A 72,089-nucleotide genomic window follows, 5' to 3' on the forward strand; every position below is an offset into this window, starting at 1 on the left:
CTATAAAAAAAATTATTTTAATAAAAAATTATTTTTTTAGCAATGACATCCTCTATTACAAAAAAAAAAGTCATTTTATTATTTAAATATTTATTTATAATGAAAATAAAAAAAAATCCAAAAAAATTTTCATTCTCCCTCTTGCCTTTTCCATTCCCGCTCGGTTCCCCCACCCCAAACCCAAAATCCCCAATCTCAAAAATCCCTAATCCCTTCCCCCCCATTCCCGCCCGGGTTTTCCCCCACCCCCACCCCAAACCCAAAATTCCCAATCTCTTCAACCAGTGCAGTGAAGCAACTTCACACCCAACCTCTCAATCCATCGCGCCTGGTTCTTCAAGCTGAACAAAATGAGCAGTAGTAGTAGAAAAGCCAAGAACATGAACAACAATCCCATTTACAAAAACCCTAACTCCCCAATCGAATCCAGAATCAAAGACTTACTCTCTCGAATGACCTTGTCCGAGAAGATCGGCCAGATCACTCAAATCGATCAACCAGTGCAGTGAAGCAACTTCACACCCAACCTCTCAATCCATTCGAGACCTCTCCGTCTCTCTCCCTCACTCATCACTCTTAATAGAAAATATTTTTCATTAAAATATTATCCTTACTTTTACCAAATAAAAAAAAATAATAATAATTTTTCATTCATTAAATATTCATTTATGATGAAAATAATTTTTTATTTATTTATTATTTAAATAAAAATTATTATTATGAGTATTATTTTTCCCAATCCCGCCCGCTCGTTCCCCCCTTTTTTTTCCTTTCCCGCGAAACACCCCCCACCCCCAAATCCCCAATCTCGCTCGTTCCCCCCTTTTCTTCCTTTCCAGCGAAACACCCCCCCCAAATCTCTTAGAACCAAAAACCTAATTTCTACCAAATATTTCTCTCTCTCGCGACTGTGAATGAAGGAATCCAGACATCGACGACCATAGTCGGAGTCCTTAGCTTCTCTATCGATAGCCATTACCAGCAAACGAAGTTCGATCCCTCTCTATCTCTCTCTCTCTCTCTATGTCAATCTTCTTTCATCTTTTGTCTCTTGATTTCGATCTCAATCTGTCACGCAATCACGATCGATTTCAAGACCTTGTGTTCTCTTAATTGATTGATCCTCAATCTCTCACTTTCGGCGTGAATCAGCCTCCGGCATAAAGAAGACAATGGCGTGAATCACTCTCTGGCGTCTCAGCTCTTCAGTGTCGATCTCCTCTTCGGCGTTGATCTCCTTGAATAACATCTCATATGATCTAAGGTAATTCGAACTAGGTGATTTTTTTTTTTTTAACAAAATCAGTTAATAGACTAAGGTTTCTTAATCTGAGAATATGATAAATAAATTTTTGACTCTCTTTTTTATTTATGTTTTATTTTACTGCTCTTTGGGGGTGAAAATTGGGATTGTGATATTATTTTTTGCCTTTATCAATAGCAAAATTGGGAAGTGGCCATGATACTATTCTCTCTCTGTTATTTCCCTCTAATGGAACATATTGCTGTGCAAACACAATTTTTTGTGTTAACCTTACCATTTTTTAGTGAACCAATTCTTACCCATTATACACCTTCAGGTTGCATCTTGGTGGGACTATGGTTATCAAACAACTGCTATGGCTTACCGTACTGTCATTGTTGACAATAATACTTGGAATAACACGCATTCCCTCACATCAAGGAACCTGATTATCTGGTAAGTAGTTATTTTTGTCAGTTTAATTTCTGATAGGAATTTGTGGTATTCCAATTGATGATACTATGTTGCCACACCAACTAATGATCTTTGAATTTGTTTGAGATGTACAAATCAGTAAATAGAAATTCACTGCATATAGTGGAATACTATGTATTATGCTACAAGTCATGCTTACATAACAAATATTTATACAATTGTGCACCAAGCTGGATTAAAATAATTCGTTATTTAAACTATTTGGGGTCAGTCATAAATATATTGGTTCCCCATCCAGCTCTACCCAGGACGATAACTTCAGTCAAACTGCACCTAGTAAAATTTTCTATCTATTTCAATTATTGTTAATTTTGATCTTCTTCCCTACCATTAGCTGCCTTCTTTGGAGCAGTTGTCAGCAAGGTTTCAAGTTATGGAATTGGCTTTGCTTAATGGTTGTGGTCATTGTGCAATGATATTGGGAGCATCAGTCAATGTGTGAGGGGAATCAGAAACTAAATGCATGAGATTTTTTCAAGCGCATTTTTAACACCAAAAAACTTATTGATAAGTATGTTATGATCCAATTTATCAAAATTTGAATGTTTGTAATGGTTTTAATCAATGTTGTGCACCTAAGAACATGTTTTCTAGATGTTATTGAATTTTAGGTTGGTTTTAAGGCTTAAAAAGTGGAGAATTTCGTCTAGTAGGGAATTGCACTAGCTAGAGTATTTAGAAATGCTAGTAGAATAGATTAGATAATTCATAAAAATATAGTAATTGTAAGTCAATATTTGTTGTTACAATGGTAATACAAGTAATATGACAACACTAGTGGCTCTTAATTTTTTGAATTAGTAGATTACCATTTAAAATTCATAGTTTTGATTTTAAATCAATAAGTTAGTAATATAGATTAATGAAATTAGGATTTTCAATTGAAGAATATGAAAATGAAGCATTTAAAAAAAGGAAAATAATTTAAAATAAAAGAATAATTTGAGTGTTAATGTTTAAGGAAGAATAAGAGATTTTAAGTTTAGAGTTTTACTTTTAAACATTTTTAATGTCTTAACAGAGGTAAAATTGAATATCGTACCATAACAGTGATGTAATGGCTTGTAATCTGCAGTTGCGTGCAGCTTTGACTTTTTTTGTTATGGAGCTCCAAAATCCCTTTATGTAACAGCTATTACATAATGTAGTGGCCGTTTTTTAAACTCATGGTTGTCAGTCTTGATTGCACAGAGCCAAAGCTTTCTGGTTAATCCTGGTTGATGGCTTCAAGTTTAATATATAATGTCATGAGAAATAATTTGTTTACATTAGAAACACCTTGCATTGTATCCTCTTGTTTAGAGATTGAAAAACTTGGGCAAGTGATTGAATGTTTCCTCTTGGTTAAGTCTAAGCTTTGTTATATGTCTTTTCTCTTTTGGTGGTAATAAAAGCTTACTTACCAAAAAAACAAAAAAAGAATGTTACAGATTACTTGACAAAAGCTATGATATGGATAAATTAAAACATAGAAAATGATACATTGTTTATTTTTCAGATTTAAAAATTCAAGTATTGTCATGTTGACAAAAATTCAAAACCTATTGCATATTTTTGCGTGTCATTTGTTATTCTCCAATCATGAAACACTAAGTTCTTTGTTTTGTTTAGACATGCATGTCTATTACTTATTATTTTTTTTATACATGATTAGGTTCATGTATGCCTGTGCTTAGTTATATCTTATCTTTTATGGATTTGTTTTATCTTAGCATCTTTTGTTTTAGTATGGCTGAAAAAATATGATATATATATATATATATATTGTACCTGTATCTGCGCCTGCGTCTGCACCTGCACCTGCTGCTGCTCCTACCTCTACAGTTACTGCCATGTGAGTATTTTTCTTCTTTGGTTAACTTGTGAAGACTGAAGAGCATGATTTTTTTTTGTCTGTTTATTTAATTTGGACAATACTGGTTACCTTTGTCTATGGTTTTGTTTTCTCCTTTTTCATATTTTACAAATTCTTGGAAATCTTCAATTGTAGATTTATATGCATTAAGATGTTGGGTAATTGTCTAATTGATGATGTTTCTATTGATTGGGTAAACAAGTACAATAAGTTTGAAGCCTAAACAAAGCTGTGGGAAGGACAACAACTAAGGAGCCTTTTTGATATGACTCGTGCCCGTATTTATCTTGATTATAAGTTAGTATGATGTTGGTCACTAATAATTTTATTTTATTTTTGCCACTGAACCTGTAGAATCCTATAATGTGATGATCACATTATGATCTGCACTGAAATCAAGGAGCTCCTCTAGCCCTAATATCTGTCTGGGAAGGCATTGATTCTCAAAGTGCTACATGGAGGACCTGGGGTAATGAGAGATAATTAATGAAGATCCAATTCTGCAGTGTAGGTGAACACTGATAAACTTTAATATTACATCAGGTATCCAGGTACACGGCCAATGGCAGCGAATAGTCTACTTTGTTTCTGAACTTTAATCGGTACTCTCTCTCTCCTCTCTCTCTCTCTCTCTCTCTCTCTCTCTCTTGCTCGCTCGCTCTATTTCTTTCGAATTTTACTGCTTGTAGAGGCAATGTAATTTGGTAATTTGGATTCAGTTGAGCATTGTAGTATAACACTGAAGTTTCTCTAAAACTTTTGGATTAATCTGTATTCAATTATTTAATCAATTATGTATAAAGTTCATCTGGGTCCAGCTGAAGAGGCTGCTTACTGTTTTTTGGCATGCCTTCAATCTGGACTGAAATGTGGTGATTTTCTAGACAACCTGAGATAGATTTGAAGTTTTGGGTTTGTACAGCTAAAATTGGATTGTTCCTACTTTCATGGAGATTGTTCTGGTTGGAAGAAGCTGACATTAAGAAAATTCTGCCTGTTCTTCTTTTTTTACAACTTATTTTCGTTCTTGCAGGAAAATTCGGCGCACGAATGTTGTACAATTCATAGGCACATGCACATGAACTCCAAACCTGTGCATTTTGACTGGTACTTCCAGTGAAATTTTTATTTGTATAATGCTATATGCTATTCTTAGGTGATAATATGTATCACCATAAGGTATATTATGTTGATGGAAAGGACTATTAATCTGAATTGGAATAAATCCAAAATGTGACTATTGTTCCAGCATTATGGTCTATTATAAGTAATAACCTTGTGTGAAATTCTAAGTGATAATTCATCTTTGCTATGAGGAAAATAATCACTTTTTGATGATCCTGTTTCTTCTTCTTCTTCTTCTTCTATATCCATTTCTCTTTCTATTTGATCATTTCTTTCTGATTTTTTAATTTTAGCTCTTTGTTTTTCATCAAACACAATGGAAAGAATGAGAATAGATCTTGTCCAGATTGGTTTGAGGTTGGAATGTCAGTTGTAAATATTCCAAAGTTTTTTCTTTTTTCGTTCTTTCCATTTTTCCTTTATTCTCGCGGAAACCAAACACTGAGTGACTGACACGTGTTATTTGGTGGTGGGATCAGGAGAGAAGAAGAGCATAAACCCGGAGCTATGGCAAGCGTGCGCCGGTCCTCTGGTGAACTTGCTGGCCGCTGGGACCCATGTCGTCTACTTCCCACAAGGCCACAGCGAACAGGTTTGCTGTTATATATATAGACATACATGTACAAAAACAAACACACACACACACACACACACACACACACATACTACCATATATTATTCTTGCTATCATGCGCCATATGGTTAATCTTCAAAGCTAATTTTCCAAGATGTTTAGGGCTTGGGGTTTCATTTATTTTGTGCTGGCGTTGAATTTTGCTTCAACTAGTTTGTTGCCTAAAATGTGGAATTAACAATGCCAATGGTGAAAGTGACAATCATCAGTTTTAAATACTTGGTAATCAATATGAAGCAATATCATAATGCCTATTGGTGCATTTTTTAGAGGTATTTTGGGTGTAAAGTACAAAATTAATGATCACCCTTGATAAAGTAGTTTGGCACCTTTCTTTTTTTAGCTCATTCCAAGTTCTTGATTGTTTTTGGGTGAATTAAGTTCTTGATTGTTCTTTCACTGGAATCTATACTCTGTTTTCTGAATCTGTAACTCTGTCACATATGTATCTGATTTGATTGATTTCTGAATCTATCACCCTGTCATATAGGTAGATAACTAAATTAGTTTTTTTATTTTTTTATTATTTTCTTCCAGGATGATAATAGGAAGTGGGTATGCACACTTCAGGATCTATTTGTTTACTTTGCTGCATGTCAGTCAAATAATGTTTTCCAGAAGCATCTTCACTTCCTAGTTACCAAATGCAAGATCTCTCCTGTCCGATTTTTGTCGAAGCTTTTCACTGAAGAAGGTTTTGATCATGGCATCCTCTTCAATTATTTGTTTTGTCGCATTTGTTTTGTTTTGTTTCTTTGGTTATAAACAACACTTTTATCTAAATCCTTAAAATTGACAGGGAATAGCACAATCTGGAGTAATTTTCTTGAGGAACTTCTGAGCTTGATGGTTCAACAAAAGAGGCTCATGCTATCAGACAGAAAAGTTCTGCCTTCATTTTTAACGTCTTTGCTTGGCTCTTCGTGCCATAGCCTTTAGTGCCTCAGACAATTGGACAAAGGTTTTCACCTTTTTGTTATGTTTCTGTTCTCTCTCTCTTGCTATATATATATATATATGTATGTATATCCACATATCCAAGATTTGTATATTTATATATTTGTTCTTGTTTCAGCTGCTGAACAAAAAAATGCTTGAAGAGAGAAAGAACAAGAGAGAGAGAGAGAGAGTTGTGTTTTTGTTTTTGCTTTTGTTTTTCTTGCCTTTTGTTTCTTTTAAGAGGTTAAATGTGGTGTTCATTTCTATTTCTCTCTCTCTCTCAATACCTTTCATGTTTTTAGTACAAAGTCCAGTTCAATTTTGTTTAGATCAGAGATTAGTTCATTTTTATTTTGTCAACTATAGAATGCCCTAGATAGTCAATGTCCCTTTTTAAGAATGAGGCATGCTTTGCAAGATGAGCGAAAAAGAGGGAGGGGGGGGGGGGGGAGAAATGAGGGAAGGCAATCCTTATCAGAGGCAAATTTAAACTCAATAGGGTGCAAAGACAATGGCAAACTAGTTCAGCAGGGTATAAAGATGGCCAATAGAAGGATTATAAGGTGTTCACCAACCTTGTGGTTGAGGAATCATCCCTTTGTTAGCTAGATTGTGGACCCAGCTCCTATCTCCTTCTCAAAAGAAGTAGATTGACAGAGATATAAAAACTTCACATCTGAATTGCCATAATGGCAAGCATGTGGAGAATTGGATTTCAACCATTCACATGAACAGTGCTTGAGCACCTGACAGAATGTTGGGTGAGGTGAGAGGACATAGCTGAAGGTGAGATATGCTTATGGAACTTTTTTCAGATTCTCACATTTGAATTCTGCTTTGGCATAACTTTTTTCAGTGTAAGTTTACAGAGAAAATAATAATATTATTACATTAACCCTGACAGCTCACCCACAGAGTTAGATTACACAATTGAATATATGAAGGAAAACTGCTAATAGAAGCAATTGAATGTTTTGCTTGGGTATGTTGCTAATATTACCTCTCTGTTATATTTACCTTTTGTGTTTACAAAGGTTGAAATTCTGTTATGTTTCAAAGTAAGCAAAATTGAGTTCAATATACTACTATTACTACATAATCAACAAATATTGAAGGAAAACTGCTCTTTTGGTTTTGATTGTTCAATCAATTTGATAGAGTGGTCTTTTTCACTGGTTTAGTTTTTAAATTATTAAAACTAAATTGACACTTTCCAAATTTAATTTATTCTAGTTCTTGTGAAGCAGGTGCTGAATGCTGGCAAAAATAAGCTTAAATCAATGGATGAGGTCAAATCTCTTTTGAGCTTACGTGCATTGATCTTGAATGGTAGGATCCATCTTGACCAACTGCATCACCTCAGTTTTTAATTTCTGATGTATATAGTAATTTTGTTGGTTGGAAAATTACAATTTTGAATTTCCTTATTTCCGCTAATGAATCCCCCTTTGTGCAGATTAACTTGTGCATGAAGGTCTTAAATACATGTTTCAAGATAAAGGCCTTGTAACTATGAGTTGTGAAGTCTTTAACTCAGTGTATTATGTTACATGGACACTTCTAAACATATGGCTGGAGTAAGGATATGGGCTGTGTGTCCGACATGTCCAGTCAAAACTGGGCCCAACAAGCATGTTTAGTTATGCAAATTTACTGTGTAATTAATTGATAGACCTCCCTTATTATGTTTCTTTGTGACATGATTGCTTTAGAGCAAGTGAAGTGCCATCTTGAAGAAAAGTCACCATTCCACCTTAGGAAATAAAACACGAATACTAAGAAATTGTTTTTTATTTTTTCATTTTCTGTTGCTTTTACACTGTCTTACATAAAGTCAGTATTCTGCCTTGAGAAATAAGAGAAACATGCCAAGAAATTTGGGAGTTTAGATGTATAATATCCACACTTGATAGGGGGACTTGAGTCTATGTAACATGACTTAGTGTATATAACATCACTTCAGATTTGGTGATATTTTAATTAATTTTAATTAATTTTACTGTGTGCTTCTTGGCTTATCAGGTATGGTCTGCTCAAATTATTGTTATCGCTGTGGTAATGTAGCTTCAATATTGAGCTTCAATGAGAATATGGTACTGCCACTAAACTTTTCACTCTTTTAACTTGGTTGTGGCTTTTTGGCTCATTTATATAGATTTGATTAATTGAATTTTCTATGGGTGATGTGTTTTACCCCTTTGTCTGTTAGGAGAGAGAGGTAAAGTTCTTCACTGAAACAGAGGAAAACAACCAGATGAGAGGCCCCAGAAGATATGAAGTTCTTATGAGTGAGGATTTGTTTGCTTCATTACCCTGTACTATTGTTTGAAGTTTGATGCACTGCTGTTTTCATTGTGGGCGGGAGAGAAAGAAGATATGGACGGATGTTTTCCTTATAGGATCCTTGAAAAAGATTACATGAATATTTTTAATTTTGTTTTCAAACTTAGTTTATTTATTATTTTAATAAACATCAATTATTAGTTCTTAATAATTGTTTATGACAGGAATTTTTAATAACCATATAAAATTAGCACAATTTTTAAAATAAAAAAAATAAAAATACAGGCTATGGCGGCGTTTTTGAACGTCACTATATCCCTACCCCAACTGTTAGATTTTTAAAATGCATAAATGTCTTTAATGGCGTTTTCAAAACGTCGCTAAAGTCATAGTGACGTCGCAGTATAATAGGGTAGGATATTTGTACCTATAGCGGCGTTTTTAAAACGCCGCTAAAAATTGATTTTCCAGCAGTGAAATGTTATTAATCACACTTAAATGATGTGATGTAAATATTTTTAATCACACTTAAAAGGTGTGATCTAAATGTTATTAATCACACTTAAAAAGTGTGATTAAAAATGATCATTTTTAATCACACTTTCAAAGATCACACTTAAAAGGTGTGATCAAAATATTTTTAATCACACTTAAAAGGTGTGATCTAAAGTTTTTAATCACACTTAAAAGGTGTGAATTAAAGTTTTTAATCACACTTAAAAGGTGTGATCTAAATATTTTTAACCACACTTAAAAGGTGTGATCTAAATATTTTTAATCACACTTAAAAGGTGTGATCTAAATGTTTTTAACCACACTTAAAAGGTGTGATCTAAATATTATTAATCACACTTAAAAGGTGTGATGAAAGCATTTTTTAATGACACTTAAAAAGTGTGATTAAAAATGACCATTTTTAATCACACTCCTAAAGACCACACTTTAATAAAACTTAAAAGGTGTGATTAAAAAACATACATCACACTAAAAAAGTGTGATCTTTATCTATATTTGTAGTAGTGCCCGCTCGAGCGTACTGTAAAAGTACTGGATGGGTGAAATCTCCGCTCGACGCCCGCTCGAGCTTGAGACATGACTTCGCTCGAGCGCCCAATTCTCCGCTCGAGCGGACTGTAAAACAGTGAAGAAAGATGCTGGATGCTCGGATTCTACGCTCGAGCGGCATTTCCCCCGCTCGAGCAAAAGTGCAGAATCTGGAAATTCCAGATTGCACCTTCAAGCTCAAAACCAAGTTGTTAACAACTCAAAACCGATCCTCTTGGGCTCATTTTTTGGAAAACGCTTATAAACACATGGAATAATATGATTCAAAGCTCAATTTTGAGAAATCAAGGCCCAAGGGTGGTTAATTCAAACCCAATTTCATGAACAATACGAACATGCAAACATGCATGTATTCAAATCATTTTGAAGTTCCAATTTGATGCTCTAAGGAGCCAATTGATCCAAAAACAAGTTGAAAACATGAACCATTACAAAATTATGAACATGCATGCACCATTTTACCATGAATTCAACTCAAAACTCATTAATTCAAACATGCATGCATGAAATGAAGCTATAATTCCACATTCTTGAACCAAATCATGACTTAGTTCTACAATGAAATATGAATCATGCAAGAACTAGCTCAATAACCACAAGAAGAAGATGAGTTTCCTACCTTAGTCTTGTATTCAAGGTTTAGGAGTCTAAAGTAGCAATCTACCCTTCAAGTTCTTCAATTAGCAAGCAAAACTCAAGATGGAAGACAAGTTCTCTCACTCTCTCCCTCTCTGGGTCGGCTAGAGCAAGAAAAGGCTGAGGAAAATGTGTTATGTGGTCAAGTGTAAGGCTCAAATATGTTATATTGACTGGGCCACTAAGGGTGGCAATTCGGTAATTAAGCCTAACTCTTTAATTAGCTTATTTAATCTAATTCAAGCATACCTAATCAGTTTTCAGATAAAAATACCATAAAATCACATTAATTATGAGGATCATAAAACATTAATCCATTCCCAGTTCGGCTGCCGATAAGGCCTTCAATTAGCAGTTTAAACACTAAAATACGAACAGATCAAATAATTAACTGAACAGATAGAATGCAATTCAAACAGATGTATTCATTCAATTCAGTTTCAATTTTGGTCAGGCAGTTCAGTACTTTTAATCAGTTCAATCATCAGTCATAATCAATTCAGTTTAACGGTAATCGATGGTTATCGGTAATCAATCAGTCATTAATCGGTAAACAGTATGAGGGTTGTTACAGGTTTCGAAAACCATTTGCACAAGACTTTACTTTTAAGGGGAGCACGTCCCACTAATCAATTCAATTTGAACATAACTTTATCTCATAACAGTACTTATGTAATAACCCTCATCACTGCTTACCGATAAACATTGATTACTGTCAAACTGGACTGATTATGACTGATAATTGAACTGATTAAAGTACTGAACTGACTGACTGAAAACTAGAACTGAATTGACTGAGTATGTGTGTTAATCTGTATTCTATCTGTTTGATTGTTTATTTGATCTGTTCACGTTTTATGTTTAAATTGCTAATTGAAGGCCTTATCGGCGGCCAAATTGGGAATTGATTGATGTTTTATAATCCTCATAATTAATGTGATTTTATGGTATATTTATCTGAAAACTGATTAGGTATGATTAAACTAGATTAAAATGAGTTAATTACAAAGTTTGCCGTAATTACCGTTTTGCCACCGAGTGGCCCACTACCTAGTTATGCTAGAGCCTTGCATACTTGACTCTAAACATCTCTTAAGCTCCATTTCTTGCACACAAACCGACCATAGGGAGGCGAGAGTGAGAGATTGAGTTGTTCATCTTGAGTTCTTGAAGATTTGGCTTAGACAACTTGGAGAATTGAAAGTTGATTGTTGATTTGTGGTTTTACACTTGTAATTGAAGCTCTAGGTAAGAGAATTCAACCTTTATTGATGTGTTTGAGCTTGTTCTTGCATGATTCATGTCAAAATTGAGAATTGAGCCATGATTTAGTGCTAGCATGTTGTAATAGAGCATAATTCATGCATGCATGCTAGTATTGTGGGATTTTGAGTTGAGTTCATGGCAAATTGTCACATGCATGTCCATAATTTTGTAATGGTCCATGGTTTCAACTTGTTTTTGGATCAATTGGCTCCTTAGAGCATCAAATTGAAGCTTTGAATTGATTTGAATTCATGCATGTTTGCATGTTCTCCATGTTCATGAAAATGGTTTGAAATTGGGTTTGAATTAAACACCCTTGGGCTTTGATTTCTCAAAATTGAGCTTTGAACCATGTTATTCTATGTGTTTACAAATGTTTTCTGGAAATTCAGCCCAAGAGGTCGAGTTTTGAATTGTGAAAGCTTGGTTTGAGCTTGGAGGTGCAATGTAACGCCTTCAAAAATAATAACAATAACCCATCAGATAAGACATGCATTTACATTTAAACTAACCGCATTCCTTTTATTCATTAGAATTCCAAGACATAAGTATTACATGTTAACCTCATAACAAAATGCCCTACGGGCTTACAGCTTTCCAAGTTAACACTTGGTTACAACAAAGAGTTCTAACTCGTTTACACATTAAGCCCTTGGCTTGAAATTACATGTAATACATCAAAAGTAAAATGACAAAACTATGCCCGCCACTAGCCTCCCAGCTATGTCCTTGGAGGTGGCATGCTTCCTGTACCTGAAAATGATATTCCCATATGGGGTAAGCCACAGCCCAGTAGAAATACACTAAACCAACCATGGACAATGACTAAAACATTAGCAATAGATAGTTGGTCAACACTGATACAATCACATAAATTACATATTTATGTCAACGACTTACAAGTCCCAATTACTTTTCATTTTCCCCTTTTCAACAGATAAGCATGCTAGCTCTATCATCATTTCCACAGATATGTATAAAAACTATATCTCACATTCAGATAAGCATAAAAGCTATATCCACATTCTCAACAGATATGTATATCAACAATATCCACAGATAAGCATACAAGCTGTATCCACACTTCACAACAGATATGTATATCAACAATATCCACAGATAAGCATACAAGCTGTATCCACACTTCACAACAGATATGTATATCAACAATATCCACAGATAAGCATACAAGCTGTATCCACACTTCACAAAGATAAGCATATGAGCTCTATCTTCACTTCTCTAGACAAGCATATGAGCTCTGTCTACGGAGTTCATCCCCTATCTCCTCCCAATACCTATTCGGTTTAGAGGTACATCCCCTATCTTCCCCTAAACCGCGGAGTACATCCCCTATCTCCTCCTCTACACATAACGTATATAAACACATTGGTTCTATATACAATCACACAATACACACAATTAATGTATTCTATCAACCGTCAAGTTCCATGACACATTCCATTGATTAGTTTCCGTTTACCTAATCATCATGCATTGTCTACAACAATCTCGACTATCCTCCACCGATAGCCCAAAGCAGTTATTTCTAAAACAGAAAATAAATGCACAAATGGATATTCAATCAACATTTCACTTTCTCATTTCTCACCAATTAATTATCCCAATTAATTAAACAATGTAATTAGGCAATTTTCCATAATTACCATTTCAACCCTTAGGTACCATTTTCATCAATGATTCAACAATCATTCTATTTTTCTATGCCAAACATGCATCTAGGTTTATTATGAATAAAACCCCAACTTTTGTAAAATTACACAAAAGCCCCAAACTTTCACAAATTTACCAAACCAAGCCCAACATCTCAAAATACCAAAATTTAAAGACAAAACCCATAGAGAGGAGTAGGTTATCCCTACCTCAAATTCGGAGTCCCAAAGGAGAAGACGACAAAACCCAACGTGCTCCAAAACCCGAGATTTTCAGATTAAAATGAAGCCCTCGACGATCAACAATTTTTTTGTAAAGGCCAAAGGTGAGTAAATCACTCCTACTAGATCAAAACCTAGAGAGAAGGTAGAGTCTAGAGTGAGAGGCTCAACAATGGTGATTTTGGAAAAGTAAGAGAGAGAAGAGAAAGTGAAAAAGTGATTTGAAAAGTCACAATTTCGGGACTTTAACCCAGGTCTCCGCTCGAGCGTAAAACACCCCGCTCGAGCGGCCACTCACAGACTTCCGCTCGAGCGGCCAACCTCCCGCTCGAGCGCAGAATGCACTCGCTCAGCACATTTGCAGAACCAGGCCTCCGCTCGAGCTCCCAACCCTACGCTCGAGCTCACAACACTGCACAACAAGATACTGGATGGATGTATTCCCCGCTCGAGCGCCAACACCTCCGCTCGAGCGGACAGGCCAAAAATCTGGGCAACTAGTTTTGGTTTCTAAACTCAACCAACCTGTAACCAACCCGCCCAACACATCCTATAACTCAAATACAAAGTAAGAAAGGATGTAAACAAGATAATAAACAACTACCAACATCCACGGACACATGTCCGGATCACTGTACAACAAGGGTAAACCCGGGATCGCTATAACCTCCCCCCCTTAAAGAATTTCGCCCCCGAAATTAAACACAAGTTTTCAAAAACAAGTTTTCCTCCATTTTAAACAATGTTACATTTTAACATTCAATAATTCGACCCATTACCGGTCATCCCATCCCTTTAACAAGAGACATATCACAATATGTAAACAACATATGTATTTTCAACATGCATCAACATTATGCACTATCCTTCCAATTTCAACAATATATTTAACACATATAATGTCACTTTCAACTTCCATATGAGGCAAGTTCCAAAACATATTTCATTAAACCCAACATTTTCAATGTTTCACAACTTAAGACATATATAAAAGTTCTTAAGTTCAACAAAACGTAAAATTTAAATACAAGATCACACATCAACAAACAAGTCCGGATATTTCTCACGGACTTCCAACTCACGTTCCCAAGTGGCTTCCTCCACTCCGTGATGTTTCCACAAGACTTTCACCAAAGGAATGGTCTTGCCACGCAGGACCTGATCCCGCCTATCCAAGACCCGAACCGGTCTCTCCTCATACGAGGCATCCTCATCTACCTCTAAATCAGTCCAATCCAGCACATGTGATGGATCTGGCTCATACTTCCGAAGCATACTCACATGAAACACGTCATGCACTCCGGACAACTGCGGCGGTAAGGCTAATCGATAAGCAACCTCACCAATCCTCTCAAGGATCTCAAAAGGACCAATATACCGAGGGGATAACTTCCCACTCTTCCCAAACCTCATCAGACCTCGCCTAGGTGATATCTTCAGAAAGACATGATCACCTACCTCAAATGCCAAAGGCCTCCTCCTACAGTCGGCATAACTCTTTTGTCGACTCTGGGCTGTAACAAGCCTCCTACGGATAAGCTCAACTTTCTCCGTCGTCTCCCTAACCAACTCCGGACCCAACAAAGGTGCATCACCCACCTCGGCCCAACAAACTGGAGACCTACACGGTCGGCCATACAAGGCCTCAAACGGTGCCATACCGATGCTAGACTGAAAACTGTTATTGTAGGCAAACTCTACCAATGGCAAGTGCCTCTCCCACGTCCCACTGAAGTCCAGGACACAACCCCGAAGCATATCCTCGAGGATCTGAATAGTACGCTCGGACTGTCCATCAGTCTGAGGATGATAAGCCGTACTAAAGGTCAACTTAGTGCCCAAGGCACTCTGCAAACTCTGCCACAACCTAGCAGTAAAACGAGGATCTCTATCTGAGACGATCGTCACTGGGACCCCGTGCAATCTCACTACGTCCCGAATATACAAATCGGCAAGATGATCTACCGAATCTCTCACGCGCATAGGAATAAAGTGCGCCGACTTAGTCAACCGGTCTACAACCACCCAAATAGCATCACTACCCCGCTGAGTCCTCGGAAGACCCACAACGAAGTCCATAGTGACATGCTCCCACTTCCACTCGGCAATAGGCAAGGGTTGCAACAAACCCGCTGGCCTCTGATGCTCGGCCTTCACTTGCTGGCAAGTAAGGCACTTCGATACGAAAACAGCCACATCTCTTTTCATACCCCGCCACCAAAACTGGCGACCCAAATCCTGATACATCTTAGTACCTCCCGGATGCACCGCAAGGCGCGAATGGTGAAACTCTCGGAGTACCTCCTCTCGGCAAGCCTCCGGTACAAACAAACGGTCTCGGTATCTCACACTCAGGTCGGGATACACCGTCAAACCCTTCTCACCCTTCCCACTGGAAATCTTCTCTCGGAGGGATTCTACCTCAAGGTCACCTCTCTGTGCCTCTAACACTCTAGTCACAAGTGTAGGCTGCGCAACAACAGAAAACAAGGCCGCAGCCTCAACAGATTCGCCCAGTAGCAAATCAAACTCGCCAAGTGCTCCCAACATCACCCATTCCCGGATGGCTATACTAGCAACATCACTAATGGTCTTCCTACTAAGGGCATCGGCCACAACATTGGCCTTTCCCGGATGATAATGTAACTCAAAATCATAATCCTCGATGAACTCCATCCATCTCCTCTGCCTCAAATTCAAGTCTCTCTGTGTAAACAGATACTTCAAACTCTTGTGATCCGAGAATACCTCGAACCTCTCACCATAAAGGTAGTGCCTCCAGATTTTCAAGGCAAAGATCACAGCTGCTAACTCTAGGTCATGGGTGGGGTAATTCTTCTCGTGTATTTTCAACTGACGTGAGCCATAAGCTACCACTTTTCCCTCTTGCATCAACACACAACCCAAACCCTCTCGTGAGGCATCACAATATACAGCATAACCCAACCCTCTCTCCGGAATAATCAACACCGGAGCGGTGGTCAATCTAATTTTCAACTCTTGGAACGACTTTTCACAAGTATCACTCCACACAAACTTGACTCCCTTCCAAGTCAGTCTAGTCAACGGTGACGCTAACCTGGAGAAATCTTTCACAAACCGACGGTAATACCCAGCCAATCCCAGAAAACTGCGGATCTCAAACACACTCTTAGGCTGTGCCCAATCTTGCACTGCCTCAACCTTGGATGTATCAACAGACACCCCTTCCCCGGATACCACGTGGCCCAAGAATTTGACTTCCCTCAGCCAGAACTCACACTTCCCAAACTTGGCATACAGCCTATGGGCTCTAAGTAGCTCAAGCACCACTCTCAAGTGTGCCTCGTGCTCCTCCTCAGAAGACGAATAGATAAGGATGTCGTCCACAAAGACAACCACAAATCGATCTAAGAACTCCCGGAAAATCCGGTTCATCAAGTCCATAAAGACTGCCGGTGCATTGGTAAGTCCGAATGGCATCACCAGAAACTCGTAATGGCCATACCGCGTACGGAATGCCGTCTTAGGAATATCTTCCTCCCTGACCCTCAACTGATGGTAACCCGATCTCAAGTCTATCTTAGAGAAACAACGGGAACCCTTCAACTGGTCAAACAAATCATCTATACGGGGCATAGGGTACTTATTTTTAACCGTAGCCCGATTCAACTTCCGGTAGTCTATACACAATCTCAAGGCACCATCTTTCTTTTTAACAAAGAGTGCCGGTGCTCCCCACGGTGAAACACTAGGGCGAACAAAGCCCTTATCTAGCAATTCCTGGAGCTGAACTTTCAACTCAACCAACTCTGCTGGAGCAAAACGGTAAGGTGCCATAGAAATCGGCGCCGTACCAGGCACTAAATCAATAGAGAACTCTATCTCTCGGTGAGGTGGCAAACTAACAAGATCTTCAGGAAAAACATCCGAATACTCACAAACCACCCTCGGCAATACATGCTGGGTCTCACCACGCTCACCACTCTCAAAGCTAGCAAGTAGACTACTAAGCTCACTTCGCCCTCGCGAATCATACCCCAGTGGCAAAACACTACCAACCCGGTCTCCCAAGAAATGGAACCACTCCCCGCTCAAGGTACACAATGTAACCCTCTGGCGGTAGCAATCAATAACAGCCCGGTATGACGATAACCAGTCCATACCCAAAATAACATCAAAACCCTTCATGGGCATGACAACAAACGGAAAAGGAAGCCTATAGTCGGCGACCTCTATATCACATCCTCTAACACCCTGTTTTAGGATCAACTCACCACCCAAAGGCGATACCACACAAATAGGAGATGCTAACTGTGCTAACTCCAATTCCAAAACAGATGCAAATGCAGCAGATACAAAAGAATGAGATGCACCCGTGTCTATCAACACATTAGCAACTGAGTTGCAAAACAGAAAAGTACCTCTCACTACTGATGGATCCGGTACTAAATCCTGCGCGGTAACAGCATACACGCGCCCCGTAGGCCCCTGGTCTACCTGCTCACCTCCCGGAGCAAAAGACTGCTGCACAGACTGGGATGACGAAGCTCCCGGATTGGCCCTCGAGGCCTGCACAGACTGAGCTGGCTGAAAACCCTGCGTCTGTCTAGAACCAGACGCTCCCGAAGTGGCACTCAACTGTGGGCAAAACCTCTTCATGTGCCCAGGTTGTCCACACTGATAACAAGTCAAGAGCTGCCCCCTGCCCAAACTCTGACTCTGCGGTCTAGCTGAAGAAGAAGCAGCTTTCTGACCCCCACCCTTCTGCGGGCAAACAGATACCTTGTGACCCAGCTGGCCACACTTGTAACAGGTGAAATCCCCCTGACCACCTCTCCCGGAGCCTGCACTTGGCACAGGGAAGGTCGATCTAGCAACACCACCCTGCGACTGCTGAGGGTTAGAACCCCTCTGCCTCCTGCCATCACTCTGACTATCCTGGCTCCTCTTGGAGCCTCTCTGACTCTCATCCTCCTCCTGCATCATAAGCTCCATATGAGCTGCAGCATCCACTAGGTGTCTATACTCTCGAATATAAGACCCACCAATTCTCAACTTGAGGCCCCGCCTCAACTTCCGCTCAAACTCATAGCAACGGCGTTCCTCAGACGCCACCAGTTCAGGTGCAAACCTAGACAGACTGGTAAAAGTAGCCTCAAACTCGGCCACTGACAAGCCCTGCTGATTAAGCCGGCTAAACTGATCCCTCAGCTTCTCCCTAGCTGCTGCTGATAAAAACCTCTCCTGAAAAGCATTCACAAACGCCTCCCAAGTACCACCAACACGAGCTTTCTCGTACTTCCACCATTGACCCGCATCTCCCTTCAGTTGGAAGGATGCCAAGGTCACTTTCAGTGCTCCGTCCTCGATGCCAAGCATCTCAAACGTCTTCGTTGTCTGTTCGAGCCATTCATCTGCCTTAAGCGGCTCTTTAGGATCCCCGATAAACTCGTCCGGATTACACCGAAATAACTCCCTCTTCAAGAAGGAAGGCCCTGTCTCAGCTGCCTGATTCCCAGCTCTAAGAATACCTAAAGCTCCTGCTATCTCTCTGGCCAAGGCACCCATAGCCTGCTGACCTACCGGCTCGGCCACATTGGCCTGCCTAACTCCCTCCTGCACTGCCGGAATCTCACCCTGTAACGGTACTTCCTGCCTCGCAGGTCTACCACGCCTAGCACCTCTTCCTCGTCCTGACATCCTAATAAAGGCAACACAGAACGTTAGCACATTCATAGGTGTGCCGAAACTAAACACTCACGTCCTAATGCATGGACAACTGTAATTCACTCCACATAAGCACATAAACACATAAGCACTTACGAACTTCATTTCCGGATAATGATAGTCCCGAGGCGTTACTAGAGTTCCGGTTAGAAACAGCATTGATCAAGTGCTTTTCCAACAAGACTCCCAGAAACTCAAGGATCCAATCAACATCCTAGAAATTAAATCCCATACCCACATAGTCACATAAGCATGTTATCAAATAAACACATAGCATATGGTACTACATCTACGTCTCTATCAAGCGAGACAAACCCATTGTGATCCTAATCACTTCCCACGTACCCAAAGTATTCGAACCCGGTACGCTCTGATACCAAGTTGTAACGCCTTCACAAATAATAACAATAACCCATCAGATAAGACATGCATTTACATTTAAACTAACCGCATTCCTTTTATTCATTAGAATTCCAAGACATAAGTATTACATGTTAACCTCATAACAAAATGCCCTACGGGCTTACAGCTTTCCAAGTTAACACTTGGTTACAACAAAGAGTTCTAACTCGTTTACACATTAAGCCCTTGGCTTGAAATTACATGTAATACATCAAAAGTAAAATGACAAAACTATGCCCGCCACTAGCCTCCCAGCTATGTCCTTGGAGGTGGCATGCTTCCTGTACCTGAAAATGATATTCCCATATAGGGTAAGCCACAGCCCAGTAGAAATACACTAAACCAACCATGGACAATGACTAAAACATTAGCAATAGATAGTTGGTCAACACTGATACAATCACATAAATTACATATTTATGTCAACGACTTACAAGTCCCAATTACTTTTCATTTTCCCCTTTTCAACAGATAAGCATGCTAGCTTTATCATCATTTCCACAGATATGTATAAAAACTATATCTCACATTCAGATAAGCATAAAAGCTATATCCACATTCTCAACAGATATGTATATCAACAATATCCACAGATAAGCATACAAGCTGTATCCACACTTCACAACAGATATGTATATCAACAATATCCACAGATAAGCATACAAGCTGTATCCACACTTCACAACAGATATGTATATCAACAATATCCACAGATAAGCATACAAGCTGTATCCACACTTCACAAAGATAAGCATATGAGCTCTATCTTCACTTCTCTAGACAAGCATATGAGCTCTGTCTACGGAGTTCATCCCCTATCTCCTCCCAATACCTATCCGGTTTAGAGGTACATCCCCTATCTTCCCCTAAACCGCGGAGTACATCCCCTATCTCCTCCTCTACACATAACGTATATAAACACATTGGTTCTATATACAATCACACAATACACACAATTAATGTATTCTATCAACCGTCAAGTTCCATGACACATTCCATTGATTAGTTTCCGTTTACCTAATCATCATGCATTGTCTACAACAATCTCGACTATCCTCCACCGATAGCCCAAAGCAGTTATTTCTAAAACAGAAAATAAATGCACAAATGGATATTCAATCAACATTTCACTTTCTCATTTCTCACCAATTAATTATCCCAATTAATTAAACAATGTAATTAGGCAATTTTCCATAATTACCATTTCAACCCTTAGGTACCATTTTCATCAATGATTCAACAATCATTCTATTTTTCTATGCCAAACATGCATCTAGGTTTATTATGAATAAAACCCCAACTTTTGTAAAATTACACAAAAGCCCCAAACTTTCACAAATTTACCAAACCAAGCCCAACATCTCAAAATACCAAAATTTAAAGACAAAACCCATAGAGAGGAGTAGGTTATCCCTACCTCAAATTCGGAGTCCCAAAGGAGAAGACGACAAAACCCAACGTGCTCCAAAACCCGAGATTTTCAGATTAAAATGAAGCCCTCGACGATCAACAATTTTTTTGTAAAGGCCAAAGGTGAGTAAATCACTCCTACTAGATCAAAACCTAGAGAGAAGGTAGAGTCTAGAGTGAGAGGCTCAACAATGGTGATTTTGGAAAAGTAAGAGAGAGAAGAGAAAGTGAAAAAGTGATTTGAAAAGTCACAATTTCGGGACTTTAACCCAGGTCTCCGCTCGAGCGTAAAACACCCCGCTCGAGCGGCCAACCTCCCGCTCGAGCGCAGAATGCACTCGCTCAGCACATTTGCAGAACCAGGCCTCCGCTCGAGCTCCCAACCCTACGCTCGAGCTCACAACACTGCACAACAAGATACTGGATGGATGTATTCCCCGCTCGAGCGCCAACACCTCCGCTCGAGCGGACAGGCCAAAAATCTGGGCAACTAGTTTTGGTTTCTAAACTCAACCAACCTGTAACCAACCCGCCCAACACATCCTATAACTCAAATACAAAGTAAGAAAGGATGTAAACAAGATAATAAACAACTACCAACATCCACGGACACATGTCCGGATCACTGTACAACAAGGGTAAACCCGGGATCGCTATATGCAATCTAGGTTTTCCAGATTTTTGCACTTCCGCTCGAGCGGGGAATTGGGCGCTTGAGCGGAGAATCCGAGCATCCAGTATTTCTCTGCACTGTTTTACAGTCCGCTCGAGCGTAGGATGGGCGCTCGAGCGGAGGCATGTGTCTCACGATCAAGCGGGCGTCGAGCGCCCGTCGAGCGGAGATTTCACCCATCCAGTACTTTTACAGTACGCTCGAGCGGGAGAGTTGACGCTCGAGCATGTACCTTTGTTGCATGTTCGCTTGAGCGGGTAAACCTGCGCTCGAGCGGGACTCTGTTTTTCTGAAACTTCTGAAACTGCTTTTTGAGTACGTCTTTGCATCCTCATCCCATTCTAGGCATTCTTAGGCCTAGTTTAAGGCATCTTACTGAGGATATAGATGTAGAACACACCGAGGCATTAGGGGTTAAGTTACTATCTTTCCCAACTGTGTAGCTTAGTGTGTTCAATCTGTTAACTGTGTAGGGTTGGCGACTGGGGAGGCACGCTCTAGCTTACTGTAACCCAGAACTCTGTGAGTAACGATTGTGTAAAGATATGTTCACAAATAATTATCTTCTGAACAACTGAACTATACTGTTTTCTGATACTATTAACTGAATGAATGTATGTCCTATATTCTGAACTGTATTGTGGCATTCTTAGCACTTACTGTTTACTGTTACTGTGACAGAAATCTCTGTCGGTTTCCTTGTTGGAACCACTACTGTTTACTGACTGATGGCCATCATTATTGTTCGGTCTTTTAAGACCTACTGCTTACTGTACTGTTATGCTAATGGGTGTACCACATATGACTGTACTGACTGAACAACTGAAATACTGTTTAATTGAACTGTTTTCATACTATAAGGACATTCATTCTTAACCTCTTTACGCATTATGTTATTCACTGGGCTTTAGCTCACTGCTCATATATATATGTAGGTGTTCAGGCACCAGACCGCGACTAGGAGCGTCAAAGTTACTCCAGTTTTGTCAATCCAGCCTATGTGCCTCACTGCGAGGTTCCGAGCCTATCGCGTTAAGGCTTAGGGGTGTTTTACGATTCCCCCCTTCTGTACTGTCTTACTGTTTTGTAATAACCGAATGGATTGTATAGACTGCATGTTACTGTACTGTTATGTAAGGGATGAAGTCCCTAGTCTAAATGATTGTAAATATTGTGTATACTGTTCTGTACTGTTTATGTATAAACGTATGAAAGTCTTTTTGCATACAGACTGTCACAGCTCATTGGACATTGTTTATTTACTGTTTTGGCTTCCGCTAGGCCCTGTACTCTGTTTTACTATTCTACTGTTCTGCAGGCCTTCGGTAATCTCGGATTACTGGCCGGTTACGGTGCTAAACCCATAGGGCCGGGTTTGGGTCGTGACAACTTATGTGATCGAAACCCCATTAGCCACCCCATTAAGTTTTACGTTGAGATAAACGTTTTAAGTTGGTCAGTACAAGCAAGTAACGAAGGAATAAATTTGCATAGATGTAAGCATCATCGAAGGACTAAAATAAAAGGCATATAACCATGAAACACGTAATACCATACTAAGACATGATCATATATTAATAAGCATATTCATGAACACTAGAGCATAAAACACCAATGAAAAACAAAATTTTCAGATTCAGTACCTCTTAAAGATTAAAATCAAAAAGGCTATTTCAGATTTTTCCTGAAGATGACCTCCATATAGTTCGTAGAGAATTTTATCTAGTTTTCACAACATGTTTCAGAAATAGAATAGCTTTTCTAGATTTTTAGTAATTTAAGAAACACTCCAGCACTGTCCAGATTCATCCTCTGTTACGAAAATCTGATTTTCTTTTAAACCGCTCACTCTTTTTCAATGAAACAAATTTTGCTTGAAAGCTAACTCTTTAAGGGAGTTTTTCACATAAAATTAAGGCCTAGAAGATTTTTCTACATTTTTCTAGAATTTTTGAAAGTTGGCTGTAAAACAGGTGTTTCATGTGCAATACTTAAAATAAGAAGATTGGTGAGAAAAGAGGCCAACTAAAGGAAATTTTCCACTTCTTTTGTAATCAAAACATACTAAAAATTGTATCAACGACTCAGATTTTTATAGTGATGGTATGCCTTTAGAAATAATGTGAGATATGGGAAGAAAAATGTAGTTTTGCATCTATTAAGAGGAAATACGAATGGAAGAAGGATTAAAGTCCAATTCATCAACTTTGAACACATGAACACCATTAAAATACATCTAAAATGTGATTTTAAACCTCTAATAACATGTATTTGAAAAGGAAAATAAAAGTGAGAGTTGTGTTATGGCTTACTTGAGGCTTGGTTGGTTAACTAACAAGTCTTTCTCTTTCTTTCCTTTCTTCCACCAAGCTCACCCTCTTCCTCTCAGCCAAATGAAGTGTTTGTATGTGTGTTCTTGTATGTAAAATTCTAAGGGTGAGGTTTCTTTTATAGGAAAATTGGTGCAAAAGGTCTAAAGTGCCCATTGGTTGGAATTGGATTAAATATTTTAGATTTACTTGGAATCTAATGGAATGGTGCATGATTAGAGGCCTTAATTACACAATTAATCATGATCTAGTTAGGATTTGGTTAGGAGTGGACTTAGGGTGGAGGCATGGTTTCATGTTTTAGGGGCACTTGCCAATACTTTTCCTTGATTTCATGGATATGGTTTGAAAAAGTTGAATAATTTTCTATTCCCTAGGGTGGCTGGCCGTGTGGGCTGATTTGAGGGAATTAATTTATTTTTTTCTTGTATACAATTGTTAGAAATTGCAAAATATAGTGTATAATATAGGTTTAAAGGTACAACTGTATATATGTATATATTAGTACTAGTTTGAGGTCAATTAATGATTTAATAAAAATGTGAGGGCTTTGTGTTTTTTTAAGGTATTGGAACATTTATTTAAGTGCATTATTTAATTTAATTAGGATCTGGAACTTCAATTTGGTTAACGTTTCTTTATTTCAAATTAAACGGCGAGTCTTAATGAAAATTGAAAGCCTAGGGTTTTTGATTGGAAAATATAGTTAGGGAAATAATTTAATTATTATTAGGGTTTTGGAATGGTCCATGAGTTCCTGAGTTCAATCAAGATTTGTGAGTTTTCGATTGGTGCGCATTTTCGGCTCTATAGCTAAAATTGAAAATAAATAAGCGAATAAAGGTCTTTATTGAAATAGTTTAAAAGTAAGGGTGTAAATAAAATTACAAAGGTCAAGGGCCTCATAGTTAAATAATTAATATTAGCGTGTAAAAACTATTACTAAGCTATTGGGGTTGATTTGGTTTTCTACGGGTTTATTCGCGATGCATTTTCAATTCTAGGGTTAAATTTGTGAATAAACGAAGAACCAAAGGCTTTATTATAAAACTCAAAATTTAAGGACTTAATAGGGTTTACAAAAGTTAGGGGTCTCACAGAATACGTCTAACTCCTCGCTATGAGCTAAGGACCGAGCCTCACCTACAGTTAGACCGCACATTCGTACTAGGGTCAGTGCATGGCCAAAGGTGGATTGGGGCATAATTTTCTCATCTCGAGGAACCTCCATCAATGCCAAAAACTCCTCAACCATTGGGCATAATTCTTGCATACCAAAGTGGAATACATGGGTAATTAGATCCCAACAACGAATGATGGCTAAACAAAGGAAAAATAAAGTGGAGTGCGACTCAGGGTGAAAAGGGCGTTCAAGCCAAAACTCGTGAAGTTTACTTTATCAGTGCCATCCAAAGTGATCATCCAATCCTTGAGCCTGGCGATGGGTGAATCCTCTATCTTTAGAGCAAAATTTTAAGTTTTTCTACTTTTTGTTGTGAAAACAATGAGAGAGCACCTTTTGAAGGAGATAAGGATGCTTGGGTGACAGCTGTCCAGCCGGAGCATTCAGTCGGCCGAACAGCTTTTGTTAGCTCTAAATAGTACATAAATAGTTTAGCTTAGCGGTTTTGACTTGTAATTTTGTTTTAGGTCTTGTTTTGAGTCTTATTCATTCCGGCAAGTGGTGCGACTAGTGCATATTTTTGTACTTTTTGTTTAGTTTCTTTTTGTTTTGGTAGCTTAGCACATGTATAGCTTCAGTTAGTTTTTACTTTGCTTTTGAAGACTTGTACTCTCTTTTGTAAAAACCATGATCGGGGTAAAAACCCTGCAGTTTTATGAAAAGAGGTATTTTGCATCATGAGCACCACACTTGAAACCGAAAATGCTTGTATTGGAACGATATTCTTGATCGGATAATGAGCTGACTAACGATCAAAATACAAAATACAACTTGATAAACCGAAAACGAAGTAAAAACAACCTAAACACAGCTAGGAATCACAATGTCTTAGCCTGTGATCAGTAGTCACTTTACTACTAGGAATCACAACGTCCTGATACAGGATCAATAGACTCTTTCATTACTAGGAATCATCATGTCTTGACATATGACCAGTAGCCTCTCCACTACTAGGAACCATGATGTCTTGACATGTGATCAGTAATCTGTTCACTACTAGGAACCACAATCTCATAATTGTGTAGCCAGTGGTCTAACACCTCCTAGGAACCACCAGTTTTCTATCTCTGTGATTAGTAATCTTGTACTCACTAGGAGCCACCAATTTAAGAATATATTTGGAATTTAAAAATTCAAAAAATATTCACCCACTATAACAGGTTGTCTCATCTTTGCTTTCAAGCAAACTCACATAGCAATCACAAGGATACCAAACTAATTGCCTCTGATCAAATCAGAGAAATTTTAATGCAATCTTATGATTTCCTTTAATCATACTTGATCTCTCAAGATCTTCCTTTAAGAATCTCGTGAGGCTAAGGTTGTTAGGTGGAACAGCATTTCTGTTTGTCACCTTTTGAAGCCATTTCTGAAATATCACAACAGAATTTCACTTCTTTCAGAAATTAAACTTATCCCTTAGAAAATCCCTCATATGGAAATTTAATTCAAAACTAGTCTCACCATTTAACCTAGAATCGAACATGGTCAGGAATGTTCCCAGGAAGACTGGAGGGGTCACATCGGTCCCACTTAAAACCCAGTTAACCTTTTGACAAAACAGCCAAGAGCATGTTGACTCCTAGTCCATAGGAAACAATTTTAAAATTAAGATTTCCAGGGGAGAAACCAGGTTATAACAAACCGATTTCCAAGCAAATAAAATTTGCTACATACTTGTTAAAAACAAAAGACTCAAAACAAAACCTTAAAACACAAAGACCAGGACAAAACAAAAATGCCAAACTGTCAGGCCACAAAAGTGGACGACTGGCCACTAATAGTGTACGGCTGGCCAATAAAAGTAGGTAGCCTGCCACTTGTGGTGATCCACTAGCTGGTTGATAGCTGGCCTCCACTCACAGCCCTATTTACTACAAAAGGTCTTCCTTCGTAATTTCTTCATCAGAACCTCATTTTAGCTGCTGTTTTCTTTGAAAATGGAGACATTCCTTGCCAAGAAACTCAGAGTGGATAGCCACTTTAGACAGCATGGAAAAGGTAAATTTCCAAGGTTTCGGCATAAACGCGTTTTTTTCGCTGAGTCGTACTCCACTTTGTTTTTCGTTCCTCTATGCTGCAACCCAATGTTGGGACCTAATTACAGATGTATTTCACTTCAGAACACAAGAAATGTGTCCAACGTCGAAGAGTTTCAAGCATTGCTGGAATCCCGACGTGATGAAGGGATAATGCCTCAACCCTGTTTTGGCCATGCCCTGGCTTTAGGACGAATGTGTGGGCTTACTTTGTACGAAGCTCGATCTTTGGCTCATGATGGGGAGTTAGATATACCTAGCTTGATTCATCGGTTTTCTGACATCGAAGACAAAGGTGATCTTCTCTGGTGAGGCTTCCGGCAACATGCCCTCTGTTTATGTATGCTCGCATATTTTTTGCTTGCCTCTAGTTGCGGCGGAGCCAGCAATAAGCTGATCGAAGTGGCCCAATGCCTGAAAGAGGGTAAGAGTTGCATTGGTCTGGCCCTGGCCGAAACTCTGATGGGTTTAGATGCTTTTCATAGGCGAGAGACTACACGGTTCGCAGAGAGTTCACTACTTCTCCAGGTATTGTTTCCCACCCTTTCTTATTTATACTCACATCACTCAGCACTCCCGCTCTATTTTTCTCTCTAAGCCATTTTCTTTACTTTTCTCTCAAAGTGCACCTCTCTATTCTTTAATCTCTCTTGTTTTTCATTCCTTCCCAGATATGGTTGATGGATAAGTTGAAAGTGGTGGACCCTTGCCCTAAGTATTCAGCCCGAGCCTACTTCTTCCACCAACGTCTAGTGGACTTTTCCAATGAGGGATGGTGGTGCAACTGGATGTGCAGAGATCTGCAGCTGACATAGCTTGGAGTTGCCCCTGGCTTAATTTGACGGGGATGAGCTACATCATGACCCAACTGCTGGGCATTCAGTTGATTGGCCTCATACACTACGTGTTCTACTTTCCTTTCTAGTTCAGATACCAGTTTGGATATGATCAGACCCGTCCAGATGAAAGGGGGTAGAATACCTGGCTTCATTCCCAATTCGTGGTTCACACTTGACCCGGTACTTTGCTGCTTGGAGGACAAGAGAGCTTCTAGCCCCAGCCCCTAGTTTCAGTTATGCCCTATGCAGTGAGTGCTTGGCTTGGCTCGAGGAAGAGGCATAGATTGGGCCAACTTTGGCTGTAGAGACTTCGGCAAGCACGAGCTGAGGATGCAAGAACACTTGACTCACCTATGCCCCTAGTGTATTGCTTTGACTTTTCTTTTCAAGTTTCTTTGATTTAACTCAAAGAGTTGGAGAACGTACTTGTGTTGAAATCAATGGAATTAAAGTTGTGAGCACTAAAAATTTTCCTTTTGGTCCTAAAATGGTCTAAGTTGTAAAAAGGTAAAATTTTGAACAAAATCAACTTTTATCAAAACTTTTCAAAACTATTTTCGAAAATGATCACCACTTAACATGCACGGAATCATCCCTCAAGATGTACAACCTCGAATTAACAGATTGCAACTGCCCATAACTGCATACACCATACCGGCCCTTCTGCCAACTTGAAGATCACACAACCGAGCTAACTGATAATGGAGAAAGATGATATAATCAAATAAATGGAGATGACAGTTGAGTTGGAGATGGTTACGGCCGAACTTTAGGATAAAGTTTCCTATATATCCCAAAGATGGGAATGAGGCCTTACGTAGTTCGGTTCAGGTTCACTCGAGTATTAACTCTCTCATTTTGTGCTCTAACTTTTGCCAAAGTTTTCCTTTAGGGTTTTCAACCATGCGAGCTTAGTTTTTCTTTATTTCTAGTTTTTTATGCTCTAACTTTTGCCTAGGTCGCCCTTCCTGGTTTGCGGCCTAGTGAGCCTCTCAGGGATAGTATTTCTTCAACTTGTCCATATTGATTGGCTTTAAAAATTCCAGGTCGTCTAAGTCCATGAGAATAATCGCTCTCCTGACCAGATAGATTTGATAATGCAAGAACCAGTCCAATTGGGTTTGAACTTGCCCCCAGGGTCATGGATGGGAGCTCGATTGTCTTTCAGTACCATGTCCCCTACTTTGAGATTCATGGACTTAACTTTCTTGTTAAAAGCCCTAGTAATTCTACATTGGTAGCCTTGAACATGATACAATGCCCTTAGTCTTCTTTTATCAAACAACATTAATTTCTCAAATCTACTCTGTTGCTAGTTCGCCTCCGCTATTTGACACTCGGCAATAACTCGCAGCGAAGGTACTTCGATCTCGATAGGTAGAACAACCTCCATCCCATAGACGAGAGAATAGGGGGTTGCCCCCGTAGATGTTCAGATTGAGATTCTGTAGCCCCAGAGTGCGAATGGCAGTTTATTCGGCCAGTCCCTGTATGTTTCCACCATGTTTTGCAAGATGTTCTTGATATTCTTATTAGCGGCCTCAACAGCTCCATTAGTTTGTGGTCTATATATTGATGACTTATGAAAAGCCCCGTTGTATTTCTCAAGCAGATCCACCACCTCTTTCTTAAAGTGCGAGCCGTTATCTGAGATGATTTCATTCGGAATGCCATACTGACAGATGATGTTGTTTCTAATGAATTTGGCTACATGTGACACTTTCAGCACGACATAGGACTGAGCTTCCACCCACTGCGTGAAGTAGTCAATCGCCATCAGAATGAACTCGTGCCCATTTGACCCCTTTGGTGAGACAACACCGATAATGTCAATTCCCCAGACTGAGAAAGGCCATGGTGAGGTCATGTTATAAAGCTTAGATGGTGGTATGTTCATGCAATTGGCATGAATTTGACATTTGTGGCATCACCGCTCAAAACCAATGCAATCCTTCTCTATGGTTGACCAGTAATAACCTTGTCTAAGAATCTTCCGAGCTAGTATCACACTGTTCATGTGTGCTCCACACTCCCCATTGTGGATAGCCTCTATAAGGCGCTTTGATTCCTCCTCTATAACACACATCTTGTGCATTCCCAGATGGCCTCTTTTGTAGAGCTTACCCCTGCAGACGATATATTGGACAGCCAGACGCCGTATGCCCCATTTGTTTTGTCACACCCCAAACCCGCCCCTAAAAGTTTGGGCATGACCCGTTTGAAAACGAACACTTAACCTGTAGTAAATAACATATGGGGCCTCATCGGAAGCATAAAGTAGGAAAATAACTATACATATAAATTCCATTAAGCTACATCTACATGCCAGGACCTCTTATACATCACATTCATCATGGAAAATAGATAAAGCTCCAAACCATATGTTGTAGCATCGGTGATAAACAACCATATGTACAGACCCAGCCTCATCATTGGGCTTATATAAAAATCATTGAAGTTCTACCTCTTTAACTTTAAATGGGTAATCAAAATTAAGCCAACATTTCAATAGACTTTACAAAAATAAATGGCTTCGTGCAGTGCCTGAACCCACGAAGGTTGACAAAAGAAAACGGGTGTCATGACTAGGACTGACCACTTGGTTGGTTACCTACAGAAACATACATTAGACAGAGTGAGCCAAGCTCAGTGAATAGTAATACATAAATAAAACGATGCTTAAATTGAAACATAACACATAGCAATGCATATAAAGATGTAGAGTTCACATAGTTAGTTTGATTATGTGCTACATGCATAACAGTCTTAAGTTCAATCTTGCAACATAAACATGGTGGCTATAAGCCCTTGAAACATGGTGGCATGAGGCCCTTGAAACATGGTGGCTATAAGCCCTTGAAACTTGTGGCACTAAGGCCCTTGAAGCATGTGGCATAAAGCCCTTGTAACATATGGCACTAAGGCCCTTGAAACATATGGCATAAAGCCCTTGTAACATATGGCACTAAGGCCCTTGAAAAGTTGGCATGAAGCCTTTGGACATGCATATATGAACCCAAGAGGTGTCTCACACGGACTCTAGAGGTAACTCACAATGTAGCACTTAGTTCCGTGTAGCACTTTGTTTCATTTCATAACAACTTATACGGATGGCTATAAGCCTTATAACTTTCACATATGTATGGACTCAAGAGGTGTCTCACATGGACTCTAGCGGTGGCTCACAATGTAGCACTTAGTTCCAAGTAGCACTTTGTTCCATACCAATAATCATTAGGTCTTACAAACCAAACCATACATGTAATGTCATACCCCGGAAATAAATTCATACATATGCATTATGCTTGAATCATAAATAGAAATCAGAATTCATACTTGCTTATACTTGGCACTGTAATAGTGCTAGCAAATCAATAATAAGTATTTTTTTTTGTTCGTTCCATAAAGGAATCCCCCAACATGGTGAACTTGTAGCATACTTGAACATGTACATACATAAACTGGTAACATAAGTAAACTTGTGACAGACTTAAACTTGTAACATATACTTGAAACATACCTGAACATACTTGAACTTGTAACATACTGGAAACATGCCTGAAACATACTTGAACATCATTCATTAATTCAAACGGAACATATCATAACTAGAGCATTTCTTGTTGTATCGTGTCATTATCGTACACTTAACAATGAGAGACTAATTCACATTCTCATGAGGGTCACATAATGATGCTAAACTTTGCACTTATATCGTAGATTCTGGATCACCTCAATTCATAAGCAACATAACAAATTAACTTCAATTCATCTGGATACATGTAGCTACTCTTATATTTATTCAGAATCCATTCTTCAAGAATGAACATAAATTCTTTTGGGTAAATGACTTACTTTACGTGCTCTCTCATCAATAGCAGACACCTTTGTTTAATCATTCTTATATGTTAACATAGTTGCCTTGCCTTGTAATTAACATAGTCCTAATGGTAACTGTTACATCATTCCCATGAGTTGACATAATTAACATAAAGTTAACAGGACATTCCTGATAATTAGTAACGAAAAGTAAGTACATTCTCATTAGATTATAGATGACTTTATTGGTTTCACATTTTCATAGTTCGGCCCTTGGCCTGAGGGGTTCACACAATCACAAGATCCTTTGATGTTTTCATAATTCCATAATGTTTCTCACATAACATACATAACTTCATAAACTCTTTTGAAGTTTCCATAATATCACAGTGTTTCTCACATAGCATTCATAACATTTATGTTAGCATAATTCTTACGATGAAGATTTAACATCAATAACGATAAATGGTTAAAGGTACATCAAAGTACTACTACTCACAGTGATCGGTTCCCGGTGGTAATGGTACAATGTCCTCGTCTCGACCTACAATTACAGTGCACAACACATAATATGAGGTTATACTCGATCCTTTACTTATTCTCTTTGATCGTTCAATCAATTAGTCATGGTGGTACCAAGATCATTATTCTTTAATATATTGTAATCCATGTCTTAGAAAACAGGAGAAATCGATAGGAAATGGTTTAGGTGAAGAATTGGTACATAACTAATTGACATAACGTGAACAGTCGTCACTAATTTGGGTATAACTTTTTCTGTATTCAGAATTTGGCAGTGAGACTAGTGCCATTGGAAACTAGACTTTCGGGGCTTGATTTTAGGCTCAAGAATCACTCAAAACGGAGTCCGGATGCAAAAGATATACCTATTCAAAGTTGGCTGGACAAAGCTGTCTCTGCACGTGCGGGTGAACAGTGCCGCACGTGCGGCCTTGGACAGCAGCAGTCCGAAAATGGCTGAAATTGTGGGACTTCTCATTTTCAAAAATCAAACCTTAATTACATGTAAATCAAAGCCCAAAACCCTTTAATACATGACCAATTTCACATTATTATTCTTCATCAAACACCATAATCTCACAATAAACAAATTTAATGATTTTACTTCTTCAATCAAGGAATTCTTAGAAAATCAAGGTTCATGGGTTCAAAGCCCACATCTTCTAAATCAATCCATGATTTCAAGTAGTAGATGGATTCTATACAAGGTTAGTAATTAGAGCCACATACCTTACCCAAACCTTTGTTCATCCCGTAGTCTCTTCAATTTTTCCCAAGCTTTTGGTTGATCTTTCCTCTCTCTTCTATCTTCTTCAACCATCTTCAAGCTTCCATGGATATTGAATTCCTTAGGGAGAAGCTTTGCCTCTTCTCTCTCTCCCTCTCTCTCTCTCACAGTTCTCTTTCCCCTTTCTCTAGATATTTTTATTTTTGTTTGGTTCATAATAGATGAGTTCAACAACTCATAAGACATATATGCATATATAAAAGCTTCCCACAAATAGGAAGGGCCAAACACGCCCTTACGAATCGCACAAAATCACATTTCAATTAAACTTCCCAGATAACTCTAAAAATTATGCTGATCATAAATATGTCCCCTGTTCCGGTATCTGAAGTCTTTAAGGCCTTTAATTTGTAGTATAAGGTTAATCACCCAAACGTCCATTAACGAATCAGACAAATTAGATTTCAAATTAATTTTCTCAAATAATTCCAAAAATTCCCATTAACATATCCAAGTACTCAATTTTGATTTTTGAACCCATAAAGGTCGGTAATTCCCATTTTAAGTCCGTAACTCAACTGATAATGCTTCAATTCTAATAGATATAATTAAATTAAACCACATCATTTCATAGGGAAATAAAGATGATTTCTTATATGCATTTTGGGGTCATTACATGTTTGGTGGATATGCCTCATTTCCTAGAAAGTTTCAAATGTCATAATACTAGGGGTTCTTATCTTGCACGTCATCTATTGCGGCAATAGTTTCATAAACCGGCGTGTATTTCTGTTCAATGATGATTGGACTCATCTTCACTCCCAACAGGATGTCCACCATAGAAGATAGAGTTGCCAGTGCATCAGGGAATCGGTTATTCTCTCTAAGTAGATACGTGAATGTCTACTTTTCAAACCTTGGAATCAAAATATCCCGAGCCTGATGGTAGACCTTCATTTTCTCTTCTCTGACTTTCCAGTCTCCGTTCGCTTGAGGAACAACCAAGTTTGAGTCCCCAATGACATCCAACCTTATTGCCCTTAGTTCTAGGGCAGCTTTCAAACCAGCAATACACGCTTCATATTCTACTTCGTTGTTGGACACTTTGAACAGGAGTTTGAAGGCTAAGGGTATATGGAAATCATCGGGTGCTATTAGCAACACGCCTATCCCATAATCGTATTGATTAGATGCTCCGTCAAAGTACATTGTCCACATTTCCTCTTCTACGTGCAAAATTTCTTCATCCGGGAACAAATATTCCACCACCTCATCATCCTCCACTGGATGGTCGGCCAGGAATTCTGCTACAACTCTTCGTTTAATGGACTTGCGCGTAACATATTTGAGATCAAATTCGGAGAGAAGCAGCAGCCAACGAGCTAGCCTACTTGTAAGTGCTGGTTTCTCAAAGAGATATTTGATGGGATCTAATCTCGAAACCAAAATTATGGAGTGAGCTAACAAGTAGTGCCTCAACTTCTTGGTAGCCCATACCAAAGCTAAGCAAGCTTTCTCCAGGGGAGTGTAGCGGGTTGCAATCTAGCATCTTCTTACTCAAGTAATAGATGGCCTTATCCACCTTATCTTCAGATTCTTAAGCTAACATGCACCCCATGGTCAAGTCCATAACTGACAGATACAAAATCAAAGGCTTCCCTAGCTTTAGTGTCGATAACACAAGCGTATTCTAGAGGTATTGCTTGACCTGCTCAAAGGAAAACTGACATTGATTATCCCATCGGAACTTCTTTCTTTTCTTCAGGAGACCAAATAATGGTTCACAAGTCAAGGTTAATTTGGAAATAAATCATCTTATGAATTGCACTTTACCCAGAAAGCCACGCATCTCCTTTTCAGTCCTTGGTGTTGGCATTTCTAGGATGGCATTGATTTTGGAAGGATCTACTTTAATTCCCCTCTGGGTGATCAGAAATCCTAATATTTTTCCTACTGTTACACCGAAGGTGCATTTCTACAGTTTTAACCTCAATCTGTATTCCCTGATCCGTTGAAAGAATTTTTCCAGTGCGGTGTAGTGGCCTTCTCGCTCTTTGGATTTGACAATCATATCGTCTACATACACCTCAACCTCTTTGTGGATCATATCATGCAGAATGGTGGTTGCAGCCCTCTGATAGGCAGCCCCAGCATTTTTCAACCTAAACAGCATGACTCAGTAGCAGTACGCACCCCATGGTGTCGTGAAAGTTGTCTTTTTCTGGTCTTTCGGTGCCATCAAATTCTGTTTGTACCCAGAAAAACCCATCCATAAAGGAAAACAACGCATGGCCTGCGGTGAAATCTACCAACTCATCAATATGCAGCAATGGGAAGTCATCCTTTAGACTGGCTCTATTCAAATCTCGAAAGTCTACACAAACCAGGATTTTGTCATCCTTCTTCGGTACTGGGAGGATATTTACCAACCAAGTTGGATACTCGGATACTAGCAAGAATCTTGCATTAATCTTCTTGGTGACCTCCTCCTTGATTTTCAGCGCCCAATCCGGACAAATTTTGCGTAGCTTCTGCTTGACTGGTCAGGCCTTAGGGTTAAGAGGGATCCAATGCTGTATAACCTCAGGGTCGATTCCAGGCATATCTTTGTAAGACCATGTGAAAATATCTTTGAAATCTTTTAATGAAGTGATTAAACGCTCGCATTCCTCTGAAGACAACGTGAACCTGATCTGGACCAAGCGTGGATTATTCTCAGTATCCACATTAATGGCAATGTTTTCATCAAAACAAGGCTGAGCAAACCTCTTATCCTCTTGATTAATCAAGTTTTGCAAAGCCAGAGGAATTTCTTCTTCTTCGTTTTCATTAAAATTTTGAAAATCTTGGTCAATGCAATAAACTAACAGCACAGAAAAGTATACAAAATCTGCACAGTTCTCATTCAAAAGGTCTAGATCTTCAGTTATAGACTCAAAAGAAAAGCTGAATGAAGACTGTACGAGGACGAAATAATCTTCTCGTATTGTCCTATTGATCAAGTTTGCACACCTCCAAACGTCGTCGCTTTATTCCCTGAAAACACAAACGCGAGCTGGTCGGCAGGTGTGTACCGGATACCTCTCCGATGCCTAAGTCAGAAAAATCGACAAATAGACAAAAGCTCTGTGTATTCGAGAATCAAAGTTCTATTACCTGTACATAGGTTCTGTGGTGAGCTTTTATAACTTTTGCTTGGCACAATCCTAGTAGGACTCTTATTCCTCCATGCAGAGTCCTCCTGGGAATCACACTCCTGAAAGATAATGCTTATCCTTCAACACCCCCCTCACTGCTCAAACCAAGTGAGATGGTTTTACCCTGGTTGGATAACAGTTTGACCGAGCTAACACCAACCCTTTGTCATACTCAATTCAGTGCCTTCACATGCAACACATAGCTCGGCTCTTGTTCACTTGTACCTCGATTTTGTCTGTTGAGACCGAGCTAACTATAGCAAGATTTGATAGAGCTAAAAAGAGCAAGGTCCACCATAAGAAGCCCAAATACCTCGGCTCCGAATATTATGACCGAGCTAATTATCACCACTCCGACCGTGGTGACTGTAACCATACTTGGACTGAGCTAACACTAAGGTCCATTTGCTAAGCCCTTTTCGCCACGGCCCATCAAACGGCCTATTACTACGCCTGGGCCTAGCTCGGCCCTAATGCACATAAAAACTCTCTCTCAATTGCCCCTTAATTCCATTTGCCACGCATGATTTGGGATTACCTTTTTCCAGTCGAGCTAAAAGTTGGCCTTCAACCGAGCTAAATTGATACCAGGCTACTAATTTGTCCGGTCAAAAGATGTCTTTTTAGTCGCTGCATAACTGAATCGCTTACGATTCTCTTGGACACGTGGCAAGCCCTTATTGGTCAAATACAACTGCCATCGCCGCCTTCGTACCTCGCAAATTTGAACAGTCCCGCCTAAATTCACGCTTTACACAAAAAACCCCATTTTTTGAGCAAGACATACCACTATTCACCTTCTCTCTTTTTTTCCCTCTGAGCTTCCATTTTCCTAACCACTGTATCTACAAAGCTTGTGCTCCTGCCTGGCATCTTCATCGCTTGGAACTTCATCTTCTTCTTCTAGGACTGTAAGTGACTCAAATCCTCACTTTTTCCGTTTATTTCATGAATATGTATAGTATAAATGTATAAACTTTTGTATCTTACAAAACACACTCTGTAGTTTTTCTGAAATGGATAAGAACAGTTAGTACCAAAACCAGACCCCCAAACCATAGGCTTGTGCTTAAGAACACACCGTCTGGATTCAGAAAACATGAAGTTTGAATTTAGAATCGTGTTGTAACCGAGCTAAAAACCTGTTTAGGCAACTCTAGGCTTAAACACAACCAAACTAGAGCTAAGAACTCGTGCCCTAACCGTGCTAGGGCCCATAATGCCCATTGGCTGGGCTAAAAACTCGCACTATGACTGAGCTAAAGGTTGCAACCCACTTAGTCGATCTAGAGTTTTTATCATTTCATAATCCTTCTTTTTTAGCCCAGTGTAGCTATCTGGGCATAACATTTCTTATCTTCACTTTGCAAACTGACTAGGTTTGGCCAAGCACACCTTTGCACGCTCAACCGAGATACTCATCGTCATCTCAACACCGAGCTAAGGCTTCGAGTTAATTTATACATAAGTTAAGCGAAATGGGTAAATACCGGTTTTTAGTAAATTCCCCTAGCGCCATCGCCGAATTCCGCAAGGATTACAACATCCCTGACGACGTCCACCTTTCATTAGCCAAGCTAGATACCACTCTATGGGGAAAATAAGGTTTCGTTCCCTTCTCCGTCATATCCATTGTAGAGGCCGGTCTCCGCTTTCCCGTTCAGCCTCTTCTTTGTGAATTTCTTAGGCAAACAAGACTTTGCCCTACCCAGCTTTCCACAAATTCGTACAGAATAATAAATGGCATCGCCGAGCTAAATCGCCGGCTTGGCCTCAACCTCGGTTTAGCCGAGCTATTCCACTAATACTCCCTTGGCCAGAATGAAGACGGTTGGGTATATTATTTAAGAATAATATGCCGCTGAGAAAAAATAATTAAAAACACACCGGCCAAAGACGTCAACGATGATGACTTCTTCTGGGTTTCTGGCAACTTCGAAGACCGAGAAGCCCAAATACCGGGCTACGATATTAATTGGAATAAGGGAGTGGTCAGTATCACTACTTCAGCCAAACTTGTGCATTTTTTACCCTTTATTGTTTATAAGTTTTGCGCCGTACTAACCGTTGCCTTTTTCCTTTATGCAGACTTGAACCATCTAAAGTCATAGTACCAATACCCCAATGTAGACGCACTCCGCGCCGCGCTCCGGTACCGTGATAGAGGTTGGGCCGAGCTACTCAATTTTGAACCGACATACAGATATAGCAGCAGGAGGAAGACCATGGTAACAGATTTCCTCCTGGAACCTTCCCCAGAACCTGATCCATCATTACTCCAAATTAATCTCATCCCACTATCCGAAGAATAAGAGATGGCCAAACGCCGAGCTGTCCGTGCATTGATTACCGAGACGAATCAAGCCGAGGTACCACAAGCCGGCCAAACACATGAGGCCGTGGTAGCCCTTTCAACAACCCAGCCCTTATCATCTCGGCCAAGCAAGCGCGCTCGTACTTCCACAATCGAGCCGCAACACCTTGTTGACGAAGATGAAACTGTGCTCCCACAAATCATTTCGCCAAGCCCAGAGCCCACATGATCTAACTGGGCTAGCTCTTCAGAGTGGGCACCAAAACTGATGTACAAGAACCGAGCCATAGCGAACACTGACTCAGTGGTGGCAGATAAAGACCACTTACTTGCCTTTAACCTTGTAAAAAGTGTGTGTCTGCCACTCGATATGGAACATCACGACCATCTTACCGACCTCAAAGCCATCCGCTCGGCCACCAAATCGATGGTGCTGGTAAGCATTTTTTTTTTTTTGCTTTCCAATTTTTATGCATCTGTTTGCTCGGTTTTACTCAAAATTACTTACCGCCCTTTTGTAAGCCCTGCAGAAAAACCACATTGCACATAAGCGTGTGTTGGAGCTGCGCAAAATAGCTCGGAAGGTCGTGGTTGACGCCAACGCAAAGACAGCCGAACTAAAAGAAGCTCAACAGAAAACCACCGAGCTACTTTCTAACAATGCTCGACTTATCGAGCTAGTTAACGCGGCGGAAGCCGACAACCAAAAAGCTCTAGCCACGCTAAAAGACTGCTATTTGTGTGAGCTGGCCAAGTTAGAGAAAAAGAAAGACATTGAGATTGCCGAGTTAAAGAAGAGTGCCAAAGACGCGGAAGACTGAGGCTATAAGGAAGGGGAAGCCACCTACATTCTGCAGTGTGAGGTTGCCAAGGATATATTTTTCAAATGTGAGTGGAAGGCAGCCGTGGTGAAGCTCGGTCATGGCCAGGAGACCGAGGCTTTTCAGAATCCTCCTCCCCACTTTATCTCGAGCTACATGGCGGAGTATGCCAATGCTATTCAGAAGAAATTTCTTCAAGTTGAGGAAGAAGAAGAGGCATCCCCAGAACCCAACAACACCCCGACCGTTGTCAATGATCCCGGTGTTCAAGTTGTTCAGTCAACTCGGGTGGAGTTCCCGGTGCCCAGTATAGTTGGAGATGCGATTGACCTTCCTGTTGAGACCGGGCTATAGAGTGATGAAACTTTAGTTGATCTTGATGCGGACCTTGATGATCTTTTTGCTTGATTTTGCACTTTTCTTCTTTTGATATCAATGGAGTTTGTAACCGGGCTACGGCCCCTCTTTTGTAATGCACTTTGGAATGAAATCTCTAGTTTGGAATGAAATCTTTAATTTTTTCATCTTTTAGTTTGGTTGTGCTTTGCCTTGTAATTTGTCTTCTTTTTGTTGCCGAGATAACCATCTTCGTAAGAGTTTTGACAGCTGTTTGCTGTGCTGGTTATACTTGCTTATTTTCAGCCAACCACTCTTTAGCCTAGATCCTTATCTCGGCCGAAGAGTACCCAAAGTTGGTTATTCCTGCCAACCTCTCTTTAGCCTAGATCCTTATCTCGGTTGAAGAGAAATAAATGTTGGTTATTCCTGCCAACCTCTTCAGCCTAGATCCTTATCTCGGCTGAAGAGAAATAAATGTTGGTTATTTCTGCCAACGTCTTCAGCCTAGATCCTTATCTTAGCTGAAGAGAGCTCAAAGTTGGTTATTCCTACCAACATAAAGCCAAGTGTTTGGTTATTCCTGCCAAACTTCTTCAACCTAGATCTTGATCTCGGCTGACGAGAGCTCAAAGTTGGTTATTCCTACCAACATAAAGCCAAGTGTTTGGTTATTCCTGCCAAACTTCTTCAGCCTAGATCCTGATCTTGGCTGAAGAGAGCTCAAAGTTGGTTATTCCTGCCAACCTAAAGCCAAGTGTTTGGTTATTCCTGCCAAACTTCTTTAGCCTAGATCCTGATCTTGGCTGAAGAGAGCTCAAAGTTGGTTATTTCTGCCAACCTAAAGCCAAGTGTTTGGTTATTCCTACCAAACTTCTTTAGCCTAGATCTTGATCTCAGCTGAAGAGAGCTCAAAGTTGGTTGTTTCTGCCAACTTAGAGCGAAGTGTTGGATATTCCGGCCAACTCTACTTTCATTGCCCCTAGCTCACTAACTTTTACAGAAGAAAAGAATTATGCTGAAAAGGGATCTACTTGTTTTATTGAAAAGAAAAATTACAATTACTTTAATGAAAAGCTAAAAATAAAATAGTTTGAGATTGACAGTGTTCCATGGCCTGGGAATGGCCTTGCTGTCTCCATCTTCCAAGTGATATGCCCCTTTTCCTGCTAAGCCAACCACTTTGTATGGTCTTTTCCAATTAGGCCCTAGCTTGCCATCTCCGGGTACCAGAGTATTTCCCATGACTTTGCGCAACACCCAATCTCCAATCTTGAACTGCCTCGGATGCACTGTCTTGTTGTATTTGCTGGATAACTCTTGCTGGTATGAGGTGATGTGAACCAGTGCCCTTTCTCTTCTCTCTTCTACAAGGTCGAGTTCCAAGGCTATGGCTTCTCCATTTAAGTCTGGGTCAAAATTTTCACTTCTAATAGTGGGGAGGCCAACTTCTAGTGGGATTACTGCTTCCATGCCATAGGCCAATGAAAAAGTTGTTTCTCTAGTTGACCGCCGAGGTGTGGTACGGTAAGCCTACAAAACAGGAGGAAGCTCCTTAGCCCACTTGCCTTTTGCTTTCTCCAGCATTTTTTTCAATTCATCTAAGATGACTTTGTTTGATGCTTCCGCCTGGCCATTTGCTTGGGGGTATGTTGGTGTAGAATTGTAGAATTCTATCTTGTACTCCTCACAAAAACCTCTAAAAATTTTGCCATCGAACTGAATGTCGTTGTCAGATATTAGAGCCTTGGGTATGCCGAAGCGAGTGATGATATCTTCCAGACGAATTTCTTCACATCTTTCTCTTTTATTGAGGCGAGTGCTTCTACTTTCACCCATTTTGTAAAGTAGTCTGTTGCTGCAAGAAAGAACTTTCTGTTGCCGGGTGCCGTTAGAAGTGGTGCTACTATGTCCAAGCCCCACATTGCGAAGGGCCACGGGCTTGTTAATGGTAGAAGCTCTCCGGCCGGTTGATGTATTTGGTGTGCGAACTTTTGGCGTTTCTCGCATCTCTTGACATATTTTTTTGAATCTGCTTGCATGTATGGCCACCAGTATCCTTATGAAATTGCTCTGTATGCCAATGATCTTCCCCCTTGGTGGCTTCCGCATACGCCTTCGTATATCTCAAACAAGAATGCCTCGACCTTACTGGGATGAACACATTTCAGGTAAGGTCCTGTGAAGGATTTTTTGTGCAAGGCCAGTGATGGAGAGAGCCAAATCGCTGTGACTTTGCTCTTATTTTGTTGGCCTCTTTCTTCTATTCGGGTAAGACGCCGTCTTTTAAGAATACTATAATGGGATCCATCCATGAAGGGCCTAGTTCGGGACAAAATACCTCAGCTACTTCGGGTTCTTCAATGCTTGGTCTTGGTAGGAAGTCGATCAGTAATGGATGTGGGATGGAGGTGTCTGCCATTAAAGCAAAGCCTGCTAGTTTGTCTGTTCTACTGTTTTCTTCTCAGTCGATCTGCTCTATCCACACTACTTCGAATTTCATGATTTCCCTTCTGGCTAACTCTTGATACTTTGCCATCCTCTCATCTTTCGCTTCGTAATCACCTGAAATCTGGTTTACTACCAGCTGGGAGTCACTGTAAACCATTAGCTCGGTGGCCTACATGAAAAGTGCTAATTTTAGGCCTGCTAAGAGTGTTTCATACTCCGCCTCTTTGTTTGATGCTGGGAAGCCTAGGTTGATTGCTTGTTCCACTATTAGGCCATCTGGTGAGATGAGGACTATGCCAAGTCCTGTACCGTGCCTATTGGATGCTCCATCCACGAAGAGCTTCCACATCTCTCCAACGAATAGCTTCTAGCAAGTGGAGGGGTCAGATGATGTCTTGGGGTCATGAGTGTTGCTGATGTTTTTTTCCAAGTCCATGCCTACTGTTGGGGTTTGCTCTTCACTATCTGACTGTGCCAAGTTTTTACTTGTTGATGAGTCTTTGCTGGGTATAGCATGGCTTGCTTCTTCCTCCATTTCTTCAATCCGGTATGCCTTGGGATGTGGCTGGGCATCTTGTTTTGGGGGTTGCGCAGTTCCTGCGACACTTTTCATCCCCTTTTCTGTTGTACCAGTTAAGTCAACTGGGCTGATGTGATGACTTCCTAGTGTGAACTCTGCCACAAAGTCTACCAAAGCTTGGGCTTTTATTGCGGTTCTAGGTTGAAACTTGATATCAAATTGTCCCAATTCCATCGCCCACATCAAGATTTGCCCAGAAAAGTTCGCCCTCTCAAACAAAGCTTTTAATGGAAAAGCTGTTAGGACGATTATAGTGTGGGCGTGGAAGTAATGCGACAGCTTCCTTGAGGCCATCATCAAGGCTAAGGCCAGTTTTTCCAATGGTAGGTACCTAGTTTCTGCGTCCAGCAAGGTTTTGTTAACATAAAAGATGGGCAGGTGTTGGATTCCTTCCGCTCTAACCAACACTGTGCTGACTGCGTGCTGTGAAGCTGCTAAGTACAAAAAGAGCTCTTCTCCAGGTATTGGGGTTACTAGCAATGGTGGAGAAGACATGAACTCTTTCAAGCTTTCTAGGGCGTGGTCACATTATTCATCCCACTCAAACTTGGCCTTTAATGCTTGGAAGAATGGTCGATATCGGTCTGACGACCGACTTATGAACCGGTTGAGTGCGGCAGCTAGGCCAGTGAGATGCTGCACCGCTTTTACTGTGTTGGGCCTTTCTAGGTCCTGGATTGTTTTGATTTGGGAGGGGTCTGCTTCTATACCTCGGTTGGTCACCAAGAAGCTAGGAATTTGCCTGATCCTACACCGAATGCACACTTGAATGCATTTAGGCACAACTTATTCTTCTTTAGAATCTGGAACATTTCACCAAAGTCCCTGAGATGGTCCTTCTCATCCTTGCTTCTGACCACCATGTCATCTATGTAAGCCTCCATTGTTCTGCCTAGCAATGGTTCAAACATCTTGGTGACCATTCGTTGGAATGTTGCCCTTGCATTTTTTAAGCCAAAGGGCATGACCTTGTAACAATACAATCCTCTAGGCGTTGTAAAGGATGTGACCTCCTGATCTGGTTCATACATAGTGATCTGATGGTAACCTTTGTACGCATCAAGGAAGCTAAGTCGATTATGTCCTGCCGTCAGGTCTACCAGTTAGTCTATCTATGGTAGGGGAAAACTGTCCTTTGGGCATGCCTTGTTGATTGTTTTGTAGTCCACGCAGACACGCCATTTTCCGTTCTTTTTTGGCACTACTACGGTGTTGGAGATTCACCTGGGATAGTGCACTTCTCTGATAGCTCTTGCCTCCAGCAAGTTTCCCACTTCTTCCGCCACTATCTCGGTATAGTGGAGTGCTGATCTACGACTGCGCTGTATAATTGGTCTGGCAGTTGGGTGGAGGTTCAGTTGGTGACAGATGAAGTTTGGGTCAATGCCAGGCATGTCATACGGCGTCCAGGCAAACACTTCGAGGTTAGAGGTTAAGAATTCCGTGACCTCTATTCTCTCAGTGCTGGACAAAGACGAGCCGAGCAAAAAAAACTTTTCTGGGTCTTTTTCATTTATCCTTATCTGTACCACGTCTTCCACTGCCTTCTGTTCAGCTGCCTTGCCAACATCCGCAAATAGTTCACTGCTCTCAGGCTCCTCCACCATCTGTACATACCCTTTTGCAGCGCGGCTGCCATTTACTGTGACGAAGCACTGTTTGGACATAATTTGGTCTCCAAAGACCTCTTCAATTACTCCGGCTTCATTGGGGAACCGCAATACTTGATGGTAGGTTGACGCTACCGATCGCATGGCGTGCAACCATGTCCTTCCCAAGATTATGTTGTAGGTGGAAGGGACTTTCAATACCCAGAATTCCACTTGTTTCGTCATGGTTCCTGCCTTGACTGGGAGGATTATCTTGCCCACTGGCCACTCTGGCATTGAGTTGAATCCAATTAGGGGAGGTGTTGCAGGTGCCAAGTCTTTGTCCTCCAGTTTCAGTTGTTTGAAGGTTTCGTAATACATTATCTCACATGAGCTTCCTTGGTCAATCAAAATCCACTTGATGTCAAAATTCTTGACGCGTAGAGTGATAACTAGTGCATCATTGTGAGGGCAGTATATCCTTGCTAAATCTTTGTCCGAAAAAGATATGACATTTGTGGCCTCTGTTCTCCCTTTTTTTATGGTAGGTTGTGCACTTAATACCTCCCTTAAGTGCTCAACCTTTTTTATCATCCCCCTGAGCTCACATACCCGCTCAGGTTTGAATTTCCCATGAATTACGTTAATTACGCCTTGAGGTGGAGCGTCGACCGACATCCCGTTTGGGTTGTTGTGGTTCTGGGGGGCTGGCTGTGTCCCTCATTCTATGTACTGGTGCAGGTGTCTAGCTGCCACTAACTCCACCAAATGCTGCCTCAATGGCGTGCAATTTTCAGTACGGTGCCCCTTTTCATCATGGAAGGTGCATCGGGACCTCTCGTCATAGTCTTTTTGTGCTTCTCCCATGTTAGTTGGCCATCGGACGAAAGGTTCATTACGTATCTCACTGAGAATCCGGTAGATTGATTTTTTGAACACTGTGGTAATGGCAGTGCGAACTCTTAACCTCCTTTTGACTTGGTCCTCTCTGTTGGCCCATCTATTTTGCCCATTCCTGCTTGGTTGTTCTACCGTGTTGACTTTTGTTGTGGTCTTTTTATTTGGCATTGCTGGTGTGCCAGGTTTCACTTTAGCTCGGGCCCTATCTTCCTCCATGCGAACATGTTGGTGCACTCTCTCCATTAAGGCCTCCATCGTGACGGGTGGCGTCATAGTGATTGAGTCCCTCAATTTGTTATCGACTGGCAGGCCCTGTTTGTATTGTGTAATAGCGAGGTTTGTAGGGCAATCCCCATTCTGGTTGAAGGTTTCCTAGTAGCGACTGTTGTAGGATCTCAACGTCCCCTTGTCGCCCATGTCAATGGAGAGTAACTGATCGATCTCCACTGGTGTCTTGGTGTTCGTTCTGAACCTAGTCACGAACGCCTCTGCCAATTGTGCCCAGGAGGCGATGTTGCCTTCTGGTAGCCTTTCGAACTAGGTTAGACCTAGGTCGCCAAGGCTGGATGGAAATAGGATGCACATTAAAGCCTCGTTTCGCCGGTATACTGCCATAACCTGGCGGAAGTGGCTCAGGTGCATGTAGGGGTCGTACTTCCCCTCATAAGTGGTGAATTTGGGCTGGTGGAAGCCTAAGGGTAGTGGTGCATTCTCAATTGCCGGAACGAATGGCAAGCTTTGTAACCTTGCTAATACTTTGTCTGCTGGTTCGTAAGCAAGGCGTAGCATTGGCATTCCTACCTCGACGCTACCATACATTCGAGGGGCTAACTGCTGAAAGGCTGAAACTCTGCGCGGGTCGCGAGCCCTGGTGTCCTCCTTCCATCGAGCCCTTTCTTCAAGCATAGTTCGCAAGTCAGATGATCTAGGCAACTCCGTGTGCCTAGATGACGTCTGGTGCGTGTGCAAGGGCCGATAGGTGCTTCCCTCAGTACACGACCTCTCAGTTCTCGTTCTCTCAAACCTGGAGTAACGAGTCCTGGAAGTCCGCAATTGAGTGTCGCATGTTCTAAGACTCCTACTTTCTGCTTGCGATGGTGTGGTACGCCTATCACGATCCTCTGAGTGGCGAGGGGGCATGTTGCCTTTGCGCCTCTCTCCTACCACCACTCCTTTTCCTTTTATCTGGCGCTTCATTGACTCCATGTCCGCCGCCATCCTCCTTATTAACTCATCCTGTTCCTTCACGCGATCCTCTAGAACTTGAGAGTCCATCCTCCGCCTTTGTTTTTCAGGACTTTGAGAGCGACGGGGGCTGCCAGCCCGCCTCCCCTTTGCATCCCTTCGAGGTTCTGTCGCTGGGGTTCTAGATCCACCATGGATGGGATAGAAGGTAAGCCTTCGCGCCTCTCTCCCCCCTTCTGGGGTTTGTCCGTTGATAGTGGATTGCAACAAATCCTCATTGTGCGCCATTGGTTTCAATTAAAGAGGAAAACTAGATCAAAAGGTTTTGTTCTTTATTTTTTCTCACAGACGGCGCCAATTGTACGAGCACAAAATAATCTTCTCGTATTATCCTGTTGATCAAGTTTGCACTCCTCCAAACGTTGTCGCTTTATTCCCTGAAAACACAAACGTGAGGTGGCTAGCGGGTGTGTGTCGGATACCTCTCCGATGCCTAAGTCAGAAAAATAGACAAATAGACAAAAGTTCTGTGTATTCGAGAATCAAAGTTCTGTTACCTGTACATAGGTTCTGTTGTGAGCTTTTATAACTTTTGCCTGGCACAATCCTAGTAGGACTCTTATTCCTCCATGCAGAGTCCTCCTAGGAATCACACTCCTGAAAGATAATGCTTGTCCTTCAACACCCCCCTTACTGCTCAAACCAAGTGAGATGGTTTTACCCTAGTTGGATAACATTTTGACCGAGCTAACACTAACCCTTTTTCATACTCAATCCAGTGCCTTCACATGCAACACATAGCTCGGCTCTTGTTCACTTGTACCTCGGTTTTGTCTGTTGAGACCGAGCTAACTACAGCAAGATTTGACAAAGCTAAAAGAGCAAGGTCCACCATAAGAAGGCCAAATACCTCGGCACCGAATACTATAATCGAGCTAGTTATCACCACTCCGATCGTGGTGACTGTAACCATACTTGGACCAAGCTAACACTAAGGTCCATTTGCTAAGCCCTTTTTACCACGACCCATCAAACAACCTATTACTACGCCTAGGCCTAGCTCGGCCCTAATGCACATTAAAACTTCCTCTCAAAGACCTAGACAGAACTTTGGTATCCGAGTTACCATTCCCAGAAATACCAGACTCAGATGCAAAAGAACTCGAATCTGATCTTAACTCCACAGACTCAGTGGAATTAGATTCTGGTTCATCACCTGATTTAGAACTGGAAAGAAAACCTTCCTCCAGCTGCTAAGTAAGACGTGGTGCCCTCGATACATCCAAAATTCCAGAGGTTGGGTCCATACCCAGTTTTTCCCCAATCATAGAGACAGTAAAGTTATTCCTAAGTTCTCTAGGTTAGCCGTAGGATCTGTTAGGAGATTGGCTAGTGCTGCCCTCACTTCAACCTCACTGTTGTTTAAGTCATCTTCAGTGCTCTGGTTAGCTTTGATGCTTGGTTCAACCCTTTCCTCATCACTGTCTTGAAGCTGATGGTCAAAGAAGATCTCGAACCCGGGGACATACTCATTCGAGGAATTTACCCGAGGCTCAGGGAAACCACAAAAAGGGAAATCCTCTCCCTCTCAAACAAAACGACCATTGAGCATCCCCCAGATTGGCCTGTGGATGAGCTCGTAATGCTTCCCATCCCTCTTGGCCTTGGCTATGCCCTTCATCTCTTCTCCCTTTCGTATCCAGTCCTCTTTGGTGGGCACATAGCCCAGTCCAAAGGTATACAGGCTATGTGACACCTCTGTCGATGTTATAACACCTTTCCGCCCACTGTTTCCAAGTCCCATTCCTGGAACATGCCGCAACTTGTTCATGAAGTAGATGGACTAACCACTGACGTAAATGCCTTCGTCCACGGCCAGAATGGTCTGCACTACCTGGGCTTCAGCCAGAGTGAATCTCGAGAGGAACACATCTTCATTGCCATGATTGATCTCTAGGATTGGCGTAGTCATCTCTGGAGGTGGATGGATGGATGAGTTCCCAAAAATAATTGCTACTCCTCTCCCATGAGGATACTTCAACATTTGATGAAGGGTGAAGGACACAACCTTCACGTGATATAACCAAAGCATCCCCAGCAGTAGGTTAAAGGTAGCCTGTACATCCAAGATGTGAAACTCGATCTCTTGCTCTGACAGGCCAACCTGAACTCGCATTTTCACCGTACCCATGACCTCTCGGCTTGTGTTATCATATGCCCATATCACCTAGGCTGTGGGAACAAAGTCTGCTGATTTAAGGCCAATCGCATAGGTAGTCCGGGAAGGACATACATTAATGGCAGAACCGGTATCTACCAACACCACCGGTACCCACTTTTCTTTGCATTCCATAGAAATGTATAATGGCTTGTTGTGGGCTAAACCCTCCGATGACAATTCTTTGTCAGAGAAAGTGAGCATTGGTTTGGCACCACCTGGAAAGACTAGGCCCACAAGTTGCTCGGGCATAGTATCAATGGAAAATTTAACTTTGTCCATTGCTAACAATACTGCCTACCAATGCACCTATGAAGCCATGAGGAATCCCCAAATAAAGATATCAGCTTGGATTTTCTTGAGCTGTTTTAGTACTAACTCCTCTTCTATTTGCTTCTCTTTCTGTGTTTTGGTCTTCTTGTCTTTCTAGATGCCTCTACTTGATCTAGATGTGGTGGCTTAAAATACTGTCCACTGCGGGTAAGATGGTCTATCTCCTTAGCATACCATGTATTATCTGGGCTGCAGTCTCCCTAATCTTCATTTGTATGGGCCATATGCAAATCCTTGTCATCCTACCATTCGCCATCAGCCGCAGACAAATAGTTGTCCAGCTCTACTTGAATCATTTTTCACATCATAAGTGTCCCCCATAGGGTACCACGCAATTATAGTTTTTTGACTATCTTTATTTCCCTTTCTTTCAAACTGCCTCAGTGCAGCTTCCTGTTCAGTATCTACAGTGTTCACAACACCCACTTCTTGGGCTAGGTTTTCCACACATATGCCCTCCGGCAATTTTCCTTTCTCATCAGCCTTTTCGACTACTGCAGGTACCTCTGCTTCCTTTCCCTCTAGATTCATCCCAATTTCTTCTTCCTTGTCTGGCTCATCACTTAGCCATTCGGTATTATCCGTTGATCCATTTAGGTTGAACCACCCGATCTATACATCTCCTTGATATGTTTCTCAAAGAATTGAAGATTGTCCAAATCCTCTTCGAGGTCTGCCAAATCATCCAACCCTTGGCTCGGGGCATCCTCCCTAACCACATTGATGTCTGTCGAGCTTGGTAGCACCAATTTAGGCTTGGCTTGACTAGTTAGCACAATATAGCAACTTGGGTCATATACCCTCTCAGATAAGTCCCTAGGACATTCCGACAACATACTAATACCTTCCTCCGAGATCAAAACCTCATTTATAGTGGGTGTTGTCACCATATTATGAGGCTTAGGTTATGGCTTAAATGCGCCCATCATGTACAGATCTGTGCCCTTAGGAATGAACAGCAATTGTTTCGGTAGGTGGGAAATATATACACTGGGGTCATAAGGGGTGGCCACTGTATGGATCGAGTTAAGGTTTTGGGGTAGGGGAACTTGATTATTGGCTGTGAGCGGGTTGGTAGTTACATTTGGTTTTTGAGGTAGAGCAATGACCTTGTTGTTAATGAGACCTTGAATCTCATGACGCAAACGGAAGCACTGGTCGGTGTCACGACCGTGCTGCTACTGAAAAGCATAGTATTTTGCGGGGTTGTTCTTGGGTGGAAGAGGATCAAAAAGTGGGCAAGGTTCTAAGGGTTGTAGGTGCCCTTTTTTGACTAGCACTTGCATGGCTTTGGATAGGGTCATGTATAGTTGGTTAAAAGTCCTACCTTGAGGCCGGGGTAGGGTTGGATGATGTTTGTGGTCTTGTATTGGCAAAGGGGTTGTAGACACCCCATTTTTGACTGCCCTTACAACTTGGACGTCATCACTTGCACACCCAATGATGAGTGTATATGCTTGTCAAGTGCTTGAAGCCCTCAGCGGAACGCCACAGTTTTGAGCCTTTCAAACCCTACACCCCTGTTGCCTTTGTTTTGGACACAAACCTTGGATTTTCAAGCCTGTAACCTTTTGTGGCCTGCCGCCCACACCTATTGGCTGCCGGTCATTTATTCTGGTTACTGGCCACTGATGTGGCCTGCCAGCCACCAATGTGTTTTGCAGATATTTTGTGATAGTTGTGCCAGTTGTTTACACAGATGCTTGCATCTGCTCCCACGTGTATGGCTGGATTCTTTGAGGGAGGTTCATGTTTCTCTATATATAGGGGACCTCTCCTCTTGCTTTAGAGGTTAGAAAAATTTTGGAGCAAAATTTTTCATCTCTCCCTGTAATTCTCTCTCTCTTGCAAATTTCTTAACTTTTGCCTATACACTCTTAACCAAACCTCTCCATCTTTGAGCTGAGGTATCTTTGAGCCTTGTCTGAGCTCTTGAGGGTGTGTTTTCCTTGCCTTATTGCTTGAAAGTGATCTCCTCTTCAAGATGTATAAAGCTTTGCCTCTTTACTTGTTGTATTTACTTTTTTTCTTACTATTTTCCAACTATTTTTAGGCTATAAAAACTCTATATTTTTGGGCTGAAACTTGGGTTTTAAGGCCAATAAAGGTTGAGGGATGGTTCACCCTTCTTTACACCTTACTTTCAAGGCCTTTACCTTTGTGTTTCCTACCTTTACACTATCTTTTTGGAGCTTTTAAACACTGATTTTCCGAGTTATTTCAGTGGCTGAAATCATGTTTTGAAGTCCAAAATTGGAGGGGTTAGCCTCCCCTCCTTGTGTTTTGCTTACTAGCCTAGCATGATCCATGTTTTAGCTTATTATTCTAGCTATTTTTGTCTCAATTCTAGCATTTTTTAGGACTTATTTAAGAATGTTTTAGGACTATTTTTACGTATTTGTTGTATTCAAGTTTTGTTTTGCATGCTTGTAGTGTAATTGTCCTCATAAGCTTGGTGTTTTAGGCATCAGACACCATCTTATTTGAGTTGATAGTATTTATTTATGGCTTTCCATACTTGTGATCACCTTTAATCGCTTGTGTAACCTTCCCCCTTTCTTGGCTTTTGTTTTGCTGTGAAAGTGGTTTCAAACTACTTGTTTGTTTAAGCATGAGATTAAGATGTCATGCTTAATGGTTTAATCCCTTTAGGGGTTCATTACCAATGGTATGATGTCTCTTTCATGCCCAAAGCAACTCATGGTTTGAGCCCTCTTTCCATTAGAGGACTTAAATTCACCTTTGGACTCAATTGACTAAAGAATTGAGAGGTAATCTAAAATGAAGTAATAAAATTGAGGCTAAAAAAAGAATAAGATAATAATTTGGTTTGGGGTTCAATCGGATGTTGATTGAACCTTTGAGTCTTGAGTTGTTTCATACTCATTAGTGATGAAAATGGTTCAAGATTCATTATCAACTACTTCTCTTGATCTTTCATGATAGGGAGGTGGTTTTGAGAGTCTTGTTTTGTTGCATTCATTGAACTTATACACTTGATTCATAAGCCATCATGCAATGAAATTGCATCCATTGGTGGTTTGTGAATTAAACTTACTACTCCTTTGAGCTATTCAAATGATAAGGATGGATAAATTGTGCAAATAAACACTTGAGAATACACTGTCTCTGCTCTATTTGCTCTCTATTGCAGCAGGACAATCCAGTCAACAGTGGCCTGCCACCAGTGCAAAATCAACTATTGTCTTTTTAAAGCAGAATAGAGTTAGTCTGGAGGTGGAAATCAGTGCAAATGTTCTACTATGCAACAGAGGCAATCAGTAACAAAAACAATGGCTTTTTCGGGTGGAAACCGCATTCATCCATGAGCCCTCCATCAATCTTCGGAATCCGTGTTATAAATATATTAGTATTGTGCTTAAAATAGTGGCTTTGTAATTAATTAGTTAGAATAGCTAATTCGTCTCATGTTGTAATTATTTTGATTAGCTAGATTAGTTAATTAATTAGTTCATTTGTTAATTCATTCGGTTTGTAATAATTAATTAGCTAGTTTAGTTGATTAATTAGTTTAGTTAGCTAGTTAGTTTATTTAGAGCCTCCTGTGTGAGGGCACAATGTTGTAATAATGTGTATGTCTTCCAACCTCCTCGTCTTTCTCCCTTTTATTTACTAGCTTATGATGGTTAGTTTAGAAGCATCATGTTTTGTTTAGCACACCTTATGTTTGCATCCATTTGTTTTTGCATGCATCGAGGCTCGGTTCATCATTCTAACTTGTATTGTTAGTTTAACACTTCTTTGAAAACGTGCTTAAACCGCATGCTATCAAATTGATTCATATGCCATATTAGTAGCCGAGCCTAGTAAATTGCATGTTGCATGTGTTCTATTAGTCATATTGCATAGTTAGTATCATGCATTTTTCTAACTCTTTCAACTTTTTGGCTTGGAATACTAGGTGAGCTTTTCTTTGTTTTAGCATATTGCATTGTACGTGGTTGTTGCCATGTTAACATGCTTGCCATAAGGGTAAATGCTTAATTGATAAACTGTTTGAATGCCTGATGAAGGCTAGTTGCTTGAAATTGAATAAATTGAGTAATGTTTTTATGCGATCACTTTTTCAAGTGGTACATATTTGAAACAATTTTTAAAACCAACATGAATCAAGTGTTCCAATTCTTGCAAGTTAGTCTATACTTGTGTGTGTGTGTGCATCACATAGTAATGCTAGCCTAATAAACCGGAACAAGAGCATATAATGTAAATAAGATTCATATCATGATTAGCAGAGGCCGATCTTTGATCGAGCGAGCGGAGGTGCTCAATTCATGACCTTTCCCTCTCGTACCTAAGTTCCCGAGCCGAGACAATCTTGGTGATGACGGACATGTGGCCTTTGACAAGAGTCATGGGTTTCCTAAATTTCCCAAAATATTTTGGTGGTGACTCTGTATCTAGTAAAGCAGTCCATTTTTGGCAATTTGATTCAAAATCGATTTTCCAAAAGATTTGTCGGATTTGGACTCTTTGGTGAATATCTATTTCACATTGCACTTATGAGATCAGATTCAGAACTGCAGGAGTCCGATACTGTAGGGCTTATTCGTCTTCCGAGAGGGGCACGAAAAGTCGAGCTACAGGGGTTAGCCGTTTTTGTGGTGGTGACAACACTTACATCCGATTGTCTCACAGTTGTGCTACCGCTAGCAGCATTGGAACTGTGAACAAATGGCCTTTTTGTCGGCTCCTTCTCATCTATAATAAGCCCCTGCTTCATAGCATCTTCGATTTGCAGTCCCATCTCATGAAGCTCTGTGAAGGTAAATAGAGGTAGAACAATCATCTTCTATAGCAACTTACCATGTAGATTCCAGACAACCATTCTTATTTGATCATTTTCTGAAGGTCGAGTGGTCATCATCGACGCTTTAGTTCTCCATCTTGTCACAAATTCAGAGAAATCGTCCTTCGGCTCTTGACGTGTTGCCTCGAGATCACGAGTTGTGACCTCAATCTGCATATTGTAAGAGTACTGAGCAATGAAGGCTTCGGCCATCTCCTCCCAATTCTGTTTGACAAAATCTTCCAACTTAGCATACCAAATGGCCGCTATACCCAACATGGTGTGACCAAAGAGAGACAACTTTTGTAGTCTAGTTAAGCCCATCGGCCGCAAAATGTCTGAAAATAGTCGCAAGTGAACCATCGGATCCCCGAAGCCATCAAAACGATCAATGTGCAGCATTTTAAACCGATCTGGCAATGTAACTGCAGAATTAGTGCATCCATCCTCTATGTCTGGAATGGAATTAACCCCTTGCACTCTCTTGAACAATTTCTCCAGTTTGTTGACCTTGAGTGCAATTGGGTCAGCCTTGAATTTGAACGGAGCCTCGGTCCGATAAACCTGGGCTCTGGACACTTGTGCCGGGATAGGTTCTGCTGGATTGCCCTGGTTTTCTTGAACATTGGTAGTATTAGCAGTGGCTCTGGGTGTTGGGATAGCTGTGGTAGGTACATGGGACATAGAGGCCACCATCGGCTGTGGTGGCAGTTGCTATAGCCTGGTTATGACCTCGACCTGACGGGCTATAACTTTGGCTTGATGGGTTGTATCACGCTATAGGGTCTTAATTGTTTGTTGCAGATGGAGTAGTAGGTCCTCCATATTGGTAGGGGGATACTATGCCATTGGAATAGGTGACTGGTTTTGAATCGGACTGGAAGTGGATAACTGCTCTTGAACTGGACTGAAGCTGCAAGAATTGGATTGGCGAACTCTATTTGGTTCTCATCCGTCTTGTAACCGGTGAGAGTGAGGTAAACACGAGTTGTCCCCGAACAAGATCCTCGGCCTTGTAAAGTCTTCCGACTCGAGTTCAGAGTACTTAGGGGATATCCGAACTTTCTGAAGCTATGGTTCCAAGACTACCTAGCAAAAGAGAAAAGAGACAACCCCTTAGCCCATTTTCACTAGAACAGATATGATCACAGTTGAGTGACTGTACTCCCTGCTTAATTCTGCCCCAAAATGGATACCAACTGTACCACTAACATAAACATTCTTGTACAGTTCTGTAAAGAACATACCAGTTAAAGAAGCCAAAGCACCCCTACGAGGGGGTAGGGTTACACTGTCCTAGTTTTGACATGAACTAAGGTTTCACTACTTCAAGCAAGTAGTTTTACAAAATCCTACATATGGGCGAGCATCCTGTCCTAGTTTGGAATAGTCATTATGGCTTACTACATGCAACTAGGCCAAATGGTCAACATAGGGGTACCTCTGCAAGACTACCTAATATACCTCTCACACCTAACACCGAGAAGTGAAAGGAGGAGCAAACAGTATAGTGGTAGTCCAAATCCAAGGATTGTGTTCCCAATATGGCAGAGCCCACAACTAGTCAACCTTTTGGCAAGCTTTTTGGGTGAGCCTCCGGCAAACTGTCCAGGAATAGTAGATGGCAAACACAGTGACTTAAGCGCACCAATGCAAATGCAATACAAAGAACATATTAATGTAGATAAAATTTCACATCATGAAGTTCGTGTCAAGTTCTCTAAATTTTCCCACGCTAGAAATTGTAGCTTGCTTTTCGTGCTCTTTTTGGATATGATAGCTCTATAGTTCAAACTTCCGTGGTTTTGAATCTAATCTCACAAGTGCAATGTGAAATAGATAAACACAAAAGAGTCCAAATCCGGAAAATCTTTTGAAAAATCAATTTTGAATAAAAAATGTCAAAAATGAACTGCTTTGCTAGATTACAGAGTCACCACCTAAATATTTTTAAGAAATTTAGGAAGCCCGTGACTCATGCCAAAGACCACGTGTCCGTCATCACCAAAGTGTCACGGCTAGGGAACTTAGGTACGAGGGGGGAAGGTCATGAATTGAGCACCCCACTCGCCCGATCAAAGATCAACCTCTACTAATCATGATGTGATTCTTATTTACATTATATGCTCTTGTTCTGATTTATTAAGCTAATTTACTATGTGACGCACACAAGTATTGACTAATTTAAAAAAATTGAAACACTTTGATATCATATGTACATTACTCAAATTATCCCAATTTAAGCAATTAGCCTTCATCCACGAACATTCAAGAGACAGATCAAGTAAACATTTAGCCTCATGGTAATCATGCTTGACATGGCAACAATCACACGCATGCAATATGCTAAAGCAATAAATGCTCACCTAGTACTCTAAGGCAAGCCAAAAGAAATAAAAGAGTTAGAAAAAATGCATGATCCTACAGATGCATAATGACTAATGCAACGCATGCAATATGTAATGAATAGGCTCAGCTATTAACATGACATGTGAATCACTTTGATAGCATGCAGTTTAAGCACGTTTTCAAAGAAGCAATAAACAATAATGCTTATTAGAATGATGAGCCGAACTATATGCATGCAAGATAAATGGATGCTTTATCATGGAAAATGCTAAATGAAACATGATGTAATATATTATCCATTATAAGCAAGTAAATAAAAAGGAGAAAGACGTGGGGTTGGAAGACATTCACACATTATTACAATTTGCCCTCATGCAGGAGCGTCCAAATGAATGAATTAGCTAAGCTAGCTAACTACCTCGAATTTTAACTAACTATTCTAGCTAATTAAATAATTACAACACAAAATTTAATTAGCTATTTTACTAAGCATTTAAACATTACAAGTCTACAAGTTCACAGGCCCTGAGCAATGAGAGAATGAATTATGAATGCACATGATTTGCTCTCCCAAAAATGCCTCTGCACTATTTTTCACCTCAGCCTCTGTTTTGTTCTGTAAAAAAAAAAAAAAAAGAAGGTACTACCTGGTTGAAAAGGTGGCCGGTAGGCCTGAAGTGGTGGACGGCCGTACACTAAAGGTGGCTTGCTAGCCACTGATTTGTGGTACTGCCTTGCTGCAACAGATAACAAATAAAGTACAAACAGAGCATTTTCAAGGGATGTCTGTATGTCCACCTTGCCTCTCCTTGTCATTAAATAGCTCAAAGGAGGGGTAGGCTTGATTCATAAACCATCAATCGATGCAAATTCATTGCATGATGGCCTAAACATCAAGGGATACAATCTCAATAAATGAAACTAAAGACAAACGAGAACCTTTCCCTATTATGGAATTGATCAAAGGAAGTGGTTGACTTTGAATCTCGAATCATTTTCATCACTAGTTAGTATGAAATGCTTCAAGACTCAACGGGTTCAATTAACATTCGATTGAACCCAAACCATTTTATTTTCTTGCTCTATTTTATTCCAATTTTATTACTCCATTTCATTACCTTTCCATTTATTAATCGATTGAGTCCGAAATGAGCATTAAGCCCACTAAAGGAGGGAAGTGTCAAACAAAGGGTTGTTTTAGGCATGAGAGAGATGTCATGCCGTTGGTAATGAACCTCCGAAGAGATTAAACCATTAAGCACAACAATCTCTATCTGAAGCTTAAACAAACAATTAGTTTGAAACAACTCTCAAAGCAAAGAAGAAGCCAATAAATGAGTGAAGTGCAGAGATGATTAGAGATGAACACAAGTATGGAAAGCTTGAAATGAATACTATCAACTCAAATAGGTTAATGCCTAAAACACCAAATCCATGAGAACAATTACACTACAAGCCAACAATGCAAAGCATAAATGACATGAATAACTTAAAATAGTCCTAAAATAGGCTAAAACAACAGTGAAATTAAGATAAGAATATCTACAAAAACAAGCTAAAATAATGGAGCAATTAAGCTAGTAAACAAGCCAAAGGAGGGGAGGCTAACCCCTCCATTTTAGGACTTCAAAATCACATTTTAGCCTCTGAAAATACCTCTGAAGAATCAGTGATAAAAAGCTCAAAAAGAGTTTATGAAAAGGTGGGAAACACAAGGGTAAAGGCCTAGGAAGCAAGGTTCAAACAAGGGTAGTCAACCCCTCTACCTTTAATGGCCTTAAACCACAAGTTTCAGCCCATAAATACAGGTGAAAAATAGTACAAAAATAGCAAGAAATGGAAAGAAGTAGTGCAAAGAAGCTAAGATGTATACCTCTTGAAGATGAGTGATCATTTGAATTACAAACCACCAATTTTATACCCTCAAGAGCTAAAATGCAAGCTCAAACACCTCAGCAAATAACCCTCAAGATTTGGTTTAGAGTGTCTAGGCAAAGGGTATAGAAGTTACAAGGGAGAGAGAGAAATGTAGAGAGAGAAATATTTTTCAAAACTTTGCTCCCTAAATTTTTCTAACCATAATTTTTGAGAGGGAGTCATCTATATATATAAATATATGAGACTATCTCAGAAATATCCATATAGACACAACTAGTGTAGTGCATGCATCTGTGGAGACAGTTGGCACAGCTGGCAAAAAGATCAGAGTTTTTACACAAGTGGCTGATAGGCCACTGTAACACGTCCGCGAGGGACCCCGCTACAGTTCGGATTCGATTTGTGTCACGGTCCTTAATCTGAACCAAAGAGTCCAAATCTGGCAAATCGTTTTGAGAAAACAGATTTTTAGAAAAAGAAGTGCCAAACATGGACTGCTTTGCCAGATACAGAGTCGCCACCTAAATATTTTTTTATGGGGGAATTTAGGAAACCCTGACTCGGTGCCAAAGGCCACGTGTCCGTCATCACCAAGGTTGCCTCGGCTTGGGAGCTTGGGTACGATTGGGGAAGGTCAGCTATGAGCACCCCCTCTCGCCCGATCCGAAGATCGGCCCCTACTAACCGTGATATCCGCTTTTGAAAATGTTATGTGTTCTTATTCCGGTTATTAGCCTAGAATTACTATGTTGTACACACAACAAACAAGTATAGACCAAATTGCCTAAATTGGAACGAAACATTGCATATCCGTTTGTTCGGAAAACAATTTGAAATTTGCTACTCGTAAGTAGGCTAAAAAAAACGGGTTTCAATGAGTTGTTCCAACTCAAACAATCCAACCTTCACCCACAGGCATTCAAGTAGTAATATCATGTAAACATATAGTCGCACGGCAAGCATACTGTCATGTTAACATTCACACTCATGCGAGATGCTAAAGCATAAATACTTACATCGTACTCCGTGCCAAAACAAAGAACTCGTTAGCAATCAATGCATGATCCAAGTCCATGTTTAAATGCCTAATGCAACGCATACGGAATGTCACTAGAATAGGCTCGACTAGTCTATGAATGACATGTGAAAATGCACAGGTAGCATGTATTCAAGTTAGATTTGAAATACTAATACTGTTAGCATGATGCGCCGAGCCCGGTGCATGCAATATTGATGAATGATGCACGCATGCATAGCATAAGGTATGCTAAATTAAACATGACCTATTACTAACCATCAAAACAGGTAAGTAAAAGGGAGAAAGAAGTGGGGGTTGGAAGACATGCACACACTCATCCACACTTATTACAAATTCGCCCTCGCTCGGAGGGACCGAAAGAATAATACAAATTAACTAACTCGCAAGCTATTTAATTATTACAAATCACCTAATTAATTAACAAATTAACTAAGCTAAGAAAAGCAATAAAAAAGGGGCCTCGGGAAGAGGGTCCAATGCACGCATGCTCGGGTCTTGCTTGGAAGTCCAGTGCCATGCACAAGCCGCCTCTGTTCTCCCTGCTCTGCTTCTCTGAAGACTGCCAAAGTCTCAGGATGTGCTCACTGGATGTTGGGGAATGCCACCGGCTGGAGGGAATCATCATCGGCTGTGATTTGGTGTCGATCGACCAAAAATGAATCCATCGGCCACAGATGGATTGCTGGTCAGCACTCTATGCAGTCAATCGGCAAAAGGTTCCTGCAGAATCTGTTTGACAGCAGCAGAGGACAGAGCTTTGCATGGCAATGCAATTCAAGCAATGTATGCACCAACCATATCCCTTATCATGTTTATGACTCAAAGGGACATGGTCCTTGGTTCTCGGACCATCAATCGTGCATTTCAATGCATGATGGCCCAAGAGACCAAATTATGCATGTTGATTTCAAATGCAATGCAAACCAACAAACAAAGGCCCAACGCCCATCACTAAATCAAGGAACAAGGCATGCATGCTAGATGGAGTGCAACCTAGGCATGTGAACTAGCATGCAACATGGGCATACAATGCATTTATGCAAGTATGCAAGCAAACATGTAAGGTAAGCATGCAAACAAGCAAATGATGGACTTATGCTCGTTTGGGCAGCCCTTAAGGGAGCCCAAAACAGTGGCCATCAACCAAGGAAATGAGGCCAAATGCACATGCAAACATACATGACAACATGGACCAACATTTAAGCACATAAAGGCAACTTTTAAGCGCACTTTAAAAGAGGCATAGCACGGACAATTAACATGCAAATGAAGCTCTGAAAATCATGCTATAGGAGGTGCCAAACCAACTAAACAAAGCAAGCAAAACATGCCACAATGGCCCAAGTGCTTAAGACAAGCCAAGGAGGCTTAAACCAAGGTCAAGTCCACCAAACCTCACAAGGCTAAGGGAACTTAAAACAAGTCAAATGCAGACTTAAAAAAAGCCAAGGGTGCACTTAGATGGCATCTAAGTGGTCTAAAAGTGCAAGCATACTCCGAGGCCTAAACAAGGGGCATAAGGTAACAACCTTTAAACACATTGAAGGAGGATTAAATGCAAGCATATAAGCATGTCATAAGGACTGAGATAACATGTTAAGCAGTTCCAAACCATTGAAATGATACAAACAAGGCATGCTACACACTTATATACTTAAGGCCAACAAGCCCAAAATGCAAAGGGGGCATGCAATGCAAGCTATGGTTGACCAAAACAGCCAAGGACAGACCTTAAACATGGCAAAATAAACATGAAAGCTTCACAAAGCTAGGCCTAAAGCATGCTAGAACAATGGTTTACAACCTAAGGCATGTTAAGGCAACAAAATGGCATTACAAGGCATGTATGCTAAGCAAGCATGGTGTACCAAAACCAACATACAACAATGCTATATTATGACATAATAAGCATAAAAAATAGCCAAGGCATGGTCAACATGAGCCTAAGCTAGGTGCTCCCTCAAGAGGCAAAAAGTGCCCTTTTCAAGGACAATAAGGAGGGGGGGTGGCCCTCTCCTTCTTAGGACCTCAAGGCACCATCCTTACCTCTGAAATCCCTCAAGATTTCAGTGGTGAGGAGGCCCAAACACTATGGTCCCGGAGCTCACACAAAATGGCACAAAATGGAGCCTTACAAGGCTTAAGAGGGGTCAAACAACCCCAAAGCTTGAAGCAACCTTAACAAACTATTTAGAGGCCTTAAAAATAGAACTTTTACATATTATATGCAAAGCCAAAAAACAGTTGCAAGATAGGTAAAAGTAGTGTGCAAAAATGGGGGGATAAAAGGGAAAAGTGATTACTCTTGTAGACTTTCTTCAACAATGGAGCTCCAGCAGCTTCTTGAGGTTGAAATCAACTTCAAAACTCTAAAAACAACCCTCAAGGGCCTCAGCTCCAAGGAAAGGTGTGGTAGTGTGTGTTTGTGTACAAAACTAAGGCTTAAACACACACAATACAAGAAAATGAGAGATATAGATATAGGATAGATATAAAACCCTAAACCTAGAACCAGAGCTCCTCTAACAATTTTTTCTAACCCTAATGCCAAGAGAGGAAGCCTCTTCTTATAGGCAACTCCCTCTTGTAAGGCTTTCAAAACAAGCCATCCAAGAGGGAAATCCCTCCATACACGTGTATGGAGGGGAACAGAGTGGGTGCTAGCTATCACAGCTGGCACAAAATATCTACTAAAAGTAGATGAACAGTGATCGGCCATCCAAAATTGCCATTTTGACAAAATAAATGGCCGATCGGCAACAAAGAATGCCGACCGGCAATATATATTGCCGATGGCATAAAATCACTGGCCGGTGGCCTCGAGCCATGGCCGGTGATGTGTGGGGATGCCTCACAAGGCATTCTCTGCCCCTTCAAGGCAAAACACAAGTGTTTGGTGCAAAACCAAACACAAAACAGTCGAGTCGAGAGATCCTAAGGCAAGGCGCGCAACCGAGACCTCTGGGAACTCAAGACGAACACAAACATGGATGATCACCGAGTGTTCAAGCGGTGACGTCCAAGTCTTGAGGACGGTCAAAAATGGGGTGTCTACAGCCACTAATAGTGGGCGGCCGTACACTAATAATGGATGGCAGGCCACTAGTGGGTTTGTAGACCCCTGGATGGTCAGGCTTGAAAAACTACTACTTTGGTCCAAAAACAAGGCACAAGATTTGTAGGTTTCTATGGCTCAAAACTGAGGTTTCCTACTGAGGAAATCGATCATTTGGACAAGCGTGTAAATTCATCGTTAGGTGATCAATCAGTGGTGCCCAAGTCTTAAGGGCGATAAAAAATAGGGTGTCTACAGTACTTTAGAGCAAATCAAAGTATGGGAATACTATGGAAAGTACAGGTCAAGTCAGAGAATGGGTTACCTGAATCTTGGCAGAGACAAGAACATACTGCTCCCGTCATAACTTATGGATCAAAGTGTTGATCAGATGAAGGCACTGCTCAGTATAGATGGGGGTGGTCACAGATCGATTTTGTGCGGTTCGGATGACGGGTTGGACTTGTCGGATGGGGTGCAAGTTGGAAAAAAATGGAATTACGTCCGTCCGCATTGCGGGTTGTGGATTGCACGGGTGGGTCGTGCGGGCGGTTTGTGAATTAGACTTTTTTTTTTTTTTTTTAAATTTTATTCTTGGGCTTTGCTTTGGGGCCTTCCCCCCTTTCTCAGATATGCTTTTGGGCTATTAAAAAACAAACATAAATAATTTGTTTTGCAATCTGAATATTCATCACAAACAAAGACATAAAAAACAAGAGAAATAATAATAATAGTTATTATTATTCAACTAGCTTTAACACTTATAATAATAATAAAAAAAATACTAAATAAACAAAGCAAAAAGTTACAAGAGTGGGAATGAAGCAAACCCACAATCCACAAATCAGAAATAAATGAAGGAAAAATAATTTTTATTTTTATTTTTATTATTATTAAACCCAGGGTTAATGCATGCAACAATGAAAACATTTTTTTATTAAATAAACAAAGCAAAAAGTAACAATCGTGGGAACAAAGCAAACCCACAATTAGCAAACCATAAATAAATGAAGGAGAAATAATTTATTATTATTATTATTATTCAACACATCTTTAACGCATACAATAATGAAAATTTTTTTTATTAAATAAACAAAGCAAAAAGTTATAGGAACAAGTCTGGTTCATACCTTTGTGCAATGATTTTTTATTTATTTTTTTTTTTTGCAGTTTCTACATCTTCCAGATCTGGAGATCTCCAGATCTGGTTTGCGATTGGGTGATGGCGGCGAGCAACCAACAACATGGCTGGGTTGATCTGCGAGAGGTGATGGAAAGGCAATGGACTAGGGGTTGATCTGCGATAGATGACAACGACAGTAGAGGAGAGGGAAGAGATGGCGATGGGGAGGAAAGGAAAGAGACAGCAAGCAAGGGGACGAGAGATGGTGGTGGTGATAGTGACGAGGAGGAGAGAAAAGAGAAGTAGGCGAGATGAGAGAGAGAGAAAAAGAAAGACAAGTGCGAGATGAGAGAGAGAGAGAGAAAGATCTTGGTAGAGAGAGAGAGGAGGACCAAAAAAAGAGAGTGAGGATTTTTTTAATTTAATATGTGAGAGTGGTTTATTTTAATTTTAAACATAATTTGAGGACGGATGCAGATTTGTGCAGGTAGGGTCAGATTTGACCCGAACCTGATTCTGTATGTAAATATAGACCTGCACCCACCCTATTTATGTATGCAGGTAAGGTCAGATTTGTGCAAGTAGGATCGGTTTGGGCGGGTTGTGCGAGTCGGATAAACCGTTGCTCACCCTTAAGTATTGGCCGTGAGAGGCTATAAAAAGAATGAAGCCATCAGTAATAAAGAAAAGTAATGAGGAATGGTGAGGGCAGTGGGATCAGAAGTATATACCTGCTCGACACTTTGGGCAAGTGTAAGCATGCGCCTGTCCAAAAGCTCGAGGGGGATCTCACAAAATACTTCGATTAGCCTCATGTATGTGCTCGATGTTGGAAGCAAATGAAGGCCAGTGATTGGGTCAACTGGAGGTGCTTGAGCAACAGTAGTAGGAGTAGAAGTAGCAGTATCGGTAGCAGTGGTAGCACTAGCCTCAATGAAACAGTTAGTGTTCGGAGTAAGTGTAGACATAATGTCAGTACGTAGGAAGGTGGTGTAGTCTCCAGGCCATGGAACATGTTAGTATTCTGGTTGGCCATTAGCGTGTTGAGCTCAACCAGGTCAATGATGTCATCTATAGTCCTCATTCATGAAGGAGAAGAAAAAGGCACATCTGTGATCGCCTGGCTTACGACTTGATGAAGGAAGCGCTCTTCCAACTACTAGGCCCTGCAGAATGGACCCTCCAAAAGGATCCTCATTCAAGAAGCCACCCAGGATATAGCGTAATGCTCCCTCACAGTGTGGGCCATGCCCACAGATGCCAATCAATCTATAGAGCATACATAAATGATGTCTGATACAGAGATATATGGATAAAGTAATAAGGAAGAGGCTAGAGATCAAGTTTAGTTTTTCTTACCAGGGAGGCGGTCACAGTATTGAAAAATTGCCAGTAGTAAGTAAAACTACATGTATGGTAGTTTCGGGCACGAAGTATAAAGGTAGAGGCACCACCTAATCGATCCCATTTATTGGAACGGGGAGCAAAGTCAGGGAAGTATGAGTAAACCCACAACTGTAAACAAAGGGAAAATTTATGAGTAAAGCATAAACAAGATATAATAGAGTATGCAAAGTAGAAGGCATAGATTACAAACATAAATAATAAAGAGGAAAGAAATATGTACCTCCCAAGCTCTCCGTAGCCTCTAAGAAGATCCGTCTTCCGGCGGGATACCAAGCTCGTATAGCGATAAATGGTGGCTAAGCACACACCATCCCAGTTGTAATCCCCCACCCGTAGGAGGTCCACCAATGCACTCAACAAGTCTAATCCAACGGTATTATCCCTGTTTGCAAATAGGGTTGCACCGATGATGTAGAGAATGAAACTCCAGGCATAGTGCGCTGTCTCCTCAGGAGTCTAGGGTTGTGTGGCATGAAGTGCTAGTATAGCTAATTGTATCGGATCATTCCGGGACTAGAAAAATTAGGGGCTGCCCCAGGAAGGTCAATTTGAGCTGCACGCCACTCGCCTATGTCTGGATTGAATGGAATTGGAGCACCCTCTATCTTAAGGCCAATGATCATAGAAATGTCGTAGGGGTCATTGTTATCTTCTTTGCGGATGAGAAGTGGAAGGAGGCCGTGCCCCACCATCTCTCTACCAGAGCGACAAATACAGATCAAGTGCTCTAGGCTAGGTAATCTTGGAACAGAATCTACTGAAGCCTATGGCATCCACAAGAGCTTGGACCTTGTTAGGAACAACTCCATATTAGCGTCATGGGTACATCACAGTCCCATAACCCTTCATCTTCTGGTCATCAGCCTGTTGCAAGAGACAATTGTTAGAAAAAATACAACAATAAAGCGAGGATGGGGTCTAGATGGACAATCAAGGTGGAGATAGGCTCTAACCAATCTAGCACTGTGAGATAGATGTTGTAGACGCGCCCGTGGGCCTCGCTACAGTTCGGACTCAATTTGTGTCACGGTCCTTAATCTGAACCAAAGAGTCCAAATCCGGCAAATCGTTTTGAGAAACAGATTTTTGAAAAGAAGTACCAAACATGGACTGCTTTGCTAGATATAGAGTCGCCACCTAAATATTTTTTATGGGGGAATTTAGGAAACCCTGACTCGGTGCCAAAGGCCACGTGTCCGTCATCACCAAAGTTGCCTCGGCTCTGGAGCTTGGGTACGATTGGGGAAAGTCAGCTATGAGCACCCCCTCTCGCCCGATCCGAAGATCGGCCTCTACTAACCGTGATATCCGTTTTTGAAAACGTTATGTGCTCTTATTCCGGTTATTAGCCTAGAATTACTATGTTATGCGCATAGCAAACAAGTATAGACCAAATCGCCTAAATTGGAACGAAATATTGCATGTTCGTTTTGAAGATGGTTTGCTACTTGCAAGTAGGCTAAAATGCAGGTTTTGCCACCCTCGAGTGGTCTTTTAGAAAAGATGGTTTTGCCACTATCTAGTGGGCTTAAAACTCACAGTTTTAATGCATTATTCCAATTTAGGTAATTCAACCTCCATCCACAGGCATTCAAGCAGTTATATCACATAAGCAGTTAGCCTCATGGTAATCATGCTGTTATGGCAACACTCACACGCATGCGGTATGCTAAAGCATAAATGCTTACAGAGTACTCCAAGCCAAAACAAAAACTAGTTAGTAATCATATGCATGATCCTAGTTTAAGATGGCTAATGCAACACATACGAAATGCAACTAGAAATGGGCTCGGCTATTCTAAACATGGCATGTGAAATGCTACAATTAACACGTATTCAATTTGGAATTGAAACACAATGCAGTTAGCATGATGTGCCGAGCCTAGTGCATGCAAGACAAATGTATGAATGCACGCATGCATAACATAAGGTATGCTAATTTAAATATGCCCTAGTCTACCATCATAAGCGGGTAAATAAAAGGGAAGAAAGACGTGGGGTTGGGAGACAAGCACACACGCACCCACACTTATTACAAATTCACCCTTGCTTGGAGGGACCAAAAGAATAATACAAATTAATTAACCTACAAGGTAATTAATTATTACAAACCACCTAATTAATTAAGCAAATTAACTAAGCTAAGAAAGCAATAAAGGCCTCGGGAAGAGGATCCAATGTGCGCGTGCTCGGGTTTGCTCGGAAATCCAACGCCATGCACAAGTTTGCCTCTGCTTTGACTGTTCTGCTTCTCTGAAAATTGCACAACTCCCAAGGTTGCTTCTCTGAGTGTTTTAGAACACCACCGGCTGAGTGGGATCATCACCGGCCATTTTGAAGTGGTCATCGACCATAAATTGAACTCTCGGCCAAACATTCTTTGCCGATCGGCACTTAACAATGCCAGCCGGCCAATTATTCCTGCTGAATCTGTTTTGACAGTGGCAGAGGACAGAACTTAACATGGCAATGTATTTCAAGCAATGTATGCACCGATCACGCCCCTTATCATATTCATGACTCAAAGGGATATGATTCTCGATTCTCGGACCACCAATCGTGCATTTCCATGCATGATGGCCCAAAGCATCAAGTGTGCATTTTGATTTCAATTGAAATGCAATGCACATAAACAAATCAAGGGGCTTTCAACCTCTATCATGGCTTGATCAAGAGGTGAAGCATGCATGCAAATGCAATGCAACCTAAGTATGTGAACTAGCATACAACATGGCAATGCAATGCGAATATGCAAGTATGCAAGCAAACGTACAGGGTGAGCACACAATCAAGCAAAGGGGATGGACTTAAACTAATTTAGGATGGTTCGCAAGCATGCCAAAATCAGTGGCCGAAGTGCTCAAACATGAGGACCAACACACACACACACATGCACATGTTAATGGGCCAACATTTAAACATCAGAAGGCAACTCTCAAGCACGCTTGGAAGAGACTAAACATGGACTAAGGGCATGCAATGTAAGCTCTAAAAATCATGCTAATGATAGTGCCAAACCAACTCAACCAAGACAAACATAGCGTACAATTGGTCCAAGTACTTGAAGCTAGTCAAGGAGACTTAAACCATGGCTAAGCCAACCAAGCCTCACAAGGCCAAGAGGGCTTAAAACAGGTTCAAGGTAGGCCTAGACCATGCAAAGGGAACACCTAGATGGTATCCAAGTGGCTTAAACATGGAAGCATGCAAAAGAGGCTAAACATGGAGCATACAACACAAGCTTTTAAGGCATCAAAGAGGCATCAAAGGCATGCATGGAAGCATGTTATGAGAGCTGAAATAGCATGGTAAGTGGTTCCAAACCACTGAAATGATGCAAGTAACGCCCACTACACACTTACACACTTGAGGCTAACAATCCCAAATGCAAAGGGACTATGCAATGCATGTCTTGGTTGACCAAAACAGCCAATGAAAGACCTTAAGCATGGTAAGACAAACATAAAAGCTTCACAAAGCTAGGCCTAAACATGCTTGAATAAGGGCTCAAAGCATAGGACATGTTAAGGCTAAAACAAGGCATTACAAGGCGTGTATGCTAAGCAAGCATGGTGTACCAAAGCCAACATACAACAATGCTATATTATGACATAATAAGCATGAAAATCAGTCAAGGCATGGTTAATACACACTCAAACTATATGCTCCCTCAAGAGGCTAAAAATGGCCTTTTTCAAGGACAACAAGGAAAGGGGATGGCCCTCTCCTTCCTAGGACCTCAAGGCACCATCCTCATCACTGAAATCTCTCAAGATTTCAGTGGTGAGGAGGCCCAAACACAATGGTCCCGGAGCTCAACCGAAATGGCACAAGACAAAGGCCAAACAAGCTTTAAGAGGGGTCAAACAACCCCAAAGCTTAAAACACCCTTAACAAACTATTTAGAGAACTCAAAAAAAAGACATTTCTATGTTATATGTTAAGCTCAAAAATAGTTGCAAATATGGAAAAACAAGCTATGAAAACAAGGCTTAAAAGAGGTAAAAGCTCACCCTTGAAGCACAGCAGCAAATCAGCAACTTTTGGACCAAGAAAAGGCTTCAAATCACCCCAAAAATCACCTTCAAGGACCTTAGCTCAATAAAGGGAATAGAGAACTAGGTGCTTGTATGCAAAAGTGCAAAGAAAATGCACTTTTGAGCACAAACAAGCCCTAAACCTTAGAGAGAGAGGCAGAAAAATGTAGAGAGAGAGAGATTTTTTGCTCCTTAGGTTGTATATCTCCTCCTCTTTCTCTTGTATATCTCCTCCTTTTGACAGAGCTTGATTGATATAGAGATATATCAATCTGCAGCTCCTCCGAGCTCCCACGTCCAGGCATGGGTTGAGGTATGGCCTGGAATGACAGCTGCCAGTTGTCTGCAGAAATATCTGTTGAAAACCACATTTGGCCAGCCGGCCATCAAAGTGGCCAACCGGCAGTCAAATTGGCCGGCTGGCCATCACATTTGGCCGATGGCAACATAACACAGCCGGTGGCCTCAAGCCATGGCCGGTGGAGTGTGGGGGTGTCCCAAAAGCCATTCCCTGCCCTCCAAAGCAAAAACACAAGTGTTTGGTACAAAACCAGACACAAAACGGTCGAGTCGAGAGATCCTGAGGCAAGGCGCATAGCCGAGGCCTCCGGGAACTCAAGACGAACACAAACATGGGTGATCACCGAGTGTTCAAGCGGTGACGTCCAAGTCTTGAGGACGGTCAAAAATGGGGTGTCTACAGATGTACTCGGCACTCTTGGAGCATCACATTCTTGGCCACCCCATGCGTAAACTAGTTGAATGTTAACATACTCCCACAAATCAATCGATGGGTGCGTGGATGGTAAGCGGCTGGGTCGAATGGCCTCTCATGCAAAAGTGGTAGCTCGGTCTCCAACTCTGAAGGGATAATGTCCTTTGTTGTAAGGTCCAGATCATCAACCTGAGCACCTATGTCTGCAGCAAGCTTAGGAACCTTAACCTCGGGTGTTGGAGAGGGCATGTTACCCTTAATAATAATCGGAGCATTGTTATCACGCAGAATATTGTCAGCCATCGGAGAATATGGGTATGGGTAGTCAAGAATGAAGGAGAAGTGGAGAAAAATCAAAAATCCAAAAACCTAACTTAGGTTACCTGAAAAGCCAAAAAACCAAGAGAGAGGTAATGAACCAAAGGAAGAGGAGGAAAAACCCGGGCTAAGCCGTAGAAAACATGTAAGAGGAGGGAGAAAACCCAAACTCAACCAAATCCAAAACTATTCGGTTCAAAATGTAGAGGGGATGAGGATTTCAAGAAAAAAGATGGGTGGATCGGTAGGAAATTCGAGAAGATAAGAGAATCTAGAAATAGAGAGAGAGTTGTTTTCAGAGGGAGTAGTACCAAATGGATGGGTGTTGGGGTGTTTTATAATGTTTTGGGAGGCAAAAAGTCGAAACTGTCCTCAATAGGACCGGTTGGACAACTTCTTGTTCGGTCGGACATATATTTGTCTGGTAAAAAAATTAAATAGCCGCTAGGATTATGTTGTGTGGCTAAACTTCTATTTTTTCCCAAATAGTCTCTATTTCCATCTAAGGTGGGGAGAGTGCAGTATTATCCTAGTGAGTCATCGTCACTACTATTGTAGCACTACCTGTCAAGGCTCTCTCTGGAGTCAGAAGACATCACATTATCCCCGTCATCGCTGCTAACGATCATGTTAGGAGAGGGATGCCAAAATATCTCTACATTGTCCTACAGCAAAAGAATTGTCAATTCAAAAAACAAGAGATAGGAGATGTTTAAGGGGTTGAAGTAATTTAAGATCGTTAAAAAAGTCTGGAGAAGGGAAAGGAAAGGGACCGGGAGGTAGGGACCCTCATCCTCTACCTTTTCTTCGCTCATTATTGCCCCCCTAAGCATTACTCTCGCCCAAGCTCTGACAGGGTGCGTACAAGCAACTCCGAACTGTAGACACTCAATTTTTTACCGCCCTTAAGACTTAGGCGCCGCACTTTGAACACTCAATGAAGAAAAGTTACATTGTACAATCGTTCAAATTCTTTAGCAAAAGGCTTCGATTTTTGAGCTTCTAATCCCAAGCTTACACCCCATTTTGACCAAAACTATTTTAGACTTTAAAACCCTCTTTTTCAAAATATTTTTTCAAATATTTCTACAATATTTTGAGGCCTGCATTTCGTTTAAAATATTACACTTTTTGATAAACCGAGTAAGGACAAAGTGGAAATAAATGGAAGGGAGGTGAACTCTTTGAAAAATATTTAAAAACATCTTATTTATAGGTTTGGGGTTGAAGGAAATAGGAGGGGTTGGAAGAAAACTAGTTTAGGAAAGGGTTGAGCATCAAATCGTTAAGAAAGAAATAAGAAGCCTTCACTAAATTAGGCATATCTCTTTGTACACTTAGAATTTAGATATGAGACTACCACCATTGGAAGGTAGACTTTTGTGGCTTCAATTTGACTCAAGAATCACCTAAAACCGATTCTAGATAAGGGCAATATGCTTGTTTGAAGTCGGGCTTGAGATCAGTTTTTTTTGGACTGGCAGGCCACTTTTTGTGTCCGCCCATACAAGTCATTGGCTAGCCAATCAGCTAGCCAGGTATCTCGGCAGGCAAATATTTACAGCCAACTATCCCCCCCATGTGCAGGCCTTGCCCCAACTGGCTCCACACAGATATTTCCGGCAGAATAAGCTATTTTTCTATAAATACAAGCCCACCCCTCTTGATGTTAGGTTAGAAAATTTTGTCAAAGCTCAAAAACTTGCTAAACACTCTCCCTCTCTATCTTGCAACATACATACACTATACATACACTTCCTAAACCAAAAATTTGAGGCTCCTTGCTGAGGTTCTGGAGCCAAAATTTGAGCTCTTGAGAGTTAACATCTTGTGGTTTGTTAACAAAGGAGTGTCTTCTCTTCAAAAGTATAATTCTAGCCATATTTTGCCTACTTTTCACTCTTCTTTTTCTTGATGTTTGTACTCTATTTTGGACTATTTTTTGTGGGCTAAAACTTGTGATTTAAAAGCTACCCAAGGCAGAGGGGTTAACCACTGTTTCTTATACATCAATACATATCTTTTATCCTTGCGTCTTCCACTTGTTTCCCAACTTTTAGCTACTAATTTTTAGAGTTTTCAGAGGCTAAAACATGTGGTTTTAAGGTCCAAAAAAGGAGAGGGGTTAGCTACCCTTCCTTAAGCTTGCTTACTAGTCTTGTTCTCTTTAATTTTTGCTTACTTTTTTTTATTTTTTTATTATAGCTTTCCACACGATTTTTAGCACTGTTTTTCTTGTTTTTGGGGCTTTTTAATATGCTTATTTAGTTTATGCTTTGAATAACATGCTTGTATAGTTGCAAGTCCTCATAGATTTAGTAGTTTAGGCATTAGACACCAATTCA

The 72,089-nt window shown here is 40.8% G+C and overlaps 2 long non-coding RNA genes across 5 annotated transcripts; one reads left to right on the forward strand and one right to left on the reverse strand.

Moving 5' to 3' along the window:
- The first annotated feature begins 5,707 nt into the window (after window positions 1–5,707).
- LOC145807686 (uncharacterized) lies at window positions 5,708–8,694 on the forward strand. 4 transcript variants are annotated; one of them, XR_014350984.1, is made up of 7 exons: window positions 5,708–6,046; window positions 6,152–6,313; window positions 6,428–7,077; window positions 7,196–7,273; window positions 7,539–7,620; window positions 8,314–8,384; window positions 8,501–8,694. It is a non-coding gene; the product is annotated as an uncharacterized LOC145807686 (long non-coding RNA). The 4 variants fall into 4 exon arrangements; XR_014350983.1 differs by having other exon boundaries at window positions 6,428–7,273; XR_014350982.1 differs by lacking the exons at window positions 6,428–7,077; window positions 7,196–7,273 and having other exon boundaries at window positions 5,723–6,046; window positions 8,501–8,689.
- Window positions 8,695–30,359: 21,665 nt separating this feature from the next.
- On the reverse strand, window positions 30,360–33,148 carry LOC145807937 (uncharacterized). The gene is made up of 3 exons (XR_014351371.1): window positions 33,092–33,148; window positions 32,340–32,384; window positions 30,360–30,632 (listed from the first exon to the last, which is right to left on the reverse strand). It is a non-coding gene; the product is annotated as an uncharacterized LOC145807937 (long non-coding RNA).
- Window positions 33,149–72,089: the final 38,941 nt, after the last annotated feature.

The sequence above is a fragment of the Camellia sinensis genome, chromosome 14 (assembly GCF_055761805.1).
Source record: "Camellia sinensis isolate YWXY chromosome 14, ASM5576180v1, whole genome shotgun sequence".
Classification (NCBI taxonomy): domain Eukaryota; kingdom Viridiplantae; phylum Streptophyta; class Magnoliopsida; order Ericales; family Theaceae; genus Camellia; species Camellia sinensis.